Source organism: Vanessa atalanta, chromosome 10 (assembly GCF_905147765.1).
Source record: "Vanessa atalanta chromosome 10, ilVanAtal1.2, whole genome shotgun sequence".
Lineage (NCBI taxonomy): Eukaryota > Metazoa > Arthropoda > Insecta > Lepidoptera > Nymphalidae > Vanessa > Vanessa atalanta.
In genome coordinates this window covers 10,570,457-10,642,545 of record NC_061880.1, presented here as the reverse complement: position 1 = coordinate 10,642,545, position 72,089 = coordinate 10,570,457, and the positions used below count along the sequence as shown (strand labels likewise).

General features: G+C 32.7%; 1 protein-coding gene across 1 annotated transcript; it reads left to right on the top strand.

Annotated features, from left to right (window-relative positions):
* The first annotated feature begins 52,276 nt into the window (after window positions 1-52,276).
* Window positions 52,277-56,884, top strand: LOC125066934 (toll-like receptor 6). Its single transcript, XM_047675264.1, has one exon. The coding sequence runs from the start codon at window positions 52,444-52,446 to the stop codon at window positions 56,473-56,475; it is 4,032 nt and encodes a 1,343-aa protein (XP_047531220.1). The 5' UTR covers window positions 52,277-52,443; the 3' UTR covers window positions 56,476-56,884.
* Window positions 56,885-72,089: the final 15,205 nt, after the last annotated feature.

The window sequence follows — 72,089 nt, the reverse complement described above, 5'->3', positions numbered from 1 at the left end:
TTATTATTCCCACATTATAATATTATGTGGGTAGTATAAAAATTAGCTACTAGAGGGTACTGCTTATGATGATCATTTAAAAAGTTCGTAATAAAATTAGTAGATGGCATTACTAATAATATATTAAAAGATAATACTTTTTATGATACAATCGACCGATGTATTTAATAAAAAACCAAAATATTTTTTAGTCAAGTATGCTCATAAAAGCATGTTTGTTTGGAATTAAATGTAAACCTACCACCAGCTAGGAAAGTAGATTCTACCGAGAAGAACCGGCAAGTAACTCAACAGTTACTCTTTTCGACCATTTTAATTACAGTGTATGTAATTAAAGAACAATATTTTTTTTTATATATCCTGACTAGACATCTGTAATTACTAAGTCCACGCTTTTTATTTTTAATAAAAGAAAGTACTTTTGGAGCGTTGATTTATTCTATTCCTGAATTTTTTTATAAATATTTTTGTTTGTTCTGTAATAATTTCACTGTATTATATTCATTCCCAAAAGTATTTTTACTGATAATATGATTTAGTTATTTAAATTAAATATATAAAAAAAAAACAAATTATAATTATTTCTGTTCGCACTTCAATTATCACGACTCAGAATAATGAAAGTGCACTAATATTTGTATAGGTAACATTTAATAACCCGTCTCATTGCCTCCTCCGATTATAGGATTTTTACAAAATAGGAAGGCACACGAAATACCTTACCAACTTGTGATGTAAGTTGTTATGTACACATTTCAATTATTGTAAAAGTTACACTGGCTCGCTCACCCTTCAAACCGGAACACAACAATACTAAGTATTCCAATAATAAACTCATTCCGTAATTTTAAGAATTATTTATTTATGATACACTCATAAGTTACTTAACAACGAATCACTTTACTTATTTAAACAAAATGTAAGGATAGATTTTATCCGAAACTGTCAGCTTTTATCCGGAGATGTTTTGTTAGACGACTAAACGATTGTCCGTAATGGCTATAATATAGCCCTCCCTTTAGGGGCTGCCAGTTAACGCCTCGCGAAAACGTCAATGGTGATTCGTTATGGGAAACAGAGACGTACTTCATCAGTGAAATAAATATTATTCTAACTTTTAGTAACCAAGGTATTGTGTAAAATTAATACAAGATACATAATGTTAACATAATTTAAGTATCTGTAAGCCGATTTTGTCGCTGGATGTTATAATTGGCGATATTTTCCTTCCATAAATAATTTGCTTGTATATTTAATTTTATATCGCTAATCGTTTTGAGTTATGATGTCAAACCGATGATGTCGTCCTGATCAGTTTCGGCCACGGTCGGTCATCGGTCATCGGTCAAGGGATTCCAACTACCCAAGATATATCATCTATAGTACACAAAAACAATTAAGAGAGTTCACAATAATTAAATTATTTCGTTTCCAAAATACGTCCCTGGCGAGTCTGGCTGCAGCCCTTTGTAATCTTATTACATTAGTTAAAGGGTACAATCCGATGTATAGCTCGCATCAATACCACTTACAAAGGCATGCATGGTCCGCTAAATAGGGGATCTCTTTGAATCCACAATATCCCTCTCCATCCTTAACATAGTTACAATTATACGCCTTTGCAATATGTGCGGAATCCGTTAGCCACAATTATTCATCAATAATTAAAAAATATAAATTGCGTGGAATGGTCCTTAGTTTTAATATGTTGAGCTGAACCAACTACAGATTTTAAAAGAAGCACCATTCGTTTTGAGATTTGTATATATTTTTTTAAAAGTTTGTTTGGGTATTACGTCACTAGGCGACATACGACATTGATTAAATCAGCCCGATTTAATGGAAAACCAAATTATGATAATAAATCAATCATCACTTTCAACAATTCTTCCGATAACATTTTTTGTCTCTTTCTAATTCCACTTACTGTTATTACGAAATATCGCACCCTGGTGAAATAATTCTGTCACAAAAACTAACATTTCATTTTTCTCCTATCATCCGTGATTGAGTCATCGGTCAAACGATAATATTGGCATACTTCAAAAAAATCTAAAGTCCCTCAGGCTCGCCACGCGATCCAACGCTCGCAAACAAAAACATCTCATAACCGTCCTCTATTATTTACAATAGAAAAATAATCAAAGTGAAATATTGTTTTCTGACGTCGAAATAGATTTCGCAAGCGTGATTTTCTCGACAGATAAGTCTAATATTTCACGGAATGGACAGCGAAAATGAGTGACGAAGACGATTGATGGGATTTCAGTTGTTGTTTGAAAAAGCTAAGAGCCATTTCTACAGTTTCACGGAGTTATACATCATTGTGAAAATCAACACAGTACAAATTTATAAGTTCATTCTGAAACTGGATATAAAGTATTTGTGTTTTAATGATACAAAGGAATGATACAAGAGAACCATTCAAAAACCTTTCAGAAAGAATAAATTTAAAAAGAATTTTACATGAGAATGACTATGAATGTCTGTGGAGTGTTTTGATTGGTGTTATTAGCAATAAGTACGTTATAATCACTCTTAATTGTAACTCGATAGAATAGTACTTATTCTGTTCTAATATACAATTTTAAGTCATTTAGGTTTGAAAATGTTTATTTTTCCAAAAGAATGTTACAACATTCACTTAACGAATTTACTGGTTAGCTTATAAATAATAAAATAACATATATATATTAAGCGTACAGAGAAACCAATTTAAACACATTTTAGACACATAATTTAGTTACTTTTATAAGAAAGTAGCAACAATAACATATTTTTATGAAGTGGGTAGTTTTACTTTACATTAAAGCACTAGCGTAACAAACTAATTATCAACGATAATTTATTGATGTTTAGTTACTAGATGGCTTGTAAAGCGTGATCATGTTTTGACAATGCTATCTATGCATTTAAACCGCCTCCTTGCTCTAGAGGAAAACTATAAGGCGAAGGACTCGGTCGGTGATCTTTACTGTAAAACAAAAGAAAGGTATTGGGTTTTACTATTTAAAGAAATCTCAGTGCCTTGTGTTTAAAAGGGTAGCGTTTACACTCTCGCGTCTCGGAAAACACGTAAATCCATTTTGATGCTCCTAAGCTCTTTCCGTAAACGAATAATTTGGGCGATTTATTTTAAGGTACTCAATTCAATAATATATGTAATTGCAATCTTGTAATCGAAATACTGGTCAAAAATTCACGTTACTACAATATTAATGAAGCTGATCTTAATCTTCTAATTACGTATACGAACTGTTAAATTTAGAGGGTTGATGTAAATGGTAAGATATCTCCAGGGACTTCAGTAAAGGTATCCCTCTTTCTCATTTTCATAATTAACTTGTCTTATCTGTTATTTAATAAACATAATATTCTCTGTTTGGTTATAAAAATATGTTATTTTGATTATATTTTTCAAATATTTAACAGCAGTACTCAGTATTGTTGTTTACAGGTACAAGGGACCTAATATCTTAGTTCCTAAGGTTGGTAACCCATTGGCGATGTACGAAATGGTTTAAATTTCTTACAGTGCTATTGTTTATAGGCGGTGATGATTTACCACCAAATGACCCATTTTTTCTTTCGCCTACAAATTTCACAAAAATAAAAAAAGTTTAAACTTAAAAAAATAATTATATGTTTGCCAATAAAGAAACAAGTGCAATCCTTCTATATCTTGATATTATTCCTTTTTGGGATCGCATTGTTTTAAGTCTATTTAAAATGAGAAGGTGAACTGTCAAATAAATGATATGGGTTCCCTACTTCAATATCATCAATGCACGAATAATTCCGGAATCTAAAATATTTCGTGCTGTGTAATTTGGTCACTTACCATTCGAACCAGAATACAGTAATATAAAGTACTACTATTTAATATAACAATAATAATTAGTGAATAAGTTTTACTCAACCGTGAGTGCGCATAAACCTACCGCCAATCACGTGCGTATAAAATATACGTTCAATTTAAATATCGTGTGTGATTGTTTTTCATAATATCGTATCTGGACATCAGTTTATGATGATTTGTCTATTTAAAACATATATAACGTACAAGTATCTAATTCCATATTTGAAGTCGTTACCGTAATCCAGAATGTGAGAAGTGTATTAATTAGTTGCAAGAGCAACATTAAGTCAGATAATAAACGGTAATTATATTTCTCTAAGTTCTCCGCCTTGGTCACGTTCCTGCTTACTCTTGAGGTTTCTTTATGTTACAAAGTACAACAATTTGAACTCTAATTGTTTCTTTTACGACAGAACTAGCTTCATGATAACACATAAAAACTTTTAAAAAGTTAAAAGCTAAGAGGAATTTACCTTTCGAGAAAAATACAGTAATATATGTTAACGGATAATTTTATCCGGTAAGCTTTTTATTAATCGAAGATACTGTAAACAGTTGAAATATCATCAACGATGCGTTCAATTAAAGATGACACGGCTTCAGTTATATAATGAAATTCACAACTAAAAGTAAATTGCTATTAAATTAATTTCGAATATCGAATAATTTCCTTAAAACTTTTCTAACTACGCGTTTATATCTTTAAACGAGCTCTGAGGCATGTGGCACTGGTAAGGCAGTGGTCTCGACAATGCGTCACGTAACTGTGTAACTATTGTTCTATGATGTTTCTAAACCAACACAATCTTCTATATATTAATAGCGTAATCCGATTTTTGTCCCAGTGATTATGGGACGACAGTTGTACGTAGAAGATCGATTATGGTCTCATTTTGAAGAGCTCCAGCCGTATATCTTGATTGCAATCTACTAAATTATTACCATTTAACAAAGAATTAATTTTAGATAGCGGAACGAAGTTACTGGCCGATTAAAGAGCGGCACTGCGGCTGTATAAGAAAAAAAAAAATGAAAAACGTAAACAAAATTAAAGTAAATTGTTATCGACAAACTCCAATTATAATTTAACTAATGTAATATTTGACATTAAAATGTTCGTTAAAAAAAAGGTTTCATCATTTTGGCGCCAAATGTAGATGAGTGACTTGCAGTTTACGATGATGAAATGAGATCAAAACAAAACCTGTCATAGGTTTCGAAATTCCTAAAAATCTTTTGAATAAAATCGAAGTTTCGCGGGCAACCAACTAGCTATCCTTTTCCGAACCGGTGGTAGTGTTTAATTTGACTATGTAAGTAAGTGTAATGCTTCTATATTGAATAAAGGAATTTGAGTTGAGTTGAGTTATAGTGATGGATTACCTTTTGGAACGTTCTTTTACGTGGCTAACTGTAGAGAACTGGCAGAAATCATTACGTATTATCATTAGGCGTTATGCCACCCTCCAGTGACCATTTCTTTTCTTTCTCTCTTTATTTTACTACTCTATACTTTTTACTTTATTTTATTACGTATTTTAAAATATAATAAAACTATTTTTTTTGTTATTGTGTTGATTCAGATTTTAATAATAAAAAAAATCTTGTCGTTTAATTCTTTTCAAACGATATCTAGTATTAATAATAGTGTATGTGTTTTTAGTACAAACATAAATTTTATTTTACGATATCTTATTGTTCAAAAATCCCCTCATCAAAGGTTGTCTGGAGGAGCTTGCTGGAAGCAATAATACAGCCTTTCCTTGCTCATTGTACTGTACCATAATTTTAAGTAAAATTTTCTAATACTACATAAATTTCAATAAAACTTTTATAGAGATAAATTTATACAAAGATTTAAAAAAAAAAAAAAAAAACATTTATTCGTAAACGTTTTACTGTAAATTTAAATGTCCGGAACTTTATTTTAAGACAGTTAACGATGTCGTTCGATAACAATTATTTAGTGATTTTCGTATCTTCATGTAGTCAATTTAATTAACATTACTTCGAAAAAAAAAGCAGTCGAATAGAGAACCTCCTCCTTTTTGAATTTGGTTAATAAGAATTTTATTAGAATAATTAATACAACTCTCACTTTTTAATATATTTTATTTTAATATATTTACACGTACACATATACGCGTATTGCCGTAACTGCTGTATCAAAAAGAAAGTGCGTGTGTGCGTGTGCTTACTGAAGCTTCCTTGCGCACGACCGTCCTTCGCTCTGTTATAAATATTTTAATGTACAGGTTTAAGAAAATACTAATATTTACCCATTTACCTCTCCAATTAAGCGTAAAATTTGTGTTAGAAACAGGGACGAAAATTATAGCCCAAGGGGTCAGGACTTCGATATCAGCTTTAATTCGCTATTAATGCTCTAAGATCTGACGATACCGACTTGATCCGCTCCCAAATTTTTATCGTTTTAAGATAGTCGATTAAATATCATTTTTGACATAATTTTGTTCAGTTTTTTTTAATAAAATGAAGTCGTGTTTGTAAAACAATATTTAATTTGTCTCAATTAATATCACGTTAATTATCGTGTATGAAAGTTAATGAATTCGGGAAGACTTTCGAAAAACACGTAATATGACTATTTGTTTTTATAGCGTTTGAGTATTTTATTAATTTATCGCGTATCTTTATCAGAGTGAAATCTGATCGAATTCCTTTATTCAATAAATCAGCATTACAATTTTTGACAAATAAAACACTACCACTGGTTCGAAAAAGAACTATTTTTTTTTTGTCATAGGTTGTCGGATGAGCATGTGGGTCACCTAATGGTAAGCGCTGTAAGAAATATTAACGATTCCTTACATCACCAAAGCGCCACCAACCTTGGGAACTAAGATGATATTATGTCCCTTGTGCCTGTAGTTACATTGGTTCATTCACCCGTCAAACCGGAACACAACAAAAGTGAGTACTGTTGTTTGGCAGTAGAATATCTGATGAGTGGGTGGTGCCTACCCAGACGGGCTTGCACAAAGCCTAGCCTATATTTAATATCCCAACGATTCACTAGGAAAGCATTCATACCAATACTTAGTCGATGTCCTGATACAATAAACTTAAATCATTTGAAAACTATGTACGAAAAATTAGATAATAAAAAATAAGATAATATCTATCTATTACAAAATATATTTGGTTGTATAAGCTTCAATACGTTCTACATAAGAAGAGACGAAGCTGGTGAGTCATTTACAGTTTCTTTTCATGTTACGTCCCAGAAATCAATAATAGATACAATAATTTATTTCCAACAGATATTTCACATTTATAGAAGGGAAAATAATGGGCAATAACTGAACAATACGTACATGAAATCGCTCGAGAGTGACATTATTTATGAAAATCAGATTGTTATAACGTGGTCAGTGGTATCTATAAAACATAAAACATTGTATGATAGAGTAGGTAGTACTTAATTTATTTTTAATATAGTCACTAAATACTATAAGTTTCCGTAGCGTTGTCTAACATAGTTGCTAATATTCCTTTTAGTGGCCCATATTTTATATTTATATCAAAATGTAAATTATATAATTGCAAGTACCTATTTACAATTCTGATGGTGTGATTGCGTAGAGAATATTTTAAACTTAATAATAAAACATTTAGTATGCTAAGGGTTTGTTGTGAGTAAATAATTTTCATAAGCATTGAGCAATTTTGTAGATATTTTTAGGATATTTAAATAATTAAATATATTGGAATTTTCCAGGCCCATAATAATGAAATATTTTAAGAATATTAGCCCACAGGGATGTTTCGTATAGATTTATTGACAGGGACCTTTATGTTTGCACACTATAAATATAAATACATACAAATGGCCCTTGGTTTTTTAATAAGAGGGTAAGCCGAATATTAGACTAATATCGGAGTGCAAACCGATGTTACCCTAGCAGTAACTAGGAGTGTGGTGATGTTTTTTTTTTTTGTTTTTGTTTTATTGTAGTAACGAAATAGGAATAGCTCTTATGAATATTATAAATATTTTAATATGTTTTTTTCATTTTTTTCTTATGTACTATGTTTAATGAATGATGACTGCCTAATATAATTTGTGTGACATATATACATATAATGTAAAAATACAAATGAATATGTATAATGATACACTGGAATTAAATTATAATTCCAAGTTCGAATTACAAATATTTTTATTTGATTTACCTACTTTTTTTTTTTTTGTTTCGTTAGACAAAACCTTAGCCATATTAATCCCAACATTTGCAATCATAATCTGTGGGATGCAGCCCTGCACCCCATAATGCAGTTAATATTAAAATATTGCGTTGAGCCCATGCATTTTTTTACCATACCATACAACATTGGCTTTTTTCTACCCCAAAAGGATCACCCCTACAAAAATACTACAAGTATTTGTACTCATTTTTTATGCCTTGGGGAGAGAATACTTATTTAACTACGTCATAATATGCGGAACGTGTCTCGTTTTATAAAAAAAATATTAAGGACGTTCAGACCTGACTTGACTTGACTGTATATAATATTCCTAATAACATAAGATTCTTGTGCTGATAAAGCCAAAATGGCCCAGTGGTTAGAACTTTAAAATCTTAAACGAAGATCAGTGGTTCACTCAGGTAAACACCATTAAATCTCACGTACTGAAAAACGGCATAAGGAATAACAAGAACATGCATTGGAGAAAATCTCCAAACATTATTTTCAGGAGAAGAGTTCTTGGCCAAACATTGGCTAATATAAGTTCCTAGTAGCTTTGTTCTTGTTTGTATGTTTTAGGTATAAGTAGCCCTTGGGGTTCAATCTTACTTCATAGCGAATTTCATTAATTTCATTTCAGTGGCCGTGAAAGAGCAACAAACACACAGACAAAGAGACTTTATAAGATTAATTATTCGTTTAAAATATACATTATCGCTACATTTTTACACTCAATAACACTCGACATCTACACTCACAAATAAGCGACATATTCGATAACAATGATCAAATTGTTTATCAGTTATCACACTTTATTGCTTTTATAAGGCTTCCAATTTATCTGCGTATAAAAAACACAGTTACAATGCCCATAAAACAATTCAGACGTATAAGATAATCAACTAATGGTCTGAGTTAACTACTCATAACTGTTACGCGATTGATAGCTATATTTAGGAATGGTAAACAAACAAAGTTATGGTGACTTCTGGCAATAGACTCGATTTGATCTATTAATTTTGTTCTGTATTTTTTAGCAAAATATAGATATGTTGGGTAAATGTTGCTATGATCAAGAAACCTCTGCAGTGGACAGGTGGATAGCGACGTAACAAAGACAAATAAATTTGTTCTTAAGATATATTACTCTGGAAAGATACTTCAAGTAATATTCATCCTAATGATACTACTTGGAGGTAGGGCTTTGTGCAAGCCCGTCTGGGTAGGTACCACCCACTCATCAGATATTCTACCGCCAAATAACAGTACACTGTATTGTTGTATTCCGGTTAGAAGGGTGAGTGAGCCAGTGTAATCACAGGTACAAGGGACATAACATCTTAGTTCCCAAGGTTGGTGGCGCATAGGTGATGTAAGGAATGGTTAATATTTCTTACAGCGGCTTTGTCTATGGGCGGTGGTGACCACTTACCATCAGGTGGCCCATATGCTCTTCCGCCAACCAATGCCATAAAAAAAAAATGACTTTAACTGTTACATTAAAGTGAAACTGTCCCATTGCTCGGCTAAGGCCTCTTCTTCCTTCGAAGAGAAGGTTTGGACCTTTCCACCGTTCTGCATGTTGTAGAATTGCATTGAAATTAGATACATGCATGTTTCCTCGCGATGTTTTCTTTCATTGCCAAGCTCAAGTCGAATTATAAACACAAATTAAATACATGACGATACAATACTTGCAAATAGTTAGTTGTCAAAATAACGAACTTATGATGATGTAGTTTCAAAAGTAATTGTCCTAATCCTAGTCTATTTAGAAAAAAAAAAAACATATTTTGATAAGATTATATTCGAGACACAATTTTTATATAATTTTCAACGATGTATAAAAATATCGTAATTGTATTTTATTTTATCATTATGTAATATGGTAGTAAATAAACAAAAAATAAGGAATTAAATATACCATTTAATTTTGAAAGTAAAATAGCCTTCATATTTGAATGATATAACAAAAAAACCCATCAAATCTCGCATTAAAATCTCCACAAGCTACGTATAAGGTAACTCGTTAAACCTCTTATTTTAGCAATGACATCGGATCACTTTAACAACACCTTTAGTAATTGGAAGCTTGGAAAGGCAATGTTTTTCCCTTACACCGACCTTTCCTAAAATCTCCAAGTTTCACGTAGATAAAAGGGAAAGATCGTATGACATTATTCATATCGGAGGGCGTCACTAAAGATATTGTGAAAAGGGCATTAAGATTGCCGACTGCAATACATTCTATCCCCGGTCGTTGTTTTGACGTGATAGAAACGCTCTAGACTTCCACAAACAAGGTTAAATCGGCACCTAGAAAATAAATTACACTTACAATTTGAACCTTATTACCTTGTAATAGAGATGCGAAAATTCAGATGTAGTGGAATAAACGGACTGGCAATATGATGCCGTAATAAATGTTGCGTATCGATGCGTGTGAAGATATGTAATGAAAAATGTTTATGTTCTGAGTATGTTGAGCAAATAACTCTCAAAACTTTATTCCAATGCAATAAAAAGTAAGATTATTAAGGTCTTATAATATGAAATATCCAATCATTGGACAAATAAATTTTCACCTTTAGAGGAAAAAAAGTCCTTAAAATAAACGTCCACTTCAGGTGGCGGTATTTTTTTGTTTCTATTGAGCACGAGATAATAATTGGGCTGAATTTTACCACATGATAGCACGTTTACGATTTACATATTCTGGAAAGTGGAAATATTCTTGGGATATTCTTAATATAAATAGTAAATAAACAAATACCGCCGTTCAATACATTTAGTCCTTTGTTTATCAGACAGTATTTCGTATCTATTAACGTGCCTTAGAATTACTAGTAAAAAAATATAATCACGAGTACAAAAACATGTTTGAAACATCCATATTTATAAATTGTAAGATGTCAATGTGAAAAACCAACAACCACGGATCTCTTTGTCATTCCTACTCTTCCGTTGCTATGGTTACAATAGAAATTGTTATCTGTCAGTGTGATTTATCGATGAGATCTGTAAATTATTTTTGTCACATCATTATCTAATTTAATTTAGCGGTAGTAGCTTTAAATTTATTTTAATCATGAACTGATTAAAGAGTGCTCGAAAGAGCCTACTTGAATAAACTATGTTTTGATTTGATTTGTAACTACAGTAATTTTTTTTAACACACACACATACATAAAATAATCATAGATTTAAATGAAGCAACCGAGAACAGATTCTGAAACGTAATACGATAACAAAGATTTATGACGTATATTTATTTACAGAAGCCTTATTTATTTCTACGGAACCGTTGCAGCTCCTTCTTTATTTAATGCAGGATGCTCTCAAACAAGGGACGGACCCCCAAATTGTTCAGCTTTATACATTTTCTGTGGTATTTTCATCCCATTACCTGCAAGACAGACACATAAATACATTAATGCGATAGTCATACGTTATCTTTGGATCTCTTAGGGCTCAGACAGTCTCGAAATAAATCGTCCTCTTGTTAAATTTTAAATTCGTAAGCAACTTTATGAATTCAAGTAGCGAAATGTAATCGTAAATTTGAAATTAATTTAACTTCACTTCATTGTTTATAAGAAATGATATACTTTAACTAAAATTGTAGGACTAACTTTACGGAATATATTAGAATCACAATAGTGTGTCAATATAAGGCTCTTGAAATTTATTATTTACAAGCCGAAATGACAATGAAATTACTCAACGTGTACACGCTAAGTCTTTACGTGCTTAATTTGAGTTTATAATTTGGAAACTCGTGCTGGGAGATGAGGGAAAATGTTTTTAAACAACATACATTATTGTTGGTTAAAAATTTTCCACGTGTCGGAGCAGAGTAATGGCCTCTAATCTCTGTACTGTATTTATGGTAAGAAATAAGTAAATTTGCAACAGATTTGACGATTTAACAGGAAATAACTCATTAACTATTATATATATCGGAGCGTGGTTACTTTGGTTGTTGATTTGGATAATTAATGAATCGAGTAGTTGGCAATAATGTTTGATGGCTGATTTACTTATAAGAGCGGGTCACCCCGAATGGAGTTGTAAGTGTCATGGCAACGCGAGTCGTTATGTTTTGACAAGCTTCTCGAATGCGATGGTTGCTTGCAAACCCATTTGCTCTTAATCGAGATGAATTATTGTAATCTTTTATATTATGTTATCTTTTATATTATATATATTGTGGTGTACGATTATTGAATCAATTAATACAGTGATTAGACGATATTAAATACGTTTTATTTTGTGAATATCTCCATTGCGCGCCCACATAGTCTTCCAAATGTCGGATCAATCCCCGAACCCAACTGTTCGGCATCCTGCTTCTCCGACATATATATATATATATATATTAGATACAAATTTAAAATTGTAAAATGTCAGAGAATTTATGCGAGGAAAGATTAATTATATTTACCTTCAGACTTCCAAATTTTTTGACTTTTATAACAACTAGGTAACATTCCTATATATATCTTTATCTAAACCTTGATCGATTTGAATATATGAAATCTCCCGCAGATGTTATAATTTATTGGATTAAACTTAAATTGATCAAATTTAAAAGTCATAAATTAGAAATTTTAAAATGACCAATGACCTTCAGTCTTCAGTCACTTGTGATTGGAGCTGGCAGGAACAAATCAAATTAACGTTACGAACGTTCATGACGGATCACTGTTAGAAAAAGGCATGTACCAACACTATAAAAGAAAACATCGATAATGTTAATATTTTACACAGATGTTATAATACTATATAATACAGCGATTATTATTTATTTATATAAATAAAAATATACTTAATTAAATTTGATATTCCATATTATACTGTTTTTTTAAATAAACAATTAAATTTTAAATTTAACTTTTTCCGTATTTCTAGATATATTAATACAAGTCATAATATTGCGAGTCCTTAAAAATCTAAGACGCTTAAAGCAAACAATAATAACCAGATTTTGTAAAAATATTAATTAAAAAAATGCTTTCAAAATAAAACTATCATCGATAGATGCACCCATCACTAAAAGTGTAAATTAAAATAAGGAATTCCACTGACGCCGTGACTGATCCGGTTGATTTTGAACAATACCGTCAGACATGCTCCATTATAATATTAGGGAATCGGTAAACCAAAATTGTTATTAAACGAGTTTTATTACAAGCAATATTATGAACTATAAAACTTGAGACAAAATTACAAACTGTATGAAAATCATTACAACTTTTCTTGACCACGATCATATCTCCTAGTATAGTATACTGGGTATGGTTTAAGGTGGAACGCGCTTGCCCAGGTTTCTATTTACCCTTGTATTGGAGACAGACATTGTTAAGTTTGGGAAACAAAGAAGCCGGACAATTCTCGTGTATTCTGTGTGTGTAAAAAATAAGTAAGCGTTACGCTTCGTGCGATCGGGTGGAATCAGGGATTTCGGTGACGTAGTTACTCTCGTTGTTCCTAGTTCTCCGATATTACAAGAGCAAAGGAGGTCTTATATGCTATATGATATTATATCGTAAGGCGTACGCGTCTTTACTCTCATAAGTATATGTAATCTCATAATATTTTACAAACGATACTAAATCAAATAAATTATTTAATAAATCAAACATGATTCAATTACTACAAATAGAGATTCTTTAAAATCTTATCTCCCCAAATATTTTAACATTTCCGAAAAACCTGATGCCAATATTGTATAGAACGTATATTCGGAATCATCGGTTACAAGGTTGAAATATGGGCCCGTATACTTAAAATATACTACAAAATATAGAAACAAATTGTTTGAAAGCACTTAGATATGTAAGTATAATAAATAAAAGATAAATATCAATGCTAGCTAGTGAGTGCATCCAACACTACTTTTGGGACCCTGCCAAAGTACAGATATGCACGAAATGGTCTAAACTCTATAGGCTTTATTGTTAGTTATTCTTATAATTTTTAATTTTACTTAAAAATCCTACAGTATTATTTATAATTTTGTATTTGTTTATTTTCGGCTTTACATGGCAGTTTTTCTGAACCGATACGACTTGGGAAAGAACCTACACATTTGTCAAAGGCCAATGCTCAAAGCAACGCACTTTTAGGGCCGCGGTGTTGCAAATGTCCATGAGCTGTGGTAGTCGCTTCCCCTCTAGATGTTTGCCAACTATAGCGTAAAAAAAATATCTGTTATTCTGATCGTAATTCTGGTTAGGATTAATGTACAAACAAACAATCGTAAGCTTTCTTGTTATTTTTCCTATAATTTATATGTTGAAAATTTTACATTATTTTTAATATATATGTACTCATGTATATTATACCGATACCAGACGAGCGTCTGGTAAGTTCTCCTCACCTCATCATTTATTCTATCGGCAAATATTTTGTGTTCCTAAGTTGGGGTTAGAAGGGTGAGTAAGCCAGCGTAATTATAGGTACGAGGGGGCTTAATAACTTGGTTTGAAACGATGGTCGACAATGCATTGATAATTTAAGAAATGTTATAATGACAATTATACGGGGAGAAGACGAGATCCATTAGAAAACCGGGAAAGGAAATTAATTTTAAAAATATTATCAATGTTGTTAAATATGTTATTGTTTCAGTCATCATCAATTAAGTATTTCATTTTTTAAAAGTCCGGCAGATTGGCAAACTTGTCATCTGTTTGTTTTTATGCCATTGGTAGGCAATTGGCGGCTAATGGGCCAGTGTGGATTTGATGGTAAGTGATTACCCCTGCCTATAAACCTATGCTATGTAAAAAACAATAACCATCCTTCAGATGGCCAATGCACCAACAACTTTGTAAGTGTTACGAGACTAGCCCTAGCCTCCAATACGGTGCTACGTCATAGGATATCATAATTAATAATATCATTAATAATGTCACATTATTATTATTATTACATATTATTACAATTATTATTGTAATTAATTGATCAATAATTTGTACAACTTTAGTTGATATTATTTTATAACATTTAATACTGGCATGTAACACTATTTCTTATTTTAAAATTGATTGAGCTGTCATAAGGAAAACAATTGGATGATTGGGGCATTGTAAAAATATAGAGAGAGATTGAAACATCATGGTACAACATAATTTTATTTTGCCATTCCGAACTGCTGAAATTATATAAGCTAAGTTCACAAGTCCCTTATTTTTGTAGCACTGGCTCACTCATATTTCAATTCACAACACAATAATAATATGTTGGGGGTAAATTATGTAATGAATTTGAAGTGTGGAAATTTGTACAAATAAGGTTCATGAAATCTAAGCATATACATATATATAAGATACACATAAGCGCTCAATATAATAATACAACTAATAAATTCAATTTAATTTAATTTTTAATGAATTTCTCTGAAAATACAGTTTCTATATAAATATACGTTCGAAGCTAAAAAAAACTTACGACTGTAATTATTAAACAAATGTATAGATTTATAGGAAAACATTTATCTAATTAACAGTACCTGCGAATGCTATAAAAACTTAACAAAACATCAAGTCAGTCGTAAACTCAAATACCGAATTGAAACGTAGAAGCGTGAATTGCATGCAACATAAATTTTATTGAAAAACCGAAGCGTGACATGTTAACAAAGATTTACTGCAGATTCAACGGGTTTAATAGTTATTTGAACATATATTAGCTGTCAATAAAGATAGACCCGCATATTTAAATACGTAACAATGTGCCGAATATGAAACTAAATGTATAATGTAGAGATCGGTTTTCAATTAAATTCAATTGTACGCTTGGTTTGTTTTTAGTGACATTGTAAATTGAAATTTGTACATTTTAAACCGTATATCAGAGTACATTTAATTGTATACCAATCATGTGTGAAAAACGACTATTAGGTACTTGATATTTTTGATTTATATTTTAGACTATTTTAAAACATTGTGATATTCAGAAATCATTAAAAAAAATGTTAAACAACAATATGATATGTTTTTAGGTTGATTACCAAAAGTCTTGTAATTGATGTTGGCCTTTTTAGCCTCAGACTACAGATTTTAAATAAATGTTAGAGAAATAAGGCGTATACACTTAAATAATAATCTTTGTAAAATCGGTTTACATTGTTTGATAGAATATAAAACAAAATTATGCGTGTATGTAGTAGACAAAGATGATAAAAATAAATCATACAACTTCCATTTATGAAAGTAATTTTTATAAGTTCGAGTAAAGCCAATACTTGAAGATTTATGACATAAACATTGAAGTCTGACCTATATATTTAAATTCAAATATATTTACTAAGCATAGAAGCATTACTGTTTTTTTATTGATACTCAAAATTTTATCATCGATTTGGAAGCACCTCAGATCTGAGAAGAACCGAAACCGAAACCGAAGAGTCGAACTATATACATGCAACTACATAATAATTGAGAATTGGAATAATTGCGTTGTTTAGTTCTATCAACAGATGACGAAGAACAACATGATCAAATATTATATAGTATTAGTTTCCAAATTGTTAATTTGGAACTTTAAAAACTTACTTACATTAACTACTAATTAATTAAAAAAAAATGTTGTCTAATAACTCGTTACCGTTCACCAAAGCGCCCCCATCCAAAAAAAACTTTTTCTTATATACCTATTTAGGGAAAAAATAATATTTGTAACATCCAGATTTTTAAATTAAATTACTAATCCTCACAACAACTACTCTAGACAGTTTTATCGCGGTAAGTGGGTCGATCACAAGCCTTGATTTATTTTCATGTGAAGACCAGACGGGCGTATGAATCGTCTGATATTAAGTAGACATAAGCGTCTAGATACATTGTTACTGTAAGAAGTCTAAGTATTTACAACGTACAAACAATGTTTCGTAATCTAATTTTACGGCCCTGTGTATTTACAGGATTAATCATTCACCAAACTAAAAGTGTACTAAACTAATAAAAATAATTTCGCAGTGAAATAAGACATACTATAATGTAACAATATTGTAAGAACTAATCCCAAACCAATGCGTATGTTACATATAAAAATCAAGACGTGTTTAAAAAACATGTCTTTCATACTGATATAAAAATAATCTATCAGCTCGAAGCATGTACGTGAAAAATTATGACGCCAATTTCTTACGTATTCCTGGTATAATAAATATTGTACATGTAAACAAACTCATATGGCACTCATACCGGCCTATAGAAACAAAGCCAACTCTAGCGTGTTTCCGAGACAGTAAAATACGTTAACATCTAAAACCAGACAAATAAATCAGTGTAGTTTTGCAAATCACTACTGATATAGATTGCTATCGATACGTGGGTAGGTATGTGTGCGCTAAAACAATTTTATACCCCGAGATAGCTGCACAAGTTAAGATTTACGGCGCCTGCTGTATGTATGTAATATATGGATAAGCCATTAAATATTTTAATATATAAATGTATTTTTTTTTAAATCGACTGTTTGTTTTCGCTTCCAATGTATATCCATGTTAAATTTGAAGGTACACTTTTGATCATATCCTGGAAATCTTTCAATTGCTCAACTCTGAGAAACTAAAGCATCATTTAATACAATAAATGCCACTATTGTAATGAAATTGATAACGTTTTTTATTTTCTAAATAACATTTCGCATGTTGAAAATGGATTGCGAATGAATCTTATATTTTGTACTTCGAAGAAGTTCTGTAATTTTTTGACTACGTAAAAAGTCTTACATTTTTGTATTATTTGTGAGAGAACGGGTGACGAAATCAATAGTTAACCCAATTTATAAGTAAACAATGTATATTTAAAACGATAACAATAAATTATACTTATTCTTAAACACTAATTACAATGAATTCGATATAATATATAGAATAATTGAGTTTAATTACAGAATAAGTACAAAGATACGCTCACCTGGTTTAATCACCAACAAAACAGTTCAGAGCACCGATTGTGCCGTGTTCAACACTGAACCACTTCTGATCTGTTTTATGAGATATCCACGCAGGCCCGCATGGGCCCCGGGGTAACTGGTCGGGGCGATGGCCCCCTACAGTGGTGGCAACGCCGTCTGCAACTACAGACGGGTCACTGGGTGGATTATTATCCGTGATGTCTGAACCGGGTGGGATTCACGCCACTGAGCGATCGAGCCTTCGGCGATCAGTGAGCTACGGCGGATTCCGCTCTGATATGTCCGTGTGATGGCTTCACCCGTCGCGCAGCGGGGTCGAGTTCGCCGGTGGATCCCGGCGAGCGCCCGTCAACCTGTGACGAGGAAGCGGTCTTTTCTGGATGAGGTCGCGTGGTAATCCTCTTGGGTCCGGTGGTCGCCGATGGTAACTCTGATCTGTTGACATCTGTCGATCCTTTTTATAGCAACTTGTCATTTTGAGTCAATAGCACAACCGTATTATAAGATCGGAACTTGATTAAAAATTATTATCTCCCACATATTTAGTTATTTTTGTGATATGAATGCACTATAATTTTGCATTGCAGTACGAAGTTACGTCTAATATCACATATTATATCGTTATGAGGTTTTTAACAATTCAGCACAAAACCAACTGCAGATCACTATTCTTCGATCATTTTCTTTAGGTTCTATTCCATTGTTAGTTTTCTATTTCCTTTGTTGTAAGCTTGTACTTACGTTTCAGTTGTATTTTTTAAAGTTTGGGTTAATTTTCTATTCGCAACGGTATCATGATCATTATATTAATTTGTCATTATAGCTTCATATTGTAACTCTATAATACGGTTAAAATAATTTCAAGGCTCAAAAGGAGGTTCTTAAATTTATCTCTAAGTAGTATTCGAGTACGACTTTTTTGCATATGAACCAATTTTTTTATATATATTTTTGCATTTTTGTGTATCACCAAGGATTTCCATCTTAATTCATTATTAAATTTGGCATTTATTTATTAATATATTTTTTAAATATATTTAATAAGGGCTATTCCTATTAAACCTATCTCACATTTTTTCTCCAGAGTGTGAGCGTTTTGCGTGGAAAACAAACAATTGGCGTCAAATTTACGATCCGTGTTTGGAGCCAAGCCGCTTATTGAGATGACTGTACTCAATTTAAATTCCCGCCTTTTATCAGATGCCTTTAGATTATCTCCTCGGATTTGGCTTTAATTTTAAGGCATTGTTTCACAGCATCGCAATAAAGATATCGGCGGAGGCGAGCGGTTAAAGTTTATCTGGCACTTAATGACTACATCTACTTCTGCCTACAGTTTAATATGTTTAGCGTAGATTGCAATGAGATGGTAGTTAGTAAACTATATACACTAGAACATTAATGTTCTAGTATATATATTGTTTAAAAGTGATCATTTTAATTAATTAATTATAAATTCATTGTCGAAACAAAAGAATCGCCTAGAGGTAATTCCAATTATAAAATATTAATTCGTTGAAAAAAAAAAGAGATCTGTCGTCTCTTCTCCATAGGCTTAACATAGTTCTTTCCAAGTCAGTTTTTGTAATTAATATGTGTGTTATGCTTCCATATTCCATAAAGATTTTGACTTTGACTTGACTCGGCCTTGAATGAAAATAATTTATACGAAGGCACGAAAAAGACAAACTTGTAAAATAAATACATATTAATAATTTTATTATAATGAACAAAATTCTGATATCAGTCGAAGTATAAATTAGCAGCAAAGGAAGCAAAAATAAAAAACGAAGTGTAATTAAAAAGTCAAAAGTTCTCATTCCGTTTGGAATTATAATAAGCGTCTTTAGTGTATCGACTACAAACGGCTCTCTTTTTTGATCATTAGTAAGTTTTCGATGGGGCGACAGCTACCACGTACTTTAGAACTGTTATCGCCGATATTTATCTTAATTACAAAGTTAAATACGCAATTTAGATTCAAAACGTATCTCTAACGAAACGCCTTGTGATGCCACCGTCGGCGTTAAATATTGCCAACAGAATTCCTTTCAATCGCTTCGAGTGCCGATAGCTAATCGAACAATGGCCCTAACACATATCACTGAATAATATTCTATTGTTATTTAACAAAAAGGTACGAAGCATGACACACTCGAAGCACGCAAGCTATTCGCTGTCAAATATCAATTCGTGGAAAGAAATAGCTCGCGAAGCGAAACGTTTGCAAACAGAAGTCCTAAGCTAAGCGGCAGAGTAAATAAAAAATATGGAAACGTCAGCGGGAACCATTTACGCTTGCCAGCGATATTGGATTTGAACTCTTTTAGGGGTAATTTTTGTAAAATGGAATGTATATGCAGGCGGGCAGACTGGCCCATTTGTCTTCGCAAACGAAGCGATTTGTGCGTCGAATGGGTAACGGATGTTGCAGGCACGTGTCCGACCTGACTTATTGGTTGGACTTGTTGGAACGCTATTGGAGTCTATTAGTGAATTAAATTAAAGGGATTAGTCACTGCTGCTTGTTTGATTTTATCTGAATCGACACTTAATCTAATTAATCTTGTTCGTGTGTTACTTAATGGATAACAAATGTTTGCATCGATTTTATGGTTGCATTTGTTAATTTAGGTGGGATTCCACATTAGGTAATCAGCCATGATCTTAAATTTGGGGATAATTGCAACGAGTATCACAATCGTTTCATTAATAAGTTTAAATTAAAGTGTCATATGTGATACAAGCCAACAAACATAATTATTATTATCTTTTTTAATTTTATTTGTAGATTTGCTTTCAAAATTAAAATATAATAAAATAAATTAAAATAACACACTTGTATATATACGATTTTTTTACGTTAGTTAGGTAAGAAAATCTTTCCTATATTGTGTCCGTTGAAATAATTATAGAAAATATTGTAAAATAAATAAAATGGTTTAAAATATATCTTTCCCGCTCTTACATATATAAAAATTACTTGGTAGTACGGCTTTGTGTAAGCCCGTCTGGGTGGGTACCACTAACTCGTCAAATATTGTACCGTCACACAACAATGCTAAGTATTGTTTCGTTCCAGTTCGATGGGTAAGCGAGAGTATAATTACCGGCACTAAGGACATAACATCGTAGCTTCCAAGGTTGGTGGCGCATTGGCGATATGTACAGAGCCGTCTCAAGCTATACTGGGGCCCTTGGGCACCCATGAATTTGGGGCCCTTTTGCTAGATATTTTTTAGGTTTAATTTGGTAAATTGTAGGTTCCTCGGGGCCCTCTCAGGATGCCCGCAGGCACGTGCCCCAAGTGCCCTATGGATATGTATGTTTAATATTTCTTACAGCGCTAATGTCTATGGACGGTGGTCATTTGCCGTCAGGTGGCCCATTTGCCAGTCCGCCTACCTGTATAAAAAAAAATAATAATCATAAAAAATATTTATTATTTAAAGGCTGGAAAAACGAATAATGCAATATAAATTTATAAAGTTAAAAATCGTATAGGTATTTCTTGTACCATAAAACAAAGCAATATTCTATAGGGTGCTTGAATCGGGCGAAGTTTTGGAAGTAACTAGATGAATAATTCAAAATGCGATTCGGCAGTCAGTCAAACCACGGCCGGCCGTTGCATTTTGTACTGTAGGCGACTGATCTAGATTTAAAAATTGTAGTGAAATATATGCCTTATGTCTACTGCGATAAGATTTATTTGTTCTCATCAATGTTGCCCTGTGTACGTAAATCTGGAAATATTGAAGAATCTTGTATGCCTCGTTCATGGACAATATTCTTTATCTTTTTCCGCTTTACATACACATTTTCGTGTTTCACGTTATTCGATAGGAAATATTAGATTTAAAATTGGAATAAAAATTGATAAATATATTATTTATTGATAAATAAATTGCAGGATTTAGACCTTCGGAATAAGGATATAAATACTTGAACTTTAAAATCAAATTCAATAAATGATAAAAATGTATGCATCCATATATTTTGGTTATTGAATTTACCGTTATATATGTATGTATTTATCCTTGATGATGATGATATGGTTCGGAAGATTTCGGTCACGGTGGATCTTAACGGAGACCAGCCAACTACACAGGGCATCACTCTCATTGTCACTCTCATAATCCGATGGCAAATTCGACACGACCGGAAGGAGCTCAGGCCCAGGACCAACGGCTTTACACGCTTTCCAAGGCAAGGGAGAGTTCATTTCTAACTTCCAGACTTCGAGCTGTTAGTGAGATTTTTTTTATCAATTCATATTCCTTCATCAATTTGACCTTATATAATAGATCAACGAGGCAGTTCTTTCCAATATTATATTTTCAAAAGTGAGTTGGTCCGTCATTAAATTATGCATTATATTTTTTGGATAGAAATTGACGTACGGTACCCGACGAGGGCGATAAGTTTGTATTAATAATCTTTATCATAACTACGAATGATTTATTATATTGAGAGATAAAAAGGTTCTATATTTTAATTTTTACTTAAAACATTTTTTTTAAATCTCTTTAGTTATTAACTTTGACTTTGAATAAAAGTCCCGTATTCATTGAATTTACGATGAAAACCTAATACAGAAAACATTCCGCTTTGCTCGCTATAGCTCTTCGTCTTAATGAATAAGTAAACAAAATTAGTGGGGTCTAATACTGAAATAAGTGAAACGAGTGTACGGTCAAAGATACGGGTTCCGCATATAAATTATCCATTTGTACGATGCTATTCTAGCGCAAGTACCTTGTAGCTTTTTTATCCTGCATTCAGAGATTTGATTACATTAAGAGTTTTCGATATTAGGATAAGTGTATTGCTTTTTTTATTATTAGATTTAATATTTAATCAATAATAATGCTTAATCAGTTATATTATTATCACAATATATAAAGCAGGAGTTGATTTATTTTAATTAAAAAAAAAGTACCAATAAACACATACCTATTTTTTATAGGGGTGTTTATAAAATAAAAAAAAAATCACTTAAAAAAAAAAATTCGCGAACTGTTCTTAGAGAATTAAGATTTCATCCAAGCATAGTTCTATATAATGGAGTTATATAATTTTTAAAAGCTATAAATCTTAGTCATTACTATAAAAAATATCGATAAACAATACCGTCAATACATAAACAAAAATATCTTTTTACTTCACGGCTTTTCGTAAAATAAAACCGTCTCTATATTTTTAAAACGAGTCAAATAGAGTTGAGCTGTATCAAAGCTGTGGAGGATTCAGTTGGGAACGTGTCATGATAATCGAAGTAGCGAGCGAAGCTAGTATTATATAAAAATAATCCGACGTTTAAACCTACTTTGCTGCTTGGAAAATATCTTGAGTGCATCGTTGAAAGTAAATGCTGGTATAATTTCTGCTTCTACTGCGTTTGGATTGCATTTAAAGCCGTTGGGGGATGAAACTGTATGAAGTTTATGTTAACAGTGAGCAATAAAAATGGCCTTTATGACGATACGTGGAATGGTTACGTTTGTTTGCGATCGCTGTATTCGCGTAAATTAAACATACTTTATTGAAATGTTAAACTAGATAGAATTAAGTAGTTTTATTTTTATGGCTTTGCTTGCTGTATTTCATTGCGTTTTATGAGATACGTTTTGAAATTTAATTATACGAAGATGAAGATAACGAGGCATTGTAAATTGAATACGAATTGATGTTGCTAGTTATTTTATTGGCTTATATTAATCTCTAATTTATTTTTTCTTGATATATCTGAATTGAAGTCAGTACATTCCATCACGCTGCTCCAATGCGGGTTGGTATATACTCACGTGGCAGAAATTCATTGAATATGACATATCCAGGTGTTCAAACGAATTTACGTCACCACCAGCCAAGACATAAATTTTAAACAAATTAAGCACATGAAAATACAGTGCCTGTCACGGCTTGAACACGCGACGATTTCTATGCCTGCTTTCTAAGCACTGGACTATCACGCTGAAATTAGTATAAAATACATAGTTGTCCCTTGAAGTGATTTCTTTCAGCAGCCTTCCAATTAATAACCCGTTATTTACAATAAAATAAAATAATCAGGTATACCATGACTTACATAATCCTACAAAAAAAAAACTGATACAATCTTCAGACCGAATATCGAGCAAAGCGGACATCCTCAACGGGGTCTTCGTAAATAAGGAGATATTTTAGTGTTACCAGTTCTCGCAAATAAACATTTTCTATTCCCTCACTCTCGCAGCCCGATGGGATCTCAACCAACCCAACCGGAGATAATTCAGGCCCACGAGACTACGACGGTGACTTTGTAACTTCGATAAGTAAGTAGCAGGGCACGCTGGATTGCGGTAAAGGTTTTAGGTTTTCCTAAGAGTACCATAACTGTTTTCGAAAAAATCTGTTAAAACTGTGTGTGAGTAGAAAGTAAGTTCAAATCTATGTATATGAAAGAATGAGGAAAAATAAATAAATAAAAAGGATTAAGTCAGTCCTTATTGAGGACGGCGAAGTTCCAACTCCAGCGAAGATCTGCTGATGTTTAGTAAACATGTTTAACCGCTACGCCTAAGTAAAAATTTAAAATAAAAAAGGCACGGGCAATTGTAATGGGTGTTGTATAATTTAATTTAAAAAATAATAAGCCAGCCAGGAGAATATTCCACCACGCTCCTCCAATGCACAGGTGGATTCACACGTGGCAATTTTTCGTTGAAATTAGACATGCAGGTTAGGTTAAGTTAGGGTAGTTTTCTTTCACCATCGAGCACGATATGAATTATAAACACAAATTAAGCACATGAAAATTCAGTGGTGCTTGCCTGGGTTCAAACCCATACCGCTTACATCTCAACCCCCGCAATCATCGGTTGAGATGTACGCGTTCTAATCACTGGGCCGTTTCGACTCAGCAAGGGATGGTAGTCACTATCACTCATAGACAATAGTGCCGTAATAAATATTCACCATTTCTTATACGTGCCAAAAACTTGAATCACTCGCCATTGGGATTGGGTTCCAGGGTATTTTTAATAGCAAAACAAAGTTACTGTTAAACTCGTATAAAATGGTGATGGGCTGCTTAAACATGAAAATTCAGGTAAATGCCATTATCGTTTAAAATACGAACACGACGAATGAAATTATTTCGATGAAATTTAAAATAACGAGCCTCGTAAAATTACTTTCATTTGTACTATAAATAATTGAGAGTATAGTAAACCAATTAAAATGATTGATTCAACAAAGGTCTCAACGATCAAAATTCATAAAACTCAAAATATAAACAGTATTTTCCATAAAAAAATTACGGCTAGCCGTGGAACGGCTTAATTGATACAAGCTATCGTTCATTAAAACCAGGCCTCGGGTAAAATAGTTGAATTAAGTTTTTAATAAATTTTGCTAATTTTTAACGTTCCTAAATCATATAAGTTACACAATACATAAATATTATATGTGATAAAAAAAAAACTTGGTGCTCGTATTTATTAATTTCCATTGACGAAATGTAAACATATCATTAATTAAACTGCTACATTGGCCTAGTGACTAGATATATTATAGTTCAGGCCTATAAAGTTATTGGGTTTTTTATAAAAAAAATATCAGTAACAGCCTAGAGTCTAGAAGTCTGAAATGTGTACACTGTTTCCGGTCGTATCGAATTTACCATTCCATCGGATTATGATAGTGTACCTGTGCACACACTTGCGCACTATAATACATCCTTCGTTTCCTGGTCTTTCTCGAGGTTGGCTGTCGTGACCAAAATCGGTCAGGACAACATCTTTATCATATTATTAATACAAGAGAAAAAAAGTAACCACAAAATTCTTGTCGTTTTTTCTCGTTACAACGTAAATATCTTAAATTTATGTGAATAAATAAAATAGATTAAAAATAAAAACAATAAACACTTGCAATTATAAAATAGATTTTATATATTGATGATGGTGTATGTAATGAGTCAGCCTTTCATAATAAATTGTAATGACGATTTATTTATTACAATACCGGACCAATGATAGCTATCACTCTAAAACTCAAAATTAAATTAGATTATGATTTGATCTACTTTATGTTTTTGTCATGATATAATAGCAATAGAGACATTATATATTCTCTCTATTATGTGTTACAAAAAACGATTTTTTAGAGAGTTTTTTATTAAGAGGGAAGAGTACATAAATGCTATAAGCCCTCTTATGCCTAAAACGAGCAAAACTCAAGTTATCCAAAGTAGTTTCAGTCGGTTTAAGTCAGTTCTCTGTCAATATTAACAAACTGCACTACAGTTAGCGCACTAATAAAAGGATGATTTCGACTGATAGATGATGACTCTTTTTGCTGATCGATTTTTTCACGTGCAGGAAAAGCGGTTTTCGTGATTTCCGAGATATAAGCTAGCTAGAATAAGGACAGCAAATGATAAGATACGAGTAGAGGAATAGTATCAATATTAATGATTACCAGTTTTACCTAATATTTCGTTATATTTTCAACTCATGTATAACAAGGTTTTTTGTATAAAAATTGTTTAGTTTGTCAGTATATTGTATGTGATGTATGTATCTAATATAACAACGACGCAACAGCCGGACAGCGCTATTAAATTCATACATATATAATACTTGAACTTATATGAATTACTGGAAGGAGCTAAATTTGAATTAACAAAAAATCGATTTGGGGTCAGCAGAGTGTTTTTTCCTTCAATTCTTCTCTATTATTCGTCATCTGATCTTTCACATCCATCTCTCTCTCATATCCCTCGTCATACACTCCATCCAAGTCTTCTTAAGTCGTTCTCTTCTCCACTCTACCTCTACGCTCATGTACATCACTCTTTTAGTTACGTGTGTCTCCTCTCTGCGCCTCACAATTACATAATAACTCACGGTTTTTTTCACTTTTTGATTTCGAACTTACGAATTTATTTGAGAGTAAATTAAATCAAAGTCGCCACCAGGGAATGCCTCTGGGACTCCCACGCAGCACACTCAGTCGGGGTGTGGTACGCCGTGGCTACTCAGACGGGCTTGCACAAAGCCCTACCACCATGTAAATATGTACGAAAATCGTAATTAAATTGACTATAGACTAAGGGGAATTTAAATTGTTTTAGCCTTTGAAAGATTCGATGACATCTACCTTAGACCAAATGAAATGAATTTTTGATGTGACAGAGTTCCAAGTTTTAAATACGTGTATCAAATAATTGTAGCCAATCGCTTCATTTATCTCCGTATCTTTGTAAAACCATGAAAGCGCACATTCGCCAAACCGCGGCGACATGCTGCCGCCATTATGCGTGCGGCCATTGGTGTTCAAATTAAATACATAAAGAAACAATGTCCGCGCGTTAACTGTAGTAGGTTAGACCGTCATCTGCTCTCTCTATGTCAGTGGTATACTAACTGATAATTTACTTTGAAATAACTGTATCATTGCAAGCAACTATAGATACCTTCTTTAAAGCTTCTATATTTTGAATGCATCAAATAATTAGTTCATATTTTCATTATCTAAATATAATCAGGTCAAAAGTTACACCGAAATCCTAATAAGTGTTATTTTTGGGTTATAAATTTATCGTTAGATTTAAAATATAATTTTAAATTATCTTACGACAGCCCATGATCAAACTGGTTATCGTATATTATGTAGTCACAATAGCCTATAGAAAGTGTATTACAAGAAGTTTAAGCATTAGCATTAGCATTAGCAGCCTGTAAATTTTCCCACTGCTGTGCTAAAGGCCTCCTCTCCCTTTGAGGAGAAGTTTTGGAGCATATTCCACCTCGCTGCTCCAATGCCGGTTGGCGGAATACACATGTGGCAGAATTTCGTTGAAATTAGACACATGCAGGTTTCCTCACGATGTTTTTCTTCACCGCCGAGCACGAGATGAATTATAAACACAAATTAAGCACATGAAAATTCAATGGTGCCTGCCTGGGTTTGAACCCGAAATCATCGGTTAAGATGCACGCGTTCTAACCACTGGGCCATCTCGGCTCTTTATTTCAAGAAGTTTAAAGCGCTTATTAAATCGATGATCCGTGACAACCATCAGATCTGAGTTCTTATATCCCTTGTTATAACAACTAAACTTTCCTTCTCACCCAAATGGGACAACACCAATACAGATCGCTGATTGGCGATAGAATAAATGACGAGCAGGTGATACCTCCAAGCTCGATTTCACAACACCTGGTTTTGATATTGCAAATAAAAATAAAACATTAAGAATTGTTTGTCAAGTATATATGATCCATTTATTAAAGCTTATAAAGGAAATACGTCATCTAAAAAAAATACTCTAACCATTATTTCCAAGTATTATTTAAAAAAAAAAACAAAAACTGTATACTTACATAGCGGGAATGACAGCGAATTCTCACTGCATATATGTTTTTAATAATAGAGTATGTAATTTAAAAATACAATTTCACAAAGGTAGTATGCGTTGCGTTATGAAGTGAAACAAAAATTAGAAACGAAATGTTATTACTAGAATAAGCTTAGAATTCCCGTAACAGCGGCGGCGAATGTTATTCTTACTGTGTAATGGAATACGTATTAAATTAAGAGCATTTCAGGCGAGATATGAGAAGAAAATTCTGCAGACACCGGACACGTCCTCCAGAAAATAACGCCGCATATAATTGTCGCCGACAATATGAATATATACGCAGTTAGCCCAGAAGACCCGCATGTGTATAGAACCCAGTTTACATTATATCACAAGGATGATATATTTTTTAAAATGTTTTGATTCCATTGCTATCGAAAGGATATAAGTATATCACAGTAAATCTAGATAGATTGTGAACTGAGCATTCAATTAATAATTAAAAGTATCAAAATTGCGATGTATTATAATAACAATTTTTCAATAATAATTTGGCGCAGCGTTTTATGAATAAAATTCGACCGATCAATTATTTGATCTTACAGAGCGGAAGTATCGTAGTTGACAATAATAAATATTGTCGAAAATATCAATGTCGATTTCAAATATCGTGACGATTTTATAAAAAAAAACTGCCAACAACAAATGGAGTATTAGTATCCTCTTTCATATGAATATTTTACTTGAATTTATTCAAACCATTATTCATTGAGCGTCACAGTTTAATATGAGCTTTAGTGCAGTTTAATTTCATTCTGTGTTAAAAATATTATTACATGGCATAATATTTTTATGACATGTTGTTATCTATAGTAATAAATTTATGTTATCAAATCATTTGTAATTAAAACAAAATGTATATGTTTCATTTAAACAAGGTATAAAAACGGGTACCCGTTTCGTACATCTCTCATAATTTTATTGAGAAATGGAATCAATTGTTACATTTTTGATAATGTTTCCTATGCATGTATATGTTTATTAATACATATCTCTAAATTATTAAAGGGAGTTAAAGAAAATGGTAATGCTATATTCAAAAGACGATGATGAAGACTGGTCATCCAGTTGTGTGACTTACATAAGGAGTTTATTCAAAACAATTAACACAAAATGGCAAAAATTTTAATTAAGGAACTCCAATCCAAGACTTCCAAAGGTTATCCGCATTAATTGTGATGGGGTTGCTGACCCCATCTGAGGCTAAAATTACTAGACACAAAGAAAATTTAAGTGTATTTTGGTTCAATTAGTGGGACTGTAAGGGTGTGAAATTGCGCGAGGGCTGTAATTTATTTTAAGTGTGACAGTCGACCGGTTATGGCACTGAGCAACGATTACAGCTCAAGGGATATTGGATTTCATTTTCGCTTCTGATTAAAATAACTGTTTCTTATTTAATTAATACTGACATTCAGTTTTAAGTGAGATGTTTATTTTTACTTTCTTCATTTATTGATCGATCGAGACATGTTACATTTTTGTTTCAAAGTACTAAAATAACGCTCGGCTTAGAATTAATTTATAATATGTAGTAACTATGTTAGTAATTACGATGTGATGTAATTTAAATTCCGAATCAGTGCTAAAGTAATTCAATAATGCTATAACGTTGTCGATCAAACTGAGATCGTATACAGTCTAGTCGATCAAACTTTCCTTCTGTTTTCAGTAATGATTTCTTAATATTCATATCAGTTCTTGCAATGGATAAAACGTGTAAACAAAATTATGCTATAGAAACATCAAACAAGTTGAGTGGCATACATAAATTTCGCTACACGCTTAATCAACATAGAAATTGTAATACGTATATCGGCTCCTCAATTACAATACATTTACATACAGATTTGGTTGGATTGAATTTCTACGGCTTCAGTCGGCTTGTTAATTTACCTAAAAGGAATGTAATTGGCTGAGTCAAATTAAACACTCCTGTGACTAAGAAATATTACTAAAAACTAATTCCGTACAAATTTATGTAGACGAAAGGAAGGTAGAATTCGTCGAAATTCATAAAAGATGGATAAATTGATTTGTATTTCGTTTAAGTTTTTTGTCGGTTTTTCTCTGTTGAATTATATTACAACCAGGTAGCTGTATACTTATATCTTAAAATAATACCGTTAAAAATAATTTCTGAAAGCTTTTTTGAATTCAGTTTATTTTTATTTAATTTTATTGATTGTAATATTTACATAATTATTATTAAATACATTTTACTTTTTGTACAAAATATATAATAGCCATACAAATTTATATTTATATAATAGGTTAATAATAAAAACTACTGTTAAAGATTATGGATGAATTGTCTTCATTTTGAAATATGGCCCTTAAAATCAACATTTAAGTTCCATTGTCGATAAGAATGGGCGGTCTCGTCTGAATGCAAGAGCTAATATTTTTATTCATCATGATTGCCTTCAGCCAATAAACATTTCTTTTTTATCATAGTTTTACGGGGAGAATAATAGTACACCCGACCAATTGATATATATATCAGGCGAATATGATCAATATTGCTTTAGGTATACGATTCATAATCAAATATTCGATTTTTTGCATTATAGATGATGGGATTTTTGTTCAATCGGACAATGAAAACGACGCGTGCCACTTCGAGTGTTTTTGTTGACGGTCGATGCAATTATATCAAGCAATTTAACGATTTAAAAGGATTTTTGATTTTGTTTTTATATAGAGGAATCTTTTTAAATAGTAAATAAGAATTATATTAACAGTCGTTCTTCGGCTGTAACAAAGATCAAAAATAAAAAAGGAAATTTTACTTTCTTTTTGTCGCCAATATACTTCAAAATATATTTAGTACTAAAAGCGACTAATATATACACTATTATAATAATATATATAATATATACTAATAGATGACCAGAAAAAAAATTAACAACCTAGAAAATATCCCAAAACTGGTCAAAGGTCTCATTCTTTTAAAGAGGAGTTTTGGTGCTTATTTCATTCTACTAAGCTTGTTCTTTGCAACAATTGGAGTTGATAAGACACACGTAAAACAAATTTTCAACCGCCATTGGTCTTTAGATTTTTTCTTTCTCAGCCAAGATCCAAATGAATTATAAACACAAATTAAGCAGATGAAAACTCAGTCGGTGCCTAAATTCGAAGCCGCAGTCTTCGGTTAAGAGTCACGTGTTTTAACCACTTTTCTTTCAAATAGTATTATGCTCAAAGCGAATTATATTATCTTTTCTAGTCGCCATGTGGCACCTCTTTAATATATTATATTTTAAGCATACTTTATTTGCACAAATTTGATACAGTAAAGGGTGCATAACTTACTTTAAGGTAATTAGTTTGCAATAGGGTTACGCAGATGCTGAACTCAAATTAGGTTCCGAAGAAAATACCGAGGGACGAAACATCGTACTGTTTACAATTAAATCGTTATGTCGCGTCGTGTAAATAAAGTATATTAACGTTCTTGTTGATACGAATAAATAAATTTATAAAGTAGATCATATGTATCTTTGAAAATGTATGAGTTTAAGTTTTCTGCCACTATGGCGCTTGTGTCGTATAAAAATTAAAGTACGTGCACGCGTGTTCGAGTCTGTATAATTGTGTGTGTGTGGGCGTCTGTGTGTGGGATTCCATGCTATATTGTGGTTAGTTCTTAGTGAAGGTGTTACAATAAAATGTGATGTTCTTATTATTATATAATACTTTATTATTTGTTTTAGTTATGTAACAGTATTTTAATTTAATTAAAGAATTATACTTGTATATTTTAATAGTAATTATAATTTAAAATTTTATTTAGGGCATTGTATCTACACTTCTGTTTACTTTTCTACGCCCAGAATTGTTTAGTTAAATTTAGGGTTTTTTTTATAAATCCCGTTACATATATTGTTCGAATGGAAATATAAAAATATTTTATATTTTTGAAAATGCTGTCTGATATATTTTAAACGAACAAAGCATCGTTGCCGATTTTTATATAAAAATATTAAATTTTTTTTTAAAACAAATATACCAAACGAATTGTCAGAATAACATTTTTTAGATTTAAAAATAAAAATTGATGATAAATAATTTAGTGACTGTGAGAGATTTTTGGAAATCTGACAATATGCTTACCATAAACTATAACGGGTAAACGATTGCAAGTTTTTGGGCAGACTTATTACTGTTAGATGAAACAAAATTACATGATCTATAATATTATATTATATATCATATTTTGTAAGTGGTAGTGCCACACTGCATACCTTCGGGTTGCAGCCGAATGGGCCGGCACGCCCGGGGAAGTACCACTCTCTCACTTAAAATCGGCGTGAAGTGGTAGCTATGTTACCGCGTTTCGTCTGGTATGTGAGAGTCCCGGAGGCCCGATACCCCCCCCCCCCTTAAACATGATGGTTGTGCAGAATTTGGTTACATTACCCCAGGAGGGTACCATCAGCGACTGCGGTGGAGAATCCCTCTCTGGGCATCCATGCTCAGGACATACACCACCTGAGCAGGGATGCCCAGGCTGCCCTCCGAATTCTGGGGGGGGCAATTTTGCGCTCGCCACTGTTCGGGGTAAGCGGAGCAGGCATCATAAGGCAACCCCTACCACCCTCACTGTGGACTTCTGCAACATAAGGGGACTCAACTCGAACTTGAACGCCGTCCACTTTCACCTTGAGACGGCGAAGCCGGCCTTGCTCTTTCTTACCGAGACTCAGATATCTTCTCCTGCCGATACGACTTTTCTTTCCTACCCCGGGTATAAATTGGAACATTCCTTTGTACCACGAGCTGGGGTGTGCGTTAACGTCAGAGATGATATCTGCTCTCGACGCCTCGGCAGCCTTGAAGGACAGGACCTATCAATTATCTGGCTGCGTGTAGATTGTGACGACCATCCGCGAATCTACGCTTGCCTTTATAGGTCCCATAGCGGTAATGCCGAAACCGACCGACTGGTTGAGCACGTCCAAATGGCTACAGATTCCGTACTGCAGCAGATCCCATCCGCAGAGATCGTTATTCTTGGCGATTTTAATGCCCACCATGCCGAATGGCTTGGATCGCGCACTACCGATCATGCGGGTAGATCTGTTCTCGACTTCGCTTTAGCATATGATTTGACACAACTAGTCCCCTCGCCAACGCGAATACCAGACGTGGAGGATCATACACCTTCCCTGTTGGACCTTCTGCTGACTTCCCATCCGGATGGCTACCAGGTTATCGTCGAACCCCCTCTGGGCTCGTCGGACCACTGTCTCGTCCGAAGTACAGTGCCGGTTGCGCGTTACTCACGACCTCGTTTCGTGGGCTGCCGCCGAGTGTGGCACTACAGGTCAGCAGATTGGGATGGGATGCGGTCCTTCTTTGCATCCTACCCATGGGGGCAGGTTTGTTTCTCGCCGGATGATCCGAGTGTTGTTGCTGACTCTGTTGCCGATGTGGTACTTCAGGGTATGGAACTATTCATTCCGTATTCTGCGGTCCCCATCGGTGGCAAGTCCCAGCCCTGGTTTGGTCGTTTCTGCAAAACGGCTTCACGCAGAAAATGGGAACGCTACCAAGACTGGGCTAACGCATCAGCGTCTCGTGATGTAAATACCAGCGCAATCAGAAAGGAATATAACTCTGCCTCTAGGTCCTTCAAAAACGTGATTGCTAAGGCGAAGACGGAGTACATTGGCAGAATTGGCGAGAGACTGGTGCGCCTCCCTTCAGGAACACGTGCGTTCTGGTCTCTCGCCAAGGCTGTCTTAGGGAATTTCTGTCAGCCTTCCTTACCATCTCTGCACAAGGACGGTGAGTCATTGGCCCATACAGCGAAGGAGAAGGCTGATCTTTTAGGCTCTCTCTTCGCAGCGAACTCGACTCTGGATGACCGAGGAAAGTCACCACCAACAATCCCGCGGTGTGATACCACGATGCCGGAGGTTAAATTCCGGCAAAGTGCTGTTCGTAAAGCACTTCTTTCCTTGGATATTCATAAGTCGAGTGGACCCGATGGCATCCCTCCAATCGTGCTACGGACTTGTGCTCCCGAGTTGGCGCCGGTCTTAACGCGTCTTTTCCGGCAATCCTATGCATTCGGCGTCGTCCCGAACTCCTGGAAGACTGCTTTGGTGCATCCGATCCCTAAAAAGGGCAACCGCTCAGACCCGTCCAATTATAGGCCTATAGCCATCACCTCCTTGTTCTCCAAGGTAATGGAGTCCATTATAAACTGCCAGCTCCTGCGGTACCTAGAGGAGAACCAGCTGATTAGCGACCGCCAGTACGGTTTCCGTCGGGGTCGCTCAGCCGGTGATCTTCTAGTTTACCTTACTCATAGATGGGCGGAAGCAGTTGAGAGCAAAGGGGAGGCATTAGCAGCCAGTCTGGACATAGCGAAGGCCTTCGATCGCGTGTGGCACAAAGCGCTTCTTTCGAAGCTTCCTTCCTATGGGCTTCCCGGGAAATTATGCAATTGGATTACCAGTTTTTTGGCAGATCGGAGCATCAAGGTCGTTGTCGACGGTGCATGCTCTGACTTAAAATTCGTCAATGCTGGTGTTCCACAAGGCTGCGTTCTATCACCCACTCTGTTTCTTCTGCATATCAATGACTTGTTGCAAATCAGTAACATTCATTGCTATGCAGACGACAGCACCGTAGACACCTCATACACCGGCCGTGCTAATATTTCTCGGGAAAACGTCGAAGAAAACCGGAACAAACTTGTATCTGAAATCGAGTCTTCGTTAAACAAAGTCTCGAACTGGGGTCGGCTAAACCTAGTTCACTTCAACCCCAAAAAGACGCAAGTTTGCGCGTTAACTGCTAAAAAAACACCATTTGTCGTATCTCCACGATTCGAGAACATTCCGTTAGCCGCTACAGCTAGTATCGGAATACTTGGCGTTGATGTTTCGAGTCTCGTTCAGTTCCGCGGTCAATTGGAAGGCAAAGCCAAATTGGCATCAAAAAAGCTTGGTGTGCTCAGCAAGGCAAGACAGTATTTCACGTCGGCCCATCGTCTAAGACTATACAAGGCGCAAATTCGGCCTCACATGGAATACTGCTCTCACCTCTGGGCGGGTGCTCCCCAGTACCAGCTCCTTCCATTTGACCGTATCCAACGTAGAGCGGCTCGAATTATCGACGATCAAGCCCTTTCCGATCTGCTTGATCCTTTGGCTTTGCGTAGAGATGTTGGATCGCTCTGCATCTTCTACAGAATTTATCACGGGGAATGTTCCGAGGAATTGTTCGAATTAATCCCGGCTGCTGAATTTCACCTTCGGACATCTCGTCAAAATTCCAAATATCACCCGCACCACCTAGATGTCCGTAAATCCACAACAGCGCGATTTTTAAGACATTTTCTGCCTCGCACAACCACTCTGTGGAACCAGCTTTCGCCGGCGGTTTTTCCGAACCGATACGACTTGGGAACCTTCAAGAAAAGAGCGTACTCTTTCCTGAAAGGCCGGCAACGCACCTGCAAGCCCCCCGGTGTTGCAGATGTCCATGGGCGGTGGTAGTCACTTTCCATCAGGTGAGCCTCCTGCTCGTTTGCCACCTTATGACATAAAAAAAAAAAAAAAAAAAAAAAAAAAAAAAAAAAAAAAAAAAAAAAAAAAAAAAAAAAAAATAAATGTTTCGTTATTTAATTCAAATTTACGCCACAAAAATATCAACAGAAAATGAAATCCCATAATTTTCCAATTAAACACAATTAATAAACGAAATATAATATCGAAATAGAAGCAATTAGCGTAAGCTAATAAATTAAATTAATAATATTATTAAAAATAAAGCAACAAAAACAATGACTCAATCCGATACTATTCCAAACGAACATAAATAATAAATTATTGTAATGAAATTAATGAAACAATATTTAATTAAATTATCAAACTTCAAAAATAATTACCAATAATAGAAGCGATTCAGCCCAATCACAAAAGCAAATACGCTCGGCTGATCTTTAGTCATTCGCTCAATTTTACAAATTAGAAATGAGATTCGTTAATAAGAAATCAAACGGCAGATCTGGACGCACTCTACTGAACGGACCCTGGTCGAATTTCCAATTTTGCTACGTGACCTTTTTCACTTGGATGTCACATGTTCTACAAACGAGGTGTCTTTGAAATCGTAATTAGAAAATTCCCAAACGACGTCCCGTTTTGTGTTCCCGGATTTCAGCTCTGAGGTCGTACTCGTAAATTAGTTTTGTTGCTTGATCTATTCAAGACTAAGTAGTATATTATATACTTGTTCGTATGCACTAGATTTTAATAGAGTTTTGTGGTTTGGAAATTCGTTGTTTTGTTTTTTAATTGTATTATATATTTTTTGGCGGAATTACTCTTTGCCTTATTAGAGACATTTTGAGCCAATAATAAGTTATGCTTTCTACTGAGTTTATCTTGACAAAAAAGAAAGAATTGTCCCACTGCAGAGAGATCAGGCGAAGAACAAGCTGTTTTCTTATGACCAGACCTAACCTAACTTTATATTCTCCTTTTTACAGAGAAGTACAGAGTTAGGAATATGGTCAATAGAAAACCATTTATTCTAGGTTGGCCGTTCTATCCAAGAGAGCGAGGGAAACTATAATGCACCCGTGTAGTGTTTTATTCGAATATTTAGAGTCAGTCAGAGTAGATTATCTATCGACATATACCTCTATCCCTTTCGCATATTCCTATTTTAAAATATTAATATCTATAAAACTATTTTAATTGATAATTTAACAAGATACTCTTTGATATAAACTGTTTAATTATTCTCTATATTTTTTTGTCATTTATTTTATTAAATTGAAAGGATTCAACACAAATACCGAACAACTAATACGGTATGATGGGATGGGAGATACTTATTCAGTTCCAAGTTGCATACTTCTAAAGTCAAACAATTTGCGAACCCAAAACTTGCTATAAACTTTGATATAATGTGTTCAAATCTGTCCTATGATAGTTAAATGTTTGAATTAAAACGAGTTTATTAACCAAAATTTGACAAAATAATTCATTTTAATTAACATAAGATAATATTTACGCGATAATTTGTTATTAATTATCAATGAAATTAACTGAAATTAATAATTTGATAATTATCGTGCCGTTGATACGCACTAAACAAATGTTCTAATTTTCTCCAAATTTTTGTCAAATTTCTACCACTTGCGATACTGTTTGTCTTAATGCTGGATATAATACTTTATGAGGCAGAAGATTCTAAAGCCCAAAATCCCGCACCACAGATCTCCAATCTCAGGTCGAAGAAAAATTTACTAACATTTAATTTAGCAGTATTTACTATTTTGTGCCTCAGAAAGCACGCAAAGTAATTGGTTCTACGCTAGAATTCATTCCGACTTTCCCATCAGATTATACGTGAGGAAATATGGAGTTTACGCAAAATCTGTCAGGAGGACATCGTATCAAGATAATCTTAACCGTAAGTTAAATAAATATGCAAATATTTACATGTAAATATCATGTATGTGTGAGTACATAGCTATGAATTTGTGTAAATTTATGTTAAAAAAACCGAAGGTGGATTTATTTGAACTAATATTATACGAATTTCTATTTACAGGCGTTTCAGTAAAGCGTGAAATAATAGAATTGCCTTTCCCCGCGGTGTTGCGGCGCATTCTGTAATTGTTTCAGATAAATTAACAAAGTAGTTTCAAAGAGTGCCGTCCCTAGGGAGACAATTTAATTATATACCGTGGCCTTTGTTTCTATCTATTGATAATGCTCGCGTGCATATTTTATTTTAACACTAAACGAATGTGGTTGTATAATTTAATTTGACAATTTTACATATAGTTGATGTTTCTTGGTCAAGTAATTTTTATTGGACATTTCATTGCTAAAATTGATTACTGAGAGATCACAGAAATTGTCATAACTATTATCGCAAAATAACACACATGGACATAATTATAAGGTTCACAATTTATTAATAAGCAGTATGTAATATATTACTTTTATTTTTTCACCGCAATGTAGCTACCATATTATCCGTATGAACTTAATGATACGCCGTACAGATTTCTCATTACACTTCGCATCGATAATCACATTGCAATAATTTCATTATTTAGATCATATATCATGTCATGTAACACACTAAATCGTCACATCAAAACCATACGCAATCGTATCGACAATGACAAAGATATGGAGCGTGTCGCCACTGAACAAACCAAGCGTGTGATAAGGCTGAGACATCATCTACATACACAAACAGACTTCCTGATGCTGACAGGACAAAAACATCAATAACATAAATTACTACCAATAACCATAAGCGTTGCATCAATTAACCTAAAGATCCCCCCTATAAATGTATTAGATTCAGTCCAAACTTATCCCTCTATTCAAATGTATAGCGTGAAATGAACGTCACCCCAAAAATGCCTAAGGCATTGTCACCCTTATTTTTTTGTTCATTGCAAATTGCATATCCACAGAAAGCCGTCATGCAGAGGTTAGCTATTTCATTTATAGTTCGATAGTGAAGTCTAGGTGATTTTAAATAAGGATAATAATATCATTAAACCGCCTTTTGTGTTTTAATGCGGTAGATTCAGAAGGGCGATGATATCATTAACATTTTGAATAATAAAATACCTAATATGATGTGAAAATTTTCATGCATCTCACTTATATTTTTATTGTTTTTGTACAAATGATTAATAAGATACGCATCAATGAAGATAAATATTAAAACATTTTGATTTAGGAGAGCATTGTTGCATGCAAATTTAATATTGGCGTTTAAACAAAAAGAAACATTCCATTAAATTATTTAAGACCTTTGATGTGAAATTATTCTAAGAGGGGTCGGAAAATTTTTACAGCTATGGAAGCTAACAGGGTGGCCGTTGCAACCATAAAAAATGAGTCGGTTTTTGGTATACGTATAAAATGCTATTCTACTGAGGGGAAGATTTTCTTTTAGTATTGTTTTTACACGTGTGCCTAAAATATATTATTATACGTTTCGCTTTTATGTTTACTTTTCGCCGACGAAGTTTATTCTCAGATGTTATATGTATTCTTTGGAATTATAACAGGACTTTTAGTTACCATTCTCATATACTATTTATAATGAGGATGGTGTAAATGAAACGCATTGCTATATGCCAACCTCCGTGGCCATGTAGTGTGTACACCGGTTTTCATGGGTACGCCACCCCGAGGTCCCGGGTTCGATTCCCGGCCGAGTCGATGTAGAAAAAGTTTAGTAGTCTTCTATGTTGCCTTGGGTCTGGGTGTTTGTGGTACCGTCGTTAGTTCTGATTTTCCATAACACAAGTGCTTTAGCTACTTACATTGGGATCAGAGTTATGTATATGATGTTATCCAATATTTATTTACTTATATGCACATTCATATATGCGCAATTAATATAGATACATATCTACACCGCTATTTAATTGCGTATAGATTAAATGTGTATTTGTGTGTGTTGAAGTTTTGTGTGTGTGTTCTTATCGTGTGATAGTATCTTTACTTACAGAAATTAAGTAAGAAAAACCAGCCGATATATGACCCTGTCTGATAGGAGACTTAATCTGCCAGTCTTGCTGCCACTAGTCCACTGCAAATTTCTGAAAATATTCGTTCGAAATTCTTTCGATACATAGATATATTCATGATATTTTTCTTCAGCGCTTGCCGCTGGAAAAGCAATATTATTTTGCAGAATATGATTAAAAATTTCCTTAATTAGAAATTATTTTAATATGTCCGATTAGTGACAATACAAATTTAAAATCTCTACATTTTGCTGGCAGTTCAATTATGTATCTATGTATGGATTTGTGTTACTGCGTGCGTACGTTTATGTCTATGAGTTTATACTTCAGAACCCTTGGCTCAAGGAAACATAAAATATCATACTTATTCACTTTAAAGTCTTCTTTATTAATAAATTATATACATATAGAATTCAAATTCATTGACCTATCAGTCAACCTATCTACAGTGTATATCAATTTAATTGAATATTAAATTTAATTAATTTCCAAACTTCATTCTGCCTTTCGCGTAAATAAACATCTGATTGGGTTTCCATGCTATTCTACTGTGTAATATATTTTTGCCTCTTCTTAGAAAGCATTACGTCATGAAATATATATCATATTTATCTTCATTGGGTACAACGACTTGGACCATATAATTTATAGAACAATGGCTCAAGTATCTACATAATAATATTGGACCGTGGTTTTGTTTAAAATGCCTGCGGCTATCTTCGATGGAGAACTATGGGTGAGGTTCATATACATAATATTTACGGATTAAATTAATCATTCATACGAATATATATCTTATTTCGTAAGTAATAACAATCTTTTTCACACCGACCGTGTGTATTCCCGTTGTGATGTGTAATTGGGGTGAATATAGTTTATTAGTTGGATTTGTTAGAAACATGAGATAAAGGTCCTCTTAAAGGTCTGATGCTGGTTAAATAGACCGAGAATTAGTTAAGACTTTATGCGTTAACATATTAGATGAAATTAATAGTTCAAACTTCAATTATTAAACTAACAAGAGACTGACTTTAAATGGTTTAATTAATATTTGCTATTCAAAGTTATTTATAACTAGCTAAACTAGGGGCTTTGCCCGCGCGGAATTTATAAAACTTCGCCACTAAACTATAGCACTCAAACCGTCAGCCCCTTATACCCCTGGAGGGAGGGGTGTAATAAAAAAAGTGGCTTTTGTCCATCTCCGGGTCTAAAACAATCACTATACCAAATTTCATCTTAATCAGTTCAGCGGTTTAAGCTTAAAGAGGTAAAAGACAGAGTTGCTTTAGTATTTATAATATTAGTAGTTGTATTTAAGCAAACCGACTAAGAAGACCCTTGAAAATAAAACTAAAATGTAAGCGTTTAAAATCCGTACATAAACTGTAAGAGCAAATATCAAAGGGCAGTATGCTCCCCGAATCGAGCTATTGAAAAATGCCGCAGTATTGACCTCTTTTGACCTTAAGAGGCTTTTACACTACGAATGAGTGACCACTTTGATTGGCTCTATACATGAAATACTACACCATACCATCTGCGCAAGTCCACCTGTCTGGACCAGTCAAGAGCCATGGCTCAGTGTATCCATCCATAATATATTTTCTATACGAAACGGATGAGCGTGACAATGTTGTTTTAAGATATAACTAATACCTCGTACACATAACAGAAACGTGATTTATGTAAGGTTAAGTTGTTAATTTAGACTGTTTTATGAGGAAATCTATAGAATTCAATAAATAATTTGTTGGTCCAGAGTTTTGTGTAATATGCTTACTTGGTTATAGTTATGTATATACATCTTAGTATTTATAAAAGTTTTTTATAGTTATTTGTATGTTTTATTTATAATATTCTATATTTATTTTTAATTAGGTTTGCTATACTAACAGCTTAAATGTTTGATACCTCAACGAAGAATCGTAGACTCAGTAGTTTCTTTGTTCATCAATCGAATACATCTGATAGAGATTATAGTGTGTCTGACATTATATTCTTATTCAATAGAATCCCATAAATATTTCACGACTTAACAAATGCATCACTTAAGAAGAAAGTTTTCATTCAGCATAACAAAGACCGATTTGTTCCTGAATAATCTGGTACAATTTATTCCCATAGAAGTATCTTATCTACTATGAGATAAGCTTGTTTTAATATGGCTTATTTAAAATTACGACGTTGATAATTATTTCATTCTGATATTTTTTTTGTATAAAAATCTTTCGTTCGTTTTTAGTAACTGTTATGATTAATATCTGAATTTAAAAGCAGAGTTACTATATTCGAAAATCAAAATTCAATGATGGTATAAGTTAGTTGATGGACAATTAGGCCATCTGATGGCAAATGATCACTTCCACCAATAGAAATTGGCCTTGTAAGAAATATTAATCAATCCTAACGTGCATAATAACACTATTGGAACACATAACGGCACACAAGAATACTAAGTATGGCTGCAGAAAACCCCACCACAACCATCAAGAAAAATATCTATTAATTTATTACTTTATATTTAATTGGCAAGCAATTGAACACACAACAAAGATTATGTTGAATCTAACATTGGTTTTTGATAAGCAGTACGAAATTTAGTTAGTAATGAAGATCGGTACTGATATTTTAGATATTCTTCAAGAAATACGTGATAAAAATAGAAGCATTTGATACATAGAATTTAATACATGCTCATCGCAACTAAAAACTACAAATAATGTTATGTGTATCGCTAACTGAAGTAAATTGAAAATAAAATTTTGTTATTTTAAAATTATCTTCATTTTATGATGAATAATAAAATCATTCTGAGTGAATTTTTAAACACGACGTGCAATATCAAATCCATCACAGTGCACTAATGTGTGTGAAATTAAAGGCCCAACAATCCAATCACACAGGAGTTAGAAAAGGAAAAGCACCTACGCGAACTGCGTAGCTTAGACTAGATGATAATATATTTTTTTTTTATTCGCCTTGCATACATGTATTTTCAGTAAATGTGGCTTTATTTTCGATTATTTGTGTGTTATTATTGGGAATTGATCTTAGTGGGATTCTGGATTCCTAGGCTGGTGACATATTTCTGTTGACACAAAAACTAAATTTTCATTAGCCCTACTTAATTTGAACCTCCCTAGATCTTCAACCGTGTAAACTAACCAACGAGATATACATTTTGTTGTATTTGGCTCCTGCATATATTAAAACTAAATGTATTCATTTGTGTTACTCAAAATGTACCAACAAAATATAAAAAGCATTACTGAAATTAAATTAAATTAGACATTTGGTTACGAAATATTTATCGTTATTTATACTGTAATAAAGCTAATCATTAAACGAGTTCTATATTACCAGTCAAATTATATGAATTTGGAAATGAGTAAATATCATTAAACATTATAATATTATGTTTTTTTTTTTATGTATAGTCGGTTATATTATGGAAATATCTGTGTTTATGTATACGAAATAAGCCTCTTTTATGGCTGCTCGTTCTTTAGGTGTAGTCGAGTTTTATTGATATCTATAAAAATAAAATCAAGCGGATAGATAAGGCAATACTAATATGGAAGCTCATAGCGTTTGGTTCGAAGTTTGATTTTTTAATTAATGTTGGATTTTATTACGTTATTAAATTGTGTTTGATTTAACATTGGAATATTAATGAGCGTAGCGTGTCAACGTAGAGAAAATTATTAGTGTCATAAAATGTTTATCGTACGATTTCTCACCTTTAGCCGTGTTAATTGTATTTAATTCACAATATTTTATTTTTAGTGTCATGTCTGACTACTCGGGATAACTGGTTTGTGTTTAAATTCAATTATTACTTTATATATCCGTTCATCAGCATATCTGCCTTTATATTATTTTATCAAAATGATCATAATTGACTACTTCTCATATCCTTTTGCCTAAATATAAATATATACATTTGAACGCACGTGTGAGTCGTAATCTGTATTTGTGTGTGTGTAAGGAATTTCCATTATTAAGATATTTTATTGCTATTTGATCGTGTCGTTGAAGTTACTTAAATTTACATATAGGCTAGCACTTTGTTTTTAGTTTTGTCTCAGTTAATAATATTGCTGTTATTATATATTATATACTATGTTTTATTTTAGATATATGTGAGATAGTATTATCATATTATTTAGAAATAATAAAAATTTAATCTCACATATCTTTGCCTGAAAATGTACAAAATTTATTAGGATAAATTTAATATAATATATCTATATTAAGCGATCGTAAAGAAATACACATAATCAATTCTAAGAAAAGTAAAATTTAAAGAACACAATTTGTCCATTCATTTTATACGAGCATCGTTTGAAAATGATTCAAATTTATTGTTATTTGTTAAATAGAAGTAGAAACGGTTTTACGATTCGAAATAAATCTTATAAGTTTTTTACAAATGCCGCGTGATTCGTTGAGATATATGAAGAAATTTCTAACTATTTGCAGTTGAGAAGTTTTTAAGAAACAACGGTGTCTATTTTTAAACCAATAAAAATCACAGCTGAACTTTTGTATTTAACAAAAATTGTTCTTTGAAATTTTCTTGTTTTGAAAATTATAGCTTTTTTATCTAATGCGTAGGCGGCAAATAGGCCACCTGCCGCTAAGTGGTCACCACCGTCCATAGATATTGGCGCTGATAGAAACGTGAACCTTGGAAACTAAGATGTTATGTCACTGTGGCTGTAGTTACATCGGCTCACTCACCCTTCAAACCGGAAAATAACAATAACAAGTATTGCTGCTTGGCGGCAGAATATCTGATGAGTGGTACCTACCCAGACCGCCTTGCACAAAGCCCTACCACCAAGTAAAATAACTCTTTATGTATGTACTACTACAGAAAAGCTGTCTAGAAATTAGTTATTCTTTTATAACGATTATTTAGATACTGTTATAAGTTTTATAATATTCTAGTTACACCCTGACTGCATATATAATTATACTAATTACTTCAATGAGCCGAGATGGCTCAGTGGTTAGAACGCGTGCATCTTAACCGATGATTTCGGGTTCAAACCCAGGCAGGCACCACTGAATTTTCATGTGCTTAATTTGTGCTTATAATTCATCTCGTGCTCGGCGGTGAAGGAAAACATCGTGAGGAAACCTGCATGTGTCCAATTTCAACGAAATTCTGCGTCATGTGTATTCCGCCAACCCGCATTGGTGCAGCGTGGTGGAATATGCTCCAGAGAGGAGAGGAGGTCTTTAGCCCAGCAGTGGGAAAATTTACAGGCTGCTAATGCTAATGCTTCAATCGTTAGAACTTGGAGGTAAGGTTTAAGGGAAGATGTGAGATCTACCATCAAGTATAATGCGATGTAACGAACAGAACGTAGAAGCATCGCTTATGTATTTTTCTGACGTATGTTCTTTAAAAATAGAATGCAAGAACAATATTAAAAAAAAATACATAATTACTTTTAAAAATATTCACAATAATATTCTAAATTAATGACTATATCAGATACCTATGTAGATTATTAAAATTGAATGCGAACATATGTCACATTTTTTCTCACTAAAATGATGTGTTAATCATTTTGACATTGAAGGGGACTTAGAATTTAGAATAACACATATCTCTTCCAAGACAAACTCGCTGTACGGGAATAACAGATGGTGTTATTCGAAGATTATAGCTTGAACATGACTAATGACTTGTCTGATTCCATTCGTCTCTCCTCTATATGTTAATCGTACTCAATGCCTCTAACACTAATTTACACTATGTTTATTTTACTTACACAATTTGAAAATATCATTTGATAAAACGCAATATACACAATATTGAACCTTAAAGCTTGAACATAAGGGTTACTGTTTTTTAAAAAGCACTATTTCAATTATGGTACCAAAATAGATGCTCCAGCGTTAAACTGTCATCTCAGCTACGTTTCTGACAGGCGATTTAATTTTTCATACTGATGAGATGATTGTGTAAACAAAGGAACGATTCAGTTCCGACTTCTAAAAATATTTCATTTTCCATTACCAAACATGCTGCATATCACATACACGGCGTTGCTTTTTAAATATGATTTTTCATATGATATAAATAATGGCATATTGTTGGAATGTTATTTAAAATGACGTCTCGTTGGTCTAGTTTCAAGCTACTAAGACTGTAATCCGAGGTCATACCATTACACTGCTGCATTATCAAAATTTTAAATGGATCAGCCGAACATCACTAGTTAATATTTAAAGTTAATTATAATAAAAACATAAAGTATATTTTATAAAACATACCAAAAATTTTGACATAAAATGTGCTCACGTAATCTTAAAAGAAAAAACTTTTCCATTTTACAAGAGAAAGGCTCATTCCTCGTGTAGCATAAAAGTTGGTCGTATTTAAAAATGCATATCGTTTATATAGGCTCTGAGCAGGGTGTGACACAGCGAGCGAAATTGAAGGCAGTAGCTGCTAATAATGTAGCATGATGAACATTTGACAACGTACGCACATGAAAAAATGATAAAGGATTCTTTTTGTGAGAATATTTTCGAGTACTTCATGATTGTTGATTTTGGCGTGTAAGTATTTCTCTGTTGAGCAAAGACATTTTGTGGAGCTTGTAACTTATTCCACTCTAATCGTGCAGTTTGCCTGACAATGTTTTTCTTCACTGTCGTGCCTTAAATGATATTTAAATTTAGTGAGGATCGCCCGAATGTGATGTAATTTAATTTTAAAGAATTAAACATTAGACCATCACGGCACCATATATAAAAAAATGAGTTGATTTTGTTTTTTATTTACACAGTTTTTGAGTATTCAGTACACTTTTAAATATTATAGTTACTCTTATTAATAGCGTATGCCTTGTGGAATAAGGTCGTAACTATTGGGAGATACGCTTGCAGTTCTTGTTCCAGAAACCAGATCTATTGCATGATGGTATCTGAGAGTACTGAGCATATAGTCAAGGTTCTACATTACAGGTTAAATCTTCACAAGTGTATGATAAAATACAAACACAAACAAATTATATTGAACCGCTATCCTGTTCAGAAATTGATGTTTTCTACCCTTGAATAAATTAAAATCAATAATTTCAGACCAATTATTTAAATCAATTGTAATTAATAACTCATTTATTAGCTTCTCAGTATATGTGACAAAATTGAAACCGTTTTTCCTGAGACGTTTCTTTGAAACATTACTTGTAATAAAAACGTTGAGCTAAAATGTATTCTTAATATCTAAACATCGGACTCAAAGAAGTTTAATATAAAAAAGTGTGAGAATATCGTTGTTTAAAAGTGTTACTTTATTTTTTATTGCTACATAATGAAGATTTGCACAATCATATTAATCTTGATATCCTCAATTACAGTTAGATAACATCTCTCAATTGCTTTTAACGAGGTCGTACTCTTTGGATCATACTATCTAAGTTTTAATATTTTTCTTCTAAATTAAAAGAGACTACGTTCGTGGAATAATAAAATGATGATACTCAACAGCTATATCAGTGGTTCGACGTGCTTATTTTAAATATAAAAATAGATCTAATGTAATTAATTAATTGTTTTATTACTGTTTAAGCATCGTAGGTCATTGTCTAACTTGCATCTTGAGACAAATTCACAAAGAGAAACACGAGAGTTAGTCGCTAACATTCTTAAAAAAAGATGTCGATAACTACGTAGAATTGAATAGATTCTATACTTTATATTAAACTAGTTTTCGACCGGCGTGTTAGTGCGGTCGTAGGTTTTTGGTATAAAAAGGAAGCCTATGTCCTTTTTCGATGATAAAACTTGCTTCAAACTATATTTCATCAAATTTTGTTCAATGGTATAAACTTGAAAGCGTAATAATTAGACAGACTGACAATTACTTTCGAATTTATAATATTAGAATAGATAAATACATAATTTTATTATGTTTTAGGTCTGATGTAATTAATGTTTCAAGCACTTTATTATTTATTTCAACATATAAAATTGAGTTTTTTTTTGTTCGTGTAATGATATAACATAATTATGATGACATATTTTAAAAAGCAGTCGGCACAGTTATGAAGATTCAGAAAGGTACCCCCGCGAGGGACTCCTATGAATACGTGACTTTATTAATGTCACGTCATTTGTGGTAAGTAATGCTAAACTTAATACTTACACCACACAAACTTTACGGGTTTTAATGATTACATAACCAACGAATTTTTCTTAATTTCATATTTATTATAATAAAGGTGGTACCAACCACTCATAATATATTCCATCGTTAGAAATCAACTTACTTGCTATTGTATTGGTACAGATATAATGCATTTTAGTTCCTAAGTTTGGGGAAGCATTGGTGATGTAAGGAATGGTGAATATTTCTTACAGAGCCAAATTCTATGGCTAGTGGTGACATTTACCATAAAGTGATATATTTGTCTGTTCGCCTAACCATTTAATAAAAAAGTAATGCAAATATTTCTGTCAAGGCCCTTTTGAAATGGTGCAATGTGGTATCCATTACATCCTACAAGAGTAAGAACCAGTTGAGAGACATCCCTCATTTTGCAACAAGTGCATCAACTAATTCTATCATCAATTAAACCATTATTACCAGTTGAAATCATGGAGACGTGTTGGCGAAAAATTACTTACTTTAAATATAATAAATTATTTTATTGTTTCTGTCCGAAAATACTGCTATCGCAAATACATATATACCGTCTTCAAGAAATCACTTCGAAACGCTTTTGAATTGTCTATTTACAAGATTTAAATTGAAATAATGCTACCAAGGATTAGGATTACGAATTATATCGAAAATAAGAGCAGTTATTATTATTCATCAATCATATAAGAACAATAGACGTTTCTATCGGAAATAACATCTAGGAACCCAGCGAATTTTCTTCAGTATCAGAATTACTTGGTAACCTGCGTTACCCATATTTTACTTCGGACACGCATACTATCTGTGTAACATGAAAAATGGCACGCTTACGACAAACTTTCTTCGCAAATTTCTCTCATAAATGTAGGCCTAACTTTCACTGTAAGTTTCATCCTCCAAGGTGATGAATTTAAAAAAAAATACATTTGTCTTTTCTCCTATAGATAAGCCAACCCAACACCCAATTCCACACTTTTCACAATTTTCAAAAATAATGATTTTATATACAAACTTCATCCCAAGTTACATTTACTGAGGGGATGAATTGTAAAATTATATTTTTGTATCCTGTATTAAAATCAACGTATATCTTTTGTTATATATCTCATATAATCTGAGATATATAACAAAAGATATACATAACATATATCCTAAGATATATTATGCTAATATATCCTATAAATTTTAGATTTTTATATGTCTTTGCTTTCTATTTCGTAATAAAAAGTAAAATAAATGACTTAAAGCTGAGAGCTTCTTGGATACACCTAATGTGTCAAGTTCTCATCTGACATCATCACATGTGATGAATAAAAATTCAGTAATACTTGCCCGGGATGAACCGACACCGACGACCGCGTTCCAACCAATGTGCCAAGTCAGTTCTAACAGAACTAAGTTAAAAACGACATGTGACAATATATTCGCCCTGTAAATGTTACTGACAGCTCAATTTGTGTTATATCAAAAACATCAATATGAAGAAAACAAGGGGCTATTTTTATGCCACAACATATTGTCTTTTGTATAAAGAAGCAACGCTTTGTTGATACATTTATCAGTTGAATTGCGTGGACTATTTTCCAGTATAGGCTATCAAACTTTCGACTGTTAAAATCCTTCCGTTAATAGAAGAATTAAAATAGGTCAGCGGAAGGGCTAAAGTGCCATCTGATAGACCCCAGCGCCAAAGGCATTGCCACTGTATTATATATTAATCACCTCTTCCATCGCCAATACACCAAGCTTGGGAACTAAGTATACAAACAGAAATTCAACATAATTAATGACTATAAAAGATAAAAATAAAATCAATATATACTTTATCAAGTAGGCTTTGAGAAGCAATTTTAAATCGACATGATACTCAGTAGTTACTCTTTTCCAATATTTGAGGTACAAAGTTATGGCACTTAATTAAAATTAAATGTACATAATATATCCTGATCGATAGTCAACAAGTATTAGAGCCTCGCCTTTTCTTCTAATATACATATAATAGCAGCATTCTATCGCCAAGCAGTAATTCTAAGTATCGCTGTATTGCGATTTGATTAGCGAGTAATCCATTACAATTACAGACACAATATCATCGATCCCAAGGTTGATGATGCATTGGTGATGAAAAAAATGATTAATATTGCTTAAAGTACCAATGTCTATGTGTGATGTTGACAACTTACCTTTAGAAGGCCCAATAACCAATCTCCTAACCTAAAAAAAATAATTCGTCAGCATAAAAGTTAAAAACAATTTTCCTATACAGTCATCGACATCAGTAATTAATATACAACAATAAATTACACCCCAAGAATATCTAAGAACCGTGAATCACGATAGCTTGTTGATAGTACCTCATCATAGGTGGTCCGTCGAATAAATTACTCCTAACATGCATATCTCCATATTTCAATCACATATCTGTATCAATTATTACGTAAAATTCCCATGGGCGGGAAGAGCTCGTTGATACAGTCGTAAAACTGTTTCCATTGTTGACGTTTTAACGTTAATATTTATATTGTTTGTTTTTTAAGTTTTTTCGTTAACAGTATTATTGAAATTACTTTCGTTTTATTTTTGTAGTTATTAATGTATTAAAGTATGTAAATAAACAAAACGTCTAAAGACATACTTTTATTTTAATGCTGTCTTTTTTAGATAATGACTTCTTGTACTTCTCGTGGTTTGATCCCTTCACCCTCATATACCCAAATGGTGGAAGTTTGAGAACCTTACCAGGGCTATTCTACTGACAAACTGACAGTTTATCGCAATTAATTCTCTTTGTCGGCTTATATTCACCATACCATCACGATTCGTACGCAGTGGCTTACGAATTGAGATGGTTCGATTCCACTGTACTCAATGTAATATAATGAAAAATAATAGCTAAATCAATCGAAAACAAAAAAAAAAAAGTAAAATATTTATATTGAATCACTGTATTTTTATGTCATTGGTAGTTGGACCGCTAATGGGACACCTGATGATAAGTAGTTACCACTGTCTACCGCAAGAAATATTAATCATTCCTACTATTACTACCCCGAAGGTTGGTGGACTACTAACTAAGATGTTATATCCTTTGTCCTTTTAGTTACATTGGCTCATTTAACCTTCAAACCGGAACGAAAAATACAAAGTATTGCTTGTTGATTATTAGAATATAGGAAGAGAATAGTATCTACCGAAACAGACTTACAAAGCCACCAAGTAATTAATCACTGCTTATATAATTAAAAAAATATTGGGATAAATGTACATTTTTAATAATAATATTAATAATTAGTATTCATATTTAAAACGACTAATCGTGGAATGGAAACAAGCTCTTAGTAAAGTCTAAGTAATTATAGACTTGGATTACATTGTACGCTAACTACCGTCATTTTTAAAGTAGCTTTTTTATATTAGAGTTCGAAAAACAAAGGACATTGCATATGTATTAAATTAATAATAAGTAATTATGATTGATTAATATGCTACTGATCTTGTAAAATATTGTTAAAGATTACAGCAAAAATGTCAATCTTTCGAAGTTTTGTAACGCTAAGCGATATCCATTGCGTTTTCAAAGAGAACGCTTTAACTTGAGTAACATGTGGCGTCCTAGAAAACTATTTTGTAAGGCTTTTATCTCATTTTCACGCGAAGTAAAAAGTTTAGCGAAGTTCTTTAACACAACAGGTGTTGGATATGTCGCAATATTACCATCTTTAAAAAAAATATATATTATGAGCTATTTTTGTATATATCTAACCTTTTTCGCAATATATTACCTACCTTTTTGCGGCCTAAAATTTGTAACACACAAAGTTTGTGCATCTCATAAATATTAAAAACAATGTAACATACTATGATCTCTCATCATAAAGTTAAGTGTGCTTTAGTTAATCATACATATTAATTTTGTCATAACCTAAAATAAAATTAACGACTTCCATTATAAAATACCTCGACTATAAACATAATATGATGATAAAAAAATATCTAATAATAAACTATTTTAATTCGCTGTTTATGCACCCTTGGCACTGCATATAATTATGTTACCTATGAGATGAAGTTTCTTTAGACGCCGGGCGGGTGGCGGCGGGCGTCGGGCGTCGCAGGGCGGAGCCACAAAGCGCCGTTCAGTCGGTGGGCAGCCGTCAACCGCGCCACACGCCTGCTGCTACCGTGATATCCGTTGACATGCCACGCGACTCGCGATGTCGTTCCTACCGCGTGAATATTTATGACGCGATCAACCAATTCGCCTCATTATAAATGGCACTGCCGACCTCGATGCCTCATCGCAACTTGCATACGAACATAAAATGCCAATAAAACAAACTATCGTTAATAGACTTCAGCGCCGAAATTTCAATTACTTAATTGTGTATGTGTTGTTATACTGTTATGTTATCGAAGACAGCAACGCGGCTGAAACGCCGCACGAGTGCGCATACCGGACATCCAAGACGGAAACGTCGGAGGACGCAGTGCTTTTTTGCAAAATACGAACAATCAACAGTTTGGATCACCTGTTACAAAACATTAGCCGGACACATTACGAGGACGTAATATCATTGCACGTCCAGTGCAGTGAGATTTTGTTTTTTGAAAGTACGCTTGCAGCTCAAACCGAGAAGGGTCCCGGAAAACATTCAAACCTAGGAAAGTTAAAAGATCTTGTCATTGACAAATGCAAGATACGTCAGATACCAGCACATGCATTTGAAAATTTCAAAGACCTTAAATCTTTGCACGTGACGACGCACAACAGTGAATGGTCTGCAATGACTATGGAATTGCATGAAAACGCTTTTTCGGGCTTAAGTGAGTTAATCGAGTTAGATTTAAGTGATAATAACATTTGGAGCACTAAAACAGATACATTTTGCTCTTTGTACAGTTTAAAAATATTAAATTTAACACGAAATCATTTGCAAAATATAAAAACTATAGGTTTCTCAGATTCATCACGTGAACAAAACTTAAGTGTAAAAAGTTGTAATTTAGTTTTAGAAACCCTTGATATGTCTTACAATGATTTGATTGTAATAACAGAAAATAGCTTATCAAAATTACGCTCATTGTCGAAATTATTTTTACAAAATAATGCAATATCTACACTTGAAGATGGTTCCTTAGAGGGTCTTATAAGCTTGCAAGTATTAAATTTATCTAGTAATTTTATGAATAGTCTCCCGCCTGACATTTTTTCTGACACGATATTGCTTACAGACATTATCTTAAGCAACAACACGATAAACGTTTTGCCGCCTGGTCTTTTTCGGGGATTGGAACAACTCCAAGTATTAGACCTCTCTCGCAACGAATTAACTAGTCAGTGGATAAACAAGGGCACATTTGTAGGATTACTACGTATGGTAATATTAAATATTTCATTTAACAGGCTTAGCAGAATAGACCGATATATGTTTCAGGACTTGTATAGCTTACAGAAACTGAATTTAGATCATAATGAGATAGCATCCATTGATGAGCATGCTTTTGAAGAACTAAGAAATTTGCATTCCCTCACACTATCAAACAATAAGTTATTACACATACATACGCATATCTTTACAGACTTACACGTATTGCATGAGTTGTTTTTAGACAATAATAAAATTAAGCACATCGACGAAAATGCTTTCGATAATATGACTACGATCGGCGATTTGGGTTTAAATGATAACTTTTTATCATCAATTCCTTCCTCAATTCGTAAATTACGATCCCTCAGATCTTTGGACATAGGGAATAACAATATAACCCATTTAAGCCGGGAAAACTTTCATGGACTGTCAGAACTTTTTGGTTTGCGTCTTGTAGATAACAAAGTTACTCATTTAAACGAAGATACTTTTGAACATTTGCCTCAGTTACAGGTGCTTAATTTGGCATCTAATAAAATAAATCTCGTCTCTCCAGGTTGCTTTCGGAAAAATATTAATTTAAAATTATTACGCATGGATGGAAATGATATAACAAAATTTGATGGAATATTTTCGACGCTAAATAGCTTAGTGTGGTTAAATATGTCGGCAAATAAAATTTCGTCTTTTGACTTTGATACTTTCCCTAGTAGCTTGGAGTGGTTAGATTTGCATATGAATTATATAAATACCTTTCACAATAACGATATGAACTCAAATGTTAATATTAAATTATTGGATCTAAGTTTCAATAATATAACTGAGTTAATTGTTACTTCTATTCCAAAATCTGTACAAAAACTTTATTTGAACAATAATTATATAAGTCACATACAAGTCGGTGTTTTTTCAAAGTTACAGAGATTGTCAACTGTGACATTAAATAACAACAAAATAGTTCAACTTGACATGAACGCGTTCAGGTTAGATCAAATAGATGAAGATAACGACTTGCCCGAGTTCTTTATAAGCGGAAACCCATTTGTTTGTGACTGTTCAATGGAATGGATTCAACGAATCAATTATTTAAGCCACAGCCGACAATACCCGCGTGTGTTAGATCTCGATAAAGCTTTTTGTTCATTGGTTCACTCACGAGCAAAAGAAAAAAAAGTGATAATAGATATGTCACCTTCCGATTTTCTATGTCCTTATGAAAGTCATTGTTTTGCCCTGTGTCATTGTTGTGATTTCGTTGCCTGTGATTGTGAAATGATCTGTCCAAATAACTGTAGATGTTATCACGATATAACTTGGAACGCAAACGTTGTAGACTGCTCGAACGCCGGCTATACAGAAGTGCCGGACAGAATTCCAATGGATGCGACTGAAATATATTTAGACGGTAATGATATCAGTTATCTGGGAAATCACGTATTTATTGGGAAAAAGAAATTACAAGTTTTATATCTAAATAATACTAAACTAAAAGAAGTAAATAATCAAACATTTAAAGGTGTCGATTCCTTGAGAGTATTACATTTGGAAAATAATAAATTAGTAGAATTAAAAGGAGACGAATTTGTTCATCTTAATAATCTAAACGAACTTTATTTAGACCATAATGCAATCGTTCACGTTGCAAATAATACATTTTCATCACTGAAATCACTTTCAGTCTTAAGAATCGACGATAATAAACTTGTCAACTTTTTCCCCTGGAAGTTGTTAGCATCATCTTCAAAAAGTTTAGCACATGTTTCAATAGAGGGTAATCAGTATTCTTGTGATTGTAAAAGTATAGCAGAGCTAGATACATGGCTTCGAAAAGATCCCGGTGATCCAGAAAAAATGCTATGTACTGATAGCGAAGGCAAGCCGACTAAAATAACGATTGCCTCAGTTCTAAGCCACTGTAAGGAATATTTAAGCTCAATTAGTGATCCATCAGTTTCCAAGAATGAAATTATTCCAAAGTCTTATTTTCTTCCTGATAACTTTTTTGCGGTTATATGTGGAATTATTATTATAGTAATTGTAATATGTCTCATTGGAGCCATATTTTATGCTTTCAGATATGATGTCAGTGATTGGCTGTATACTCATTACGGCGTACCTTTATTTAAAGAACAGTCTTGTCCAAATGTCGATCATGTATTGGACGGAAACCCGAATCACGTGCACGATTACTATGTGATATGTAATACCAAAGATACACAATTCATATATCATAACATCATGTCAGAAATAGAATTCAGAAAAATGTCCTCAAAAAAATTCGCAATGAACGAATCATCTCTAAATATACTTACATTAGATAGTTTTTCAAAATCTTCTAAATTATCTAAGCGTCTATTAATCGTTTTAACAACGAATTTTATTTGTAACGATCTATGTGACTTTCATTTCAAAAATATATTTTATAGCTATTTAAAGTCATTGAATCGTAGCGATTTGAATAAAGTTATATTCATTAAGTTAGTAGATAACAACCAAATAAACGATGAACTTTGTTTCGTATTAGATAAGTTTAAAAATATATCGTGGAACGATCCACGTTTCTGGGAAAGATTCGTCTCTTTACTTAATTCAACCGACACTATAATCACAGTGAAAAACACGGAGAAGAGCGTATTCAAGAAGTCATTACGTCAGACTCCGACATTGAGATACACAACGATGCCAGTCACAAACGATACTTGCTCAAAGCAGAATTTTTCAAATTCTCTGCAATATTGCAAGAGAAATGACGGAGAGACATCGCAGAATGAAAGCTCTCCTTCGTCCGACAACACGTATGGGGAAGGGAACAATTCGAACAATAGCTACATGTCGATTGACAACAGAGCATGTCCCCGGTTTAATTATGACCTTAGGCGTTCCCCAAGCAGTGGTCACGTGTATTCTAGGGTGGAAGATATATCTCCTACAGTGCCTCGTTCTATTACGAGCGCTGCATCAAAAGGTCGCACTTACTTTGTCTGAAAACATTTCATATAATACATGCATTTCAATTATTCCTATTAACTCCACACTTAAACGTTAATAGCACAATATTTAAATTGTAATTATGTATACATATGTAGGTATACTTCGGTCAATTTCCACATACGTAACGATCGTATTATTTAAGTCATCACACATAACATGATTGTAATATTATAATACAATATTTTGTACAAAGTTCGTGTGAAAATGTTAAAGTCTGATAACGTAAACACTTTTCAAATATTAACGATACTATTAATTGTATTTATAAAGTTTATAGGTGTGGAATATTTTCACATAAAAATCACTGTAAAACAACACCAAATAGCGTAAGTCTTATTTGTAAATTTCATATTCACGAAATTAATGTTAAGCGTTTTATCTTCAATTGATGTATTTATTGATAAAATGCGTTTATAATATATATAAAACATTTTTTTTTTTATTTTGTTCAATGTTTTATTATATTTCATAGTTTTAAAAATATAATTTTATAAAGGTATATTTTCACTTTTTCGATCACGTGTACAGATTTATCACTTTTTGTTTTATATAATAATGCCATTAAAATTATTTAATATAATATATTTAGCACCTCTCGATGTATCATGTGCTTTTGTATTGAAGTGTATATAAAACTATTCGCATTGTTATTGTTTAGAATTATCGCTTGAAATCTAATATAATAACTAAGCTAAATCGTGATATTAGAATTAATAATTATGAATTTGCAAATAAATGTAATTTTTGAATTGTAATTATTAGTCATAATAAAAATTATTGTTTTGTATAAAATGTACAAAGATATCTTGAAAACCGTAATAAAATTATACTGACGTTTTGATACTCATAATGTCTTTCATTTACGAGAAATTAACGTTCAAAGCAAAACCTTAATTAAGTTAATTACGTCAAATATAATTGTAACGTCAATTTAAAAAAAAAAATAAGAAATGAGAAAATCCCTATTTTGTTTCTTTTATTGTTTTTGTATATATTAAGGTGGTCTAATTGTATTGTACATTCGAATTAAAATATTACATTAATTGGAAAACTTTTCATTAAATTACCGTTGGAATTTGATTTATTTTTTGATTATTTATGTCCTCTAGACAAATCTAATACTACGTTGTACGTCTTTGGTGATGATATTATCTCTGTTACAAACGTCAAGAAACATGTCATTGCATTTTGGGAAAAAAAAAAAAAATTATGAGAAATTAGAAACCGCTACGCGTTGAGAACGAACAGTTACTCGCGTGGCTTCATTAAGAGAGCACCTGGGGTTCGATAAAGAAGGGGTTCGTGTTGAATTGCGAAGTCATGATTTCTTTTTCAATATTCATTTTACATTATTGATAGTTAAAATAAAATAATTTTTAGTACATTTGCGACTTTTTATGTTACAAAAAGACTTTTTTATTTTTTTTGTCTATACTAATATTTGTTTGTTTGTAATCTCAGAAACTAAAAGTACAATACAAAAAAAATATTCACTGGTAGAAAGTTGCATTTTTTCATTTTCCTTATTTATATATAGCACCCATACGAAGCCGGGGCTTATCGTTAGATTCATTTATATTTTCATATTATGTAACTACCCTAACAGTAATATCTAATGGTTTATCTACTTTGGTGTTAAGTTACAGAGTATGTTCTCTAGTTAGTTACAAATCTCCTTAATATAGAGTAATATATTTATTGAAATACAAACAATATTTGCTAACACGAGACAGCTTAAAGAATAAACCTGTAAATATTTCACAGGTCACCTAAGAACTTTTCTCCGCTAGAGGTCGAGATGTAAGTCCTTATTCCACCACACTACTCCAATGCGGATATTAGGATACACATGTGGCTGATCTTCACCCATTTCAGCATTTTCTTATGACATTTACCTTAATTACAGAATTATTTGTTAAGATTCAAGTTTATGAAATATCTAATAAGGCGTATGATTTATATAATTTTATTTACTTTATATTTTACTACTTATTGCATTATACGACTCATAATTACTATTTAAATCTTATATAAAGTAAAAGTAAAAATAATACGACACGGTATAATATTTGAGTAGAAGTAATAATTGCTTTTAATAAGACATCTCTAGACAGTACATAGATATATGTTTACGTAGTACCAATAGAGATGCTTCAACAAATTAATCTCTAATAACAGGAATGTTCCTAATTACACACGGACAAACACTCATATCTATTGCAATGCCACTTCTCCGTATTAAATCGTTCCAATTGGTTATTGTTACATGTGTTTATATAAAATCGATATATATTAGTAATCCTTATCAATAATGTTATTGTTTAATATCAACGTGATATAGAAATAACAGTACTGGTACATATTAAGCGGACATCGATGTACATGTATTTTATACATAATGTGTACTACGGAACTGATTTTGATGATTTTTTTTGTGTTTAAAACGCTATCACCGAATTTTATGATTATGGGAATCGTATGGTTTGTCTTGCTTTAATTTAGACAACATAACCAAGTGGTTATGTTGTCTTAATTAAAGCGAGACTTCCTCGTTCTTATTATATTCATACTTATGAAAGGATCCAATAGATAAGAACGAGGACTCCGTAAATTTGCAAATATCCGTAGTTACTGATTTACAGCTTGTAAATATTCTACTACTAAGTAAAGGTTTCTTTTAGAGGAGAAGGCTTGGAGTTTATTCCACCACTGTTCCGGTGCGGGTTGCTGGAAACAGACATGGAAAAATTAAATCTAACACATTCAAGGCGATGTTTTCCTTTGCCGCGAATTGTAAATACCTATTTGGTAGTGTTCGTTAAGATTTGATACCGCAATATTCAGCTGACGTGAACGTGTTCTGACTTATATACAAACACGCGTATTTGTAGGTATCAACTAATGTATATAACTATGTCGAACTTTTGCATCTGATGAATGAACATCCAACTCGAATATCATATAATCGATAGGAGACACAGTGTGTAGATATACTTACATATATCACAAGTAAGCTAACCAAATAAAATAATATATATATAATACTTTAGGTATTACAATATCAACATTAAAATGTCGTATATTGGTATTTTTAGTCACGTTAATATACCAATGGATTTCACATAACGGGATGGGTGAATTAGTGGATGGGTAGTTCGGTGGATAGACATTTACGCAGTGATTCGGGGAATGGATGGAATGGTGGCTAGGTGCATAGGTGGATGGATGGGTGGATGAAGGATAGATGGATAAATAGTAAATAATAAGTTAAGTGTATAATTATATCACTGTTATAAAGTATTGTGGTGTATTTTTTTAGTAAGTAATAAAATAAAAATACGTAATTATATCTTCTGTAAATCGTAATTATACAGAATAAAAGCTACAATTATCGGCATCAGTTCGTAGGTCGCTAATATTTAATATTGAAAAACTGTCTATATTTACACTCCTAGCGTGGAAATATAATTTAACATTCCAATTACTAAGAATAATAATGGCTGTGAAAATTATTACTTTCAGGGGTTAGTTTCAAGTTAAATACAATTGTTTATTCTGTAACTTTTTTATGGTATAGATAAGCGGACGAGTAAATGGGCCACCTGATGTAATTTGCGCTGTAAGAAATATTAACCATTTCTTAAATAACCAATGCACCACCAACTTTGGTAACTAAGATGTTACCCTTTTGCCTGTAGTTACACTGACTCACTCACCTTCAAACCGGAACACAACAATACTGAGTACTCCTTGGCGGTAGAATATCTGATGAGTGGGTGGTACCTACCCAGCCGGGCTTGCACAAGGCCCTACCAATAAGTAACAATATAATTTCTTATCAAATCTTGCACAATATATATGGGATGAATATTAAGATTAATTACTTTTCCTTAATAATGACCTACTAGTTTATATGTACAGTGTACACCAAGCGCCCAAGGTGTATATGTATCTTAACTATTTTTAATTTGTTTGTTTATATCTCTTTCACGTCTTACTTATTTTCATTTATACTTATTGATTATAACCCTCGAATATGTTTTTAATATTAATTTTGTTTCTGTTTTAGAATCCACAGTGCACAGTAATACTATTTATAGTTTTTGTTGCACTCCTGGACATGTTTCTTCAAATTTACTTTTTTTTTCATTTAATACAATTAAATAGTTCGATTTATATTTTGTATTTACGCATCGAGTATGTACAAAATTCTGCCACATTTTTCGTTACACAATACAAACGATAACATCACAAATTATGCAAATGGCTTTACTAACAATATGTAAGTTTCAGTTCTTGTAAGTTCTATGTCTACAAATCGTAACCGACGATAAATGTTTATCGTTGAAGTTAGTGAAGGTAAAAATAAGAATTTTATTGTTATGATTTAAGTTGAAACATTTTACAAAACGTTCGACACGGCTACGGATGCTGCGCGGTTACAAGAATCCTTTTGTAGTGGTCTTTAATCTACTATTTCAACTACTATTATATTTAAGGTTTTGAAATTCTTTAGAACTAAAATATCGTAGGTGTACTTAACTTACTTATACCTTTTTCACAGGCGTTTTATTTATTATTATTATTATTAATAAAATAATTGTATTAAACTCAAGTCGGATAACGTTACTTTGCAATTTTCTTTAAAATTATTATAATCAATAAACATTATTTTATTGACGAAATTTTGTATCATTTTGATATATAATTTTTTTATGGCTTTGGTTGGCGGACGAGCATATGGGCCACCTGATGGTAAGTGGTCACCACCGCCCATAGACAAAGGCGTTGTAAGAAATATTAACCATTCCTTACATCACCTAAGCTGCACTAACCTTGGGAACTAAGATGTTATGTCCCTTATGCCTGTGATTACACTGGCTCACTCACCATATATAATTTTTTTTTTAAATAAATTATCAAAATTTGATAATTTGCAAAAATTACAAGGATTATATAATATAATTTTTATTTATAGACAGAACTTCGTCTATACTAGAAAAAAATATATGTTTTTCATAGTGAAGTTATATAGATATATATGCATCGTTTTGAGAATCTCCTTATTTTGTTTTATTAGGTTAAAAAGGTAGATAAAATTAAAAAATATGTACGACACTATATTATTATCTATTTAATTAGTTTCCATTTAGTATTCCGGTTATAACTGGTTACAACGCTAATGCAATCATATTTAGCGTGACAGAATATGTTAGGCTTTTGTTTAAAGTTAGACTACGGTCCAAAGTTAGCAGTATGGACTAAACAATTTGCATGTTATTAAACTTAGATGAAAACTCAAGTGATTTTTTTTTTCTAATAGGTACTCATATTCAGCTCTGATACGATACGAATTTCGTAAGACAGTAATTTATTGATAAAATACAAATACATGAATTGTATGTGGCTATAATTTGTAGCATGACTTTTATTTAGCAGATAAAATAATATTTACCTAGAACACTGAAAGGCAAACTTCTAATGAGAAATCCTTGTATTGGGAGATAAGAACTAATAAGATAAATAAACTTCATAGCATAATGAATTTATCGTCAAATAGTCATTTACTTACAATATGCTCTTTATTAAGAAATATAGATTTAATAAATCATTGTACTAACAATGAACTATCTTTATCCAGTTGTAACTGGTATGAGCCAGTCATTAGAACATGTCATGTCATGAATCATGACCAAAGATTACGGGTTTACCCGGGTAAGCATCATTTAGCTTTCATAATAAGTTTATCCGTATTCATGTGATCACCAACCCATATTGAAATGGTCTCCTCAAGACCGGCTTTAGACTAACAGAGGTCATTTAAATTTGTTACATAGGTTTAATTTTTAAAAATGGGGATTCCTTCTGTATATATCACAATTCTTAATGAAATATAAAAGCGAAATAACAATACATTTATTTTAGCTCTATGTTTGCAGAAACTTAACTTGCTTAAATTAGATATTTATAACTTTGCTTCAGTAATAAAATTTAATAACAGTTTTCCTGATGAAGCTAACAAGTTCTAAATATAACATAACAGTACATTTTATAAATTTGCTATAACTTAAAACGTTTGAAGTAGCCAGTAGTATCTTTATTGACTTCAAGTGAGCCGAAAACGTCAGTGAATTGAATATTATAATATTGATCATAACAAAAGGTCGTATGTACTAATGCGTTTACATACCACTTTGGCTTTTTCAAAGAAAGAAGTTTTTGAATGGGAAAATTTTATCCAATATCCATAATGGCTTCGTTTATTTTCTGACGCTTGACAGCCTAAAGGATTTCCATGCCTACGTTTTAGACTTCCCACTTATTTCACACAAATCGCTCCGCTTTCCTTATTTCTGACACAACGGCTAAGGTATTCTGTTCAATATAAAGATTTTTTGTGCTCTCTCCATCCAGAAAACCACTTCCGTAGTCTTACACACCTCATTCCCACTAGGTGGTAATTGCAATAACATACAAAAATGCCTTCATTATATGCTTGCTGTCGAGACCCTTTATATATCGGGGCAAAGTAAACATTAGCGCGATTCAGAAATGCCTGATTTCATTCATAAAAATTTTGTGTACAAATAGTATTTTTTTATGGTTTAATAATCTTTAAATTAGTGTATGTAAGAAAATTTACAAGGCTTACTGAATAAATAAATGAAATAATAAATGATGAAATAAATTGATAATAAAAAGAAAGATTACGTTATAGACGTTGTATATTACGAACTAAGCTAAATGAACATATATAATTTGTGTATACTTTATAAGAGGATCGCCAAACAGCAATACTTATTATTAAGCCAGTGTAACTACAGGCACAAGGGACATAACACCTTAGTTCCCAAGGTTGGTAGTGCATTGGAAATATAAGTACTGGTTAATATGTCTTACGGTGCCAACGTCTATGGGCCTTGGTGATCACTTACCATCACGAGGCACTTTTGCCCGTCCCTTCCCAAATTCATTATTATATAATAGTAATACAGCACTTTATATTATATTCCAGGAGTCGCAATCAAATCTTAATAATATAATCTCTTCAGACAAATAATAAGACGTACTTCTCGAAATTTATTAAATATAAATAAATAAATATTGGACAACATGACATACATTACTCTGATCCCAATGTAAGTAGCTAAAACACTTTAGTTATGGAAATCAGAAATAACGAAGGTATCACAAACACCCAGACCCGAGACAACATAGAAAACTAATGAACTTTTTCTCCATCGACTCGATCGGGAATCGAACCCGGGACCTCGGAGTGGCGTACCCATGAAAACCGGTGTACACACTACTCGACCAAGGAGGTAGTCAATTGTTATATTTTCATTCTATATGATAATATACTAGATATATACGTGTGGTAGAAACATTAGACTACGTTGCTCAAATGAAAATAAATAACAGCGTGATATATAACCGTCGTCCAATTAATTGATTGATACATTTGGATATTTCGAAAGTTAGGATTGGATACAAGAATTTACCAAATTCAATCATAGGAATTAAGACCCTGATGCCCATTACGTAGAATGCAAACTCAATGACAATATAACTATGAATTGACTTTCATAATGTGTATAAAAAGGCCACAATGAAATAAACAGTAATTTAAAAAATGTATAAAAATGCATAATAATCACAATCATTAAATTACAAGATCATATAAATTTAAAAATTTCAAACTAAAGATCTAGAATGTTCTTATTACAATAATATATCTCATTTTATGATATCTTTACACATAGACGGGACATGTAAACTCACCATAAGCTAACAAAATGCAAGTTTAGCTATAGCACTAGGGAATAAAATGGCTGACGATAGTATGTAGTTACGTCATTACGTGGTTGTACTAGGGGCGAGATCTGCGTGAAAAATCACACAGCCGTCGTTTAAACTGCTGTCGACGCTCTATCAATCATGTTTTAAACTTTTGTTATTAAACTTCGTATAGGGTGAGGAACTATAAAAGGTGTTTTAGATAAATTCGATTACTTAGTAATCCAAAAATTTCAAGTAGATCGTCATTTCCATGAATAAATATATTTTGTTGATAGAAAAGTTCTCTAAATTAAATATTCTATAAAAAAAAACTACTTGCACATACATCTATTAGAAAAATATCACTCACAAATCCAATCTGACAGTTTGCATATCATTCTGTGGTAAATCTGAAATTATTCAAATAAGAAATTTACTATACAAAATATTCTAATAAGATAACGTGCTTCATCCGCTGGTACGGTCGTTTTAACAATAGATGGATTTATTAACTATTTGTCTGCCTCGTTGATCTAGTATCTAGATAAAAGGCCGCGGATCCCGAAGTTCTAGTTTGTTTGGGCCTAAAATTATATTACAAAAATATTATATTACTAAAATTCTCAGCAGGAAATCGGAGCCTCGAGGTTGAAAGTACCTCGACAAGCACATAAAGCCATCGATCCTTGAATTATTTCCGGTCGTTTCGGATTTGTCGTTCCATCGAATTATGAGAGTGTAGATACAGTGAGTACTATGTTAGCGCATACACTTTTGCACCACAATACTTGGTGGTAGGGCTTTGTACAAGTCCACCACTAAGTATTGTAGTGTACACACCACGGGTAGGAACCACCCACTCATGAGATATTCTACCGCCACACAGCAGTACTCAGTATTGTGTAGGATGAGTGAGTCAGTGTAACTACAGTTACAAGCGACATGTTAGTTCCCAAGGTTAGTGGCGCGTTGTTGATGTATGGAATGGTTAATATTCCTTACAGCGCCATTGTCTATGGGCGGTGGTGATCATTTACCATCAGGTGGCAAATTTGCTCGTCCGCCTAACGATATCGTAAAAAACAATGTACTGGGCAGTTGGCTTATCCCCCTTTAATTCTAAAGGAGCTGAAGATACCATCGGTCTGGAATACATCATATCATATTAAGTAATTATATTTGTCTATCTTGCAAATACATTCAATTAAGGAAAAGAAGAAAAGTTTCCCGCTGCTGAGTATCTGCACGCTATCCGTTTGAGTTTAAAGAGTTGAGAAGACCCATCAGCTTATATTCCATCACGCTGTCACTCACCCAACAACCAATATAAGAAGGTCACCTACATTGGTGAGCAGGTAATGAAATATGAAACAAATCTTAATTTTCATAAGAAATAACATCTCAAATATATTTAAAATTACTCTTTACCGTGAATATGCGATCGTATAATACTTATTTATAAGAAACGATCACAAGTATAATTCGAGCTACTATTCAAATAAGCAAAAATAATCGTGTATCACACTCACGATACAGAGTGTTTTCTTTATTCGTGCAGATCAATTTGGATGACCTAGACATCAACTGCGAAAAGTCAATAATTGTACAATTTACATAAGTATATTTATTAGGTTTACGGTGTTCTGGTTTAAAGGGTGAGTCAGCTAGTGTTATTACAGACACAAAGGATACTAGTTGATGGCGCATTAGCGTTGTTATTAGTGATTTATACTGCACTGTGCCAGTATCTTTGACTAAAACCTTTTTGGAAATTTGATAGACTTAATTCAGTATTCTAAACGGATTCAAATCAAGACATTTTTCATGTACTTAATTGGTGTTTATTATTCATCTCATGCTCAGCGGTGAACAAAAACAACATGATGAAACTTAATGTCATCATCATCCTCCTGCCCTTATCTCAATTTTACTTGGGGTCGGCGCAGCAAGTCTTCTTCATCCATACTTCTCTGTCGGACGTCATCTCACAAGTAACATTCTTTCTAACCATATCGTTTTTCACACACTTTGTTGAAACTTAATGTATCGGATGAAAATTTGCCATCTCTATATAGCCTTATTCGAGCGTGATACAATAAACTCCAACCCAACAAGGGAAGAAGCACAAAACAGAAGGCCTTAGATCAAGAGTGGGACATTAGCAGGCTGTTAATTTACGACTATCGATTTTCGAAACAGCCGAACGGAACTTGTAGCTCGTTGCATGCAATTAAATATTCTTTAAAATTTAATTACCGTATGTATTGTCTGCCATAATAACCATTTAGACTGCGATTACTATGATAATACACAATTCGTATCACCGTCATGTAATCGTATGAGAATAATATGAGCTTAATAGACCAAATAAATGGCTATGTTATGACGCCATAACCGTTTTACCGTAAACTAGATTTCCACTAGTATTGTCAACAGTGAATTGATCATGAAATAATATTTGCATAAGTTAATCACAATATTATTGTGATATCATGTTTCTGATACAGTTCCATTGTTCATATTTACGCATCCGTTTAATATTGTTATTAAATGATTATAATATTATAAATTATATTTGAATTTCTTACTTCCGTATTAAATGTAGATAGATAAAGTCAGACCACTGACGAATGGTCCTTGTTGATTGTTCATTATTTGGCGTTTTATGTTTGAAATTAAATGATAATTAAAATGTGAATCGGTGAATATTTATGGATTTTATTCAAAGATTACTGGTTCAATTCCAAGATTACTGGTTCAATTCCAAGAAAGTAGTTACTCGTGCTTAATTTATCTTTAAATATTTTGATCGTGTAGATCTATGATCTATAATTTATTTATAAAAAATGTGTTATATTAAATGTTATATTACAAGTAGCAGTAGTACAATAGCGTGATGTCCACTTTCTGCTTCATAATTAGTCAGACATAATCTCGAAAGAATCAATGAGCTCTTTTGATAGAATATTAAATGTTTTCGTTTTACTTGAAATAAAACCTTTTTAGAATAAATAGAAGACGAAGGTAATTGTCGTGATTTTTTAAAATTTCTGTAATAGTAAGTACATCAGAGAGCCGAGATGGCAAAGTGCTTTCAACGCGTGCGTCTTAACTGATGTTTTCGGGTTCAAGCACCACTGAATTTTCATGTGCTTAATTTGTGTTAATAATTCATCTCGTGCTCGGCGGTGAAGGAAAACATCGTGAAGAAACCTGCATGTATCTAATTTCAACAAAATTCTAACTGTGTTTATGTGTATTCCAACAACCCGCATTGGAGCAGCGTGGTGGAATATCCTCCAAACCTTCTCCTCAAAGGGAGAGAAGTCCAGCAGTGGGAAATTTACAGGCTGTTAATGTAAGTATATCAGATTGCAGTAGCCTATTATTGTCGTAATTAATTTGTTTATTTTGTTAATATGCTAATGGTGTTCTCTTTTCACAAACGAAAATTAAAAACAATATCTTCACTTATAATAATTCCTTATACTGTATATTTTGGAGCTAAAATAACCTTAGGTCTTTTTTAACAATTCTCTAATATATCTTCTAAGTAAATATAGTTAGAAACAAAACTATTCTTTGACACCATTCATCTGAATTGCGAGTTAAATGCATACTCGGAATTTGTTTTCATGTAGCGCCTAGAACAGTTTGCAAACCAATTATCGTAGCTTCGTTAACAGCTATGACTCGCTAAAACAGTAGAAATAACGTTGTTAAATGACTAAAAAGAAAACTTTAACAAGTTAGTCAAATGCCGCTAACTTCAATTCAACTGAAACGAAGCGATGACATACATTCAGTTTCATTAAAATTATCAACATGTGACTAATGCGGTCGAAGTACTGTTTTGGTCAAAAACAGTTAACGTTTGAGTATTTGAATACCTCAATGATTATATCAATAAAAAAACACAAGTGTAAGGAATTTTAAGATATATTAATTAATTTGAATGTACTTTATAAGGACATAACAACACAATAAGGGGAAATAATCCTATGTCATTCGAAATATGTTGAGCGTGAAATTTGCCGAGAAGTTTCTAGAAATGTGACAAAATATAAATAAATAATAAAACATGAACATTTCTACAGATAATATTAGTATGTTCCCATTAACATTTGCAGATTACCCTCTGTATGAAATTATAAAAAAAAAAAAAATGTTGGCACTCATTATAGTTGATTCTATTTCAAACTTTGAACAGTTTTAAACGCATTCAATAGAAAGCAAAGAAGTTTGCCTCCCAAAATATTAATATCATAATATTAAATAATATTTTGGCATAAACGTTTTACAGAAACAAAGTAACGGACGTAAGTCTTTTAAATCGATGTCATGAGTCAACGAGGTATTTATATCTTTACAATTGAGCACTCTCAATAATAGTGATAAAAGATTATTAACAGATACTATCTCGTCAATCGTATATTGAACACAATGTTAATATATTTGACTTGAATTTCAATCTCTCTTCCCCTATCAACTGCCAATTTTAATCGGATGACGTTGCTGCATCGAAACGCATAATTATAACAACGATTGGGATCTCACGGAGTATACATCACAGAAAACCATCGATCCACTGCATTGATAATAATTTTTTCAACAGTATATATACAAAATCCGTACTAAAATGTATTTTTGATATATCCGGAAAAAGAAATAAAGCAATATATGTATATGTATTATTTATTTACATAAGAATTATTAACATTGAGTATGTAAATGTTATACCAGAAATTGCTGAGCGTTTCAAAGGAGGTACTATAAAAATAGTAGTATAATAAAACTATTAAATAGCCACGCTTTGTTGTCCCGACAACTTTAAATGTAGGCTTGGTGATTGGCTATAATATATAATATGTCAATGTTAAATAATAATTCCATATAATATTTATATTTCATTAACAAATCAAGACCATAAAAATCAGCGAACATAAACAGGTGTCACATATTGACGTGATAACAACGTACTTATAATACGTTAGGTATGATAACATAGCCTTCCAAACAATACGAATTTGGTGGACATCAGCCTCATCACGATCACTATTGGGTATCTCACGGGACACACTTCGTATTAGTTTTGACATTCGGCTTGATTGATGAACTACAATCTCGTGTCGAATCTAGTGAACCCGTATATGACTGTGCCCAAAGTCAATAGCATTCCTGGATCTCTTATTACCGTGAAATAAGGGTGATTTTTCTTTGGATTAATATATGGAATGATTGCAGATGATCGATGTGAAGAATTTGTTATTTTTGAAAGATTGACAAGTTTGGCATTGGATCATAGTCGTAATGAGTTAGCGTTGTTCACCAATTATAATCGTTGCTCATAGCATAACTACATCGTCAAATATTATAACATACCATGATTATAATAAAAAAAATTAAGTCTTAACCGATCATGAAATTTTGTATATGTGTTCTCAGGGGACCAAAATAGGAAATATAATCAGATCAGGTACTGTCTATTCTTGCTAGATTAATTGTATAACCTTAGTTAAAAATAAACAGTACTCTTCTCGTTTTACTTATTCTTAGGATCACTAAATGAAATAATAATAATAATAATCACTTTATTTGAAATGACAAATAATTAACGCCATGGGAATGGTATTTCTTTTTATGGGTATCCAGAACATGCGTCAAATATTACTCAACTAAAGTTAAGTATAAAATAAAATAAAAAAAAAAATAATTAAAAAGAAAAAAAAAACGGGCATTGTTCTGTCGAAAAAAAAATCAATTATTTTAAAAACATTTTTATTACAAAATCAGAAATAGTAGCTGAGTATCAAAATCGTAGAATATTAAATAGCATTGTATGACAAAGAAATTCAGCAAGTGTAATTTGAAATTTTAGATCGATACCATCTTGATTAGGCATCGCGCAAATAGTCAATAATCGTTAAACTAGGTTGGGAAAATCCAGTGAGGTATCATCCTCAACTAAGCTAACTTGTAGCTTATACGTTGCGTCACATTGCTTTATAATGTTAAAACATAATTTCATATTATTTTCTTTTCATAATATCTTTTTATAGATATATTACAAGTATCGTGACGGTGCTCATTGGAATGATCTCAATTAATAGATTATTTTTGGTTAGGAACTAAGTTCCCACTGCGTTTTGTTTTCGTTTTTTTTTTCCAATAAAATTTTAACAATGTTTTCGTGTTGCTAACAACTTTTCAATGCCTTCAATGCGTTGGTAGAAATCACCCAAAAATTAATCCGACCAAGTTCTCAATTCTGCATCATATTGAACGAAACTCTGGGCACTGTATCTGAAAGAGATCGAAACACAATAGGAAAAGTACGGCTGGGAATAACACCAATTCCCTGATACAGCACTTCCCAGCTATGCGTTTGAATATGCTCCTTGGGTTTATTGGTTATTAGTTCGAGTCCCACCATAACATCGTTGTACAGAGGTGAAGCTAATACACTTGTAAACCATTTTCCATGGCGTGATTATTTAAAGAGTAACTATTGAGATTCTTGCCGGTTCTTCTCGGTAGAATCTATATTCCTAACCGGAGGTAGCTTCACTTAATATAGTTTTAAAAATGACGCTTTAATAGTGCTAGCAAAGTCTACCTGAATAAAGTATATTTTGATTTTGATAGCAGTGTGAGCATGATATTTTCTGCATGTTTCCGATTTTGCTTAACGGAAAGTTTCGTGCATAAGTTGGACTAATCGCTCATTGAACTCAAAAGGTCTTTGAGGTCAACATTTCCATTTTTGAATTTTCATATACCAATTACGAGCGGTTTTTTTAGCTATGCTATGCACTACATACGGAGCTTCTGCGACCTTAGAACCTTCATTAAAAGCAAAAAAAAAAGTAAATGTCGATGATCATTTTTGAAGTGTAAAATTTTATAGCCGCTTTAGGCACTTTTTCAATTAAAATGTCCTTATATAATAATTATCTGAACATAAACTTAAATTTCATCGTATTAAAAAACAAGACAAAGGTTCCTGTACTACGACTATTTTGTATGATAAAACATTATGTCAGAACTATTAATAACATATAGAGAATGTCTAATAATGGCGAGATCTTAAATAAATATATAATATATAATATTCGACAAGATCACATACATTACTCTGATCCCAATGTAAGTAGCTAAAGCACTTGTGTTATGGAAAATCAGAAGTAACGACGGTACCACAAACACCCAGACAATATAGAAAACTAATGAACTTTTCTTCATCGACTCGGCCGGGAATCGATTCCAGGACCGGACTCGACCACGGATATCGTCAGATCTTGGTTGCCAAGCTATTTTTTTTTTTGAAGTAGCGGTTATATTTATGAATAAGAGATCCAACATTAATTTTGTTAGCTATAATTAATTACAACATAAAATAAAAATCCCTCCTTTTGAATTATTAAAAAATACTTACATTTTAATTGTTATATAACAACTTCACATTCGTTCCTTTCTAATTTAATTAAACAAAAATGTATAAATACCGGCAACGTTGAAATGATATTTTAAATTTAACACACTTAAACAAAACCCATCCTTTTACATAAAACAAAACGTTGAATGAGTTTTAATAATGTTTAACGAGATAATATTTCCATAACTAATACTTAAACATAACCATCAAAGGAAGTTACGAAAGGAACAAAGGTTGGAACGAGATAACACGTTATGCTGCAGAGCTAACTTCCGTTTACTAACAAGTGAGCAAACGGCTATGAATGACTGACATTGTGTCATTGAATACACTTCTTGGTACAATATTCCAAACCGAGGTTATGTACGTTAGCGGCAACGCGTCTGTTATTAAC

What these genes read in the sequence shown, in the direction of transcription:
- LOC125066934 (XM_047675264.1), top strand. Translation starts at nt 52,444, where the DNA reads ATGCCAATAAAACAAACTATCGTTAATAGACTTCAGCGCCGAAATTTC.